Source organism: Equus quagga, chromosome 12 (assembly GCF_021613505.1).
Source record: "Equus quagga isolate Etosha38 chromosome 12, UCLA_HA_Equagga_1.0, whole genome shotgun sequence".
Taxonomy (NCBI): Eukaryota; Metazoa; Chordata; class Mammalia; order Perissodactyla; family Equidae; genus Equus; species Equus quagga.
This window is the reverse complement of record NC_060278.1, coordinates 84,550,841-84,618,471: the sequence shown is the minus strand read 5'-3', so window position 1 is coordinate 84,618,471 and position 67,631 is coordinate 84,550,841. Positions and strand designations below refer to the sequence as shown.

Below are 67,631 nucleotides of genomic sequence, written 5' to 3'. Positions count from 1 at the left end.
GGGGGGGATCCAGTGATATTTCCAGATTCCTTCTAAAGAGGCAATGATTTTGATTTTTCTGTTACTTGCCGTAACTGGTAAATACCCCTGGTCCCAGACACCTGCTGTGAATGCCCCCCCCCCACCCCTCCCTCCATCTCTGTTACTTATCACAAGGTGGAATTAAGTATTTATTTGGGGAATTATTTATTCATGAGCATTTTGATTTCTGGAGGGTATAAACCAAGGAGAAATAACAAGTCCAGCCCTGCTGAGTTATAGAACAAGCAATGTGGGTGAAATGTGAAACCAGGCAGGGCCCGACCTGGCACAGAGCGGATGTTCGAACCTGGCACAGAGCGGATGCTCGATCGACTGTAAGCATTGAGGAAACAGCCTCTGTGACCTGAGAATAAAGATGTGTATTTCATTCCTCAGTTATTAAGTACCTACTGTGTGTCAGGCTCTGGCCAAGTCCTAGGGAGAGATCAGTAACATTCATGTCTCCTTCCCTTCCTGGCTTCCCTAGGGACTTTTGTCTGGCCTTTTCCAGGATCATTATCTAATTCAATAATTGAGATGACAATAATGACGGCAATGATCTAACGGAGTGGTTAAGATTTCAGGCTCTGGGAGGGGGCCAAACTGGACTCAAATCATGGCTCCACTGCTCTGGGGACTATGGGGCTTTGGGCACACAGTCCATCTTCCCTGGGTTTTAGGGTCCACCCGGTAGGGTTGTGGTGGGGGTGCACCGTGACAATGATGCAACACGTGCTCCGCTCTGCTTGGTCTGGAGTAGAACAGTGGTGGTTACTGAGAGTTTATCATTGGTCCCACTCTCCGTTTGTCTACAGTCCACAGTTCCTGAGCCTGTCACCTAGCACCATTCCCAAAGGTATCCTCCCAGCCACACCGTGACTCCAGTTCTGCAGGTGAGGAAGCTGAGGGCGCAGACTGACGAGGATGGACAGGGGTTGAGGACATGGGCGTTCTCACTGTCTGACTCCCAGGACCAGGGGCAAATGTGGCTGGGGGCTGGGAAGGAGGAGCTCTTCTCCACCCTCCCCCTCGCTTCCCTGGGAAAATCCAACAGGTGGTGGGGCCCCAGCCCTGGGGGCCATTATGCGGGGCCTGGGAGGGTCGGAGGGCCCAGTGTGTGTCTGGGAGAAGATGGATGCCTTCATTACCATGTGAATCCTGGGAAACTGCTGCCCAGGCTGGGTGGTGGGTGGGCGTGGGCCGTGGGGCCAGGGGCTTGGTGTTCTCAGGCCTGGACCACACAGCAGCTGGGAAGGGGGTCCCCGTGGATTCCTGAGGGACCCATTAACAAAAACAGATAATGGGATTTCCCCTCTTGTTTAATTTCTTATTTTAGGACATCTCCATCCGGTGGGGCTTAAAAGAGACACAGATTGAAAACAAAAAGATTTTTTTAAAGGAAGAAAAAACCCTTTTTTTCCTTCTCAGTTGCAACTTTCCCACCGATTGCACTGCACATTCGGGCCTGAACAGTTAACGTCAGAGCCTTTCATAGCACGGGCACAAATCAGCGTCTCTGTGCGGGCATTTTCCAGCGCTGCTCCCTGAATGGCTCTTTCATTCATGTAAAATACGTGTTAGGTAAATCCTGGGTGATTAGCAAATAGTTGCCAGGCACATTGGGAGAAGCAGGTTTTAGGCTTAAGATACAAAGGTGTCATCAACTTGGCTGGAGCAGAAAGGACTGGACAGTGTTTTGAAAGGAGGCAGGTGGTAGAGAGATAATAATAGTAATTGGAATAACAGCAACAATAACAAATGACTGTGTACCCCCATTTTACAGATGGGAAAACTGGGGCTTCGGAGTGACCCAGGCAGAGGGGAGCGTAGACCATAGAACGAGACTGGAACACACAGGCTCACGTGCACGTGGGCAGAAAGAAGGTCGAACAGCACGAGTTCCCCAGCTCGTACAAGCAGAGCCTTTGCGAGCACCATCTTACCAACCCGAACACTTCCGCAGTGCACGCGACCTCCCTCCCTCTCACCTTCTCTCTCTCACCCCCACCAGTGCAGGCGCTTGCTCACAAACTTCTCACAACCTCACATACTTACACACACCAAGTTTGTTCCAGATGCAGAAGCAAACACAACCAGGTAGAAACCCACCTACAGCACCATCCCACAGAGGATTCCAGCATCCCCACGCTCACCCACACGCTTGGACCATCCCGACACTCACGAGAATACACGCTGTCTTTCACACACAAGCGGTAGCTGCTGAGAGAACCTGTCAAGCGGAGAGGACCTGGGGCCAGCAGAAGGCGACTCGGCCCCTCCCCCAGCCCCACACCTCGGCAGCTGGCTCTCCAGCCTTGGCCCCCTGGGTTTTCTCCACTCCCCCACCATCTGTGACACGTGTGTCTTCTCTGCCTCCACCTCCCCTCCCCTACTCCAGGGCCCCCGCTGGACCCTGGGGTAGCCTGAGATGGGGTGGGCACCTGCCTGCGGGGGAGAGGCACGTGGAGGCCTTAAATGCAGTGCCAAGGGGCTCAGCCTTATCTGGGGTCCCCCCTCCCCCCTGGGCTGGTCCCAGGCAGGCACAGGGCCGGGCCACTCCACAGCTTTGAGGAGGGCCGGGCGCAGAGGGGAGGACGGCCCCTTGCAGACCCCAGCGAGCCTCATCCGGCACCATGGGGGGGGGGTCTGCCTTCACATGCAGATGGGCTGTTTGTCTCACCGGGTCTGTCTTAAAATGACAAAGAGGTTGGATGCTGTCTGGGTACCTGATGAGATGATGACAACTGACCAAAATGGGGAGGGGGAGGTTGTTAACTGTGGAAAGAAAAGAGATGTCAAAATAGTATGCACTGCAGATATGATTTGTGTTAAAAAATACATAATAAACAGAAAAAAAGTCTGAAATCTAAGTTAAGGTGTTAATGGCAGTGACCTCTGGATGGCAGGGTTATGCTGTTTTAGTTTCTCATTTTTTTACGTATACTGTAATTTTCTACAAGGTATGTGTATGCAGCTTCTGGATAATAAAAGGTTTTATAAATGAGTATTTAATGACAGGAAAAATGACAAGGGGGTGGTGGCCTCCTGGGAGCCCAGAGCTCGGGAAGGCTCCTTATTGCCGTGTGGGCAGGTCCTTCTCTGTGCCTTTACTTCCTCATCTGTTGATGGAGACTCACCACGTGGAGGGGGACATGAGCGGTAAGGATGTAATGCATGGAAACGCTTGGAGCGGGGCGGCGCACAGTAAATGCTCAGTGATGGTGGCTGCTGCCACTCTTCCGAGAAGGCTGTTTACACTGCCCGGTAGAGACTGGACTCCTCCACCAGGAGGGGTGGGTGTGCATGAGTCCCCTAGGCTGGCTCATGTGCAGATTCACACACATATAGGTCTGCCCAGGCACATATGTGTGCCTTGTGCACACCCAAAGTGTGTACATTGCATGAGGCGCATTGCACTCGTGTGGGGGCATCAGGCACATACACAAGTGTGTGCAAACAGGATCACAGGATCTTGGCTCTGAGAACACTGGAGCAGGGGACATTCTGTTTCAACCTCAGTCCTCTATCCCTGGCACTCTCAGCCCTCTGGTCCCTTCAGCTCAGGGATGCTGGGAATTTAGGCTTCTTCCTGGTACCTGACCGGACCCAGGGACCTGGAGGGGGTCTTAGGACATTTGAAGGGTGGGAGTGGTGCAGACTGAATAACCTCTAAGAAAGAGGAAATTGCTAAGTAGAGCCGAGACTCCTGGGTTTGTGGTCCTGCCATGCTGCAGAGGGACATCTGGATGACCCTGGGTCTATCCTCTGTCCTGCTTTGAGTCCTCGGTCTCTCCCGTGCATGCACCCAGTGGGTCCTTGCCTGTTTATCACTCAGAGCATCATCATCATCATCACTGGCTTGGAGTCCCCTCCATGACTTCCTGGCCTTCTCCATTTGTAAAGCTGAGGAAGAACTATGTCACCCCCTGCTGAGAATCCTTCCTTGGCTCCCCACTGCCTTCAGGATAAAGCCTCCGCTCCCTGGCCTGGGCTGGTGGGATCTGCTCCCCTTTCCTCCTCTCTCCTTTCTTTTATTCACTCTGCTGGCCTTTTCTCTCTGCTCAGACTGGGATCCCCTCCTGGAAGTGGTGACGAAGGGTCAATGAGGGCAGGGAGCTTCCTCTTCTCTTCTTTGTATTTAATTTGAAGTCCAACAAATTTGCATTCAAATCTCATCTTTGCCATTTTCTAGTTCTTTGTGACCTAGAAAGGACTGTCTCTGAGTTTTAGATGCCTCCTTTGCCAGATGGAGATAATAGTTAATCTTTCTTTTTGGATTTATTTTTATTTTCAACTCTATCTGTTTTTGAAAAATACGTTCACTTGGCTCAAAAATTTAAAAACACAAGATATACAAAAGATTACACATACAGGAAAAATTTCCTTCAAGCCACCCCGCTTTGTATATTCCTTGCCCACACGTTTATTCAAATATCTTTTTACACATCTTGTAGATGCTTCCATAAATATCATCTGAGGAGCTGCCATATGTTCTCCATGGATTGTTTCATTCAATCCTTACAGCCACCCATGAGGTCGACGAGGAAACTGAGGCTCAGAGACGAGAAGCCACACCGTTGGTAAGCAGTAGACCCAAGATAACGTGAGCGTGTCCATTTACCAAGCGCCTGCTATGTCCCAGGCCCCAAGATTGGCCCAGACACGGGACACTCAACCGGTCATTCAACAAATACTGAGAGCCGTCATCTTTCCGGCGCTGGGGCAGGAGCTGGGGCTACCACGGGGTGCGTGGGAATAAAGGCCCCGCCCTCCCAGAGTTTATATCCCAGTGGAGACTGCCCATCGCTGTTGCCTCACTTTCCAGGTAAGAAAACGAAGGAACAGAGGCAAAGAAACTACCCTGCGATCACAGTGATAAGAAAAGAGCTGGGAGGGGCTGGCCCCGTGGCCGAGTGGTTAAGTTCCTGCGCTCCGCTGCAGGCGGCCCAGTGTTTCATTAGTTCGAATCCTGGGCGCGGACATGGCACAGCTCACCAAACCACGCTGAGGCAGCGTCCCACATGCCACAACTAGAAGGACCCACAACTAAGAATATACAACTATGTACCGGGGGGCTTTGGGGAGAAAAAGGAAAAAAATAAAATCTTTAAAAAAAAAAAAAGCCAAGAAACGAGCTGGGATAAGCAGCTCCGTTTTATGCTGTGAAAACTGGGGCACAGAGAGGTGATTTGCCGAAGGAAACCGAGCTAGCAGGCGGCAGACCCGGGATTCCAGGTCCCCGGTCGCCCGGCCCTTCCCCGGGGGCGTGTCCACGTGGCTCCGCCCCGCCCCGCCCCGCGCGGCCGCGTTCCTGGCAGCCCCGGCGGCCGTTTCCTGCCTGCGTCGCTGGGCGGGCGGCAGGCCCATCTGGCGGCCCCACGGGGCGGCGCGGGGAGGCGGCCCAGACTCGCTGGAGCCAGGCGCCGGCCTGGGCCCCCCTGCCCGCCCGGAGAGCCCAGGTGTGGCCGCGCCGGGGGTGGGGGTGGGGCCTTCCTTCCCGCTCGGCCCTTCCTGACGCACCCGGGCAGGATGCAGCCTCCTCCCGCCCCCTCCGCAGCCTCCGCCTCCCGCGACCCGGCCTGCAATCGCGGCGGGAAGCCTACCCGCGGGAGAGCGGGGCGGGCAGGGCGCAGCAGCCCCATCTCTGGTATCCACTCCTGAGGAGACCCCCGGGCTAGTCTTGCCCTTTTTGGGGTGAACTCTGTTTCCCCACTTGTGGCAGGACAGCAGGACTCTGACCTCCTTGGGTCTCACCCAGACAGGGCTGCGGGAGCCATATACACCTCTCCTGCCTTAGGTCTTGACATTATCGTTGACTTTACCTTATCCGTTTATTCAGCCATTTCAAGTCTGTCTCCCCGATCACAGCTTTAGCTCCGGGGCGGGCGCTTGGCTTGTGCTCCTCGCTGTGCTAAGCCCACCTCATACGTGGGGCTGAGGTCTGAAAGGGCATCTCAAGGCTTTACCCGCTTGGAAGGGAGTCTTACCCATTTCACAGCTAAGGAAACAGGACAGAGTGGGCAGGCCTGCCCCAGTCGCCTTGTGCAGCCAGTTCTCCCTCAGACGCTGAACTTCTCCAACGCCGCCCCCAAGAAAGGGAACCACAATCTAGTGTCCTGATGTATGTCAAACAGCACCTCTGATGAACATCAAGGTCCTGGAAGCCAGGCACCCTGTTTCAACACCCCCCTCCCGCCGGGGCACTTAATGTCTCTCTGCTTCAGTTTCCTTGATCTGTAAAAATGATGGTACCTACCTCACAGGGTTGTTGTAACGATTACATAAATATTTCTAACATACATAGCAGGATGCTAGACACGTTAGATACAAATGAGACGGAGTGTGTCTTCACCCTGAGAGGGACTCCCAGCAGGGCTGGCTTTCCCCCTGGAGCCCCCTCCCCTCCGCTGTAGTCAAGGGAGACTGAGGCCACAAAGAGGGACACCTGACAAATTAGGGGCAGAACTCGGGAGCGCTGCAGCAGCTTCCCAAGAACGCACCCCCACCCTGGGGTGAGGCTGGCAGTAGGCCCACCCAGGGCCCTGGCCAGCCACCCACCCCCGCCTCTCCACGGCGTGCAGGCCCAATCCGTGCCCGGCCTGCTGCCATTTTTCCATGGGACTCTGGCGGTGGCGGTTCACATCTGGAGTCTAGACTCGGAGGCTCTGCGGGCCGGGCCTACCGCCCGGGCTGGGCCGTGCTGCCTGCTGTTTGCTCAGCTGAAGCTGGTTAATTGGAATTAGAGTGGCCTCTGCGGTGCCGGCTGGCCGGGCGGGCCCTGGATGGCCGCTGCCGAGGTCTGTGGAACATCTGGCCAGGCCAGGACGGTCATTAGGTGGCAGGCGCCCGGCGCCACTGCCACCTCAGCCTCAGCCGGGGGCCGGCGGTGACTCAATGAGGCCTTTGTGGGCTCTGGGCCGCAGAGCCAACCGCGCTGTGTGCTTGGGCTGCCTGCCCCATCTGCTGCCCTCAGAGAGGCCTTGTTCCAGGACCACACGGCCTCCCCTCTGGAGGCGGCTGGAGTCGGCAGGGATCCGAGAAGCCCCTGAAAGGGACCTCCCCTGGCCGAGAGAAGCCTGAGATTCCCTATGCTTCTTTCCTTTCTGTAGACTCGTAGGCCCAGAGAAGTTGGGTGGCTGGCTTAAAGGTGCCCAGCACACCAGCCACCGTGACTCAGGCCCAGGGGTCTGGAAAGAAGTTGCATAGTCCTTAGCAACTCTTGAATTCCACTCAGATTGCTTGAGATGGACTCCATGTCTACGCGCAAGCTGCCTCGATTCTCTCATTTGCACAACAGAGCGAATACTGGCAGCTACAGCCCAAGACTGAGAATTCAGCGAAATCCTGTATTGAGGTGCTCGGTACATGTAACACTCAGTACCGGGTGCGAGCATTGCAACAGTACTTCTGATTCTCTGCTCATACTTATCCTTCAGCTACCTCCAAATTGTCTGGAAGCGACTGTTATTTCCAGCTGTTGAACCTGCGGCTTGGGCAAGGGAGAGCCCTGGGCTGGGAGCTGAAGGCCCGACATCTCAGGCCAGTGGCCACCCCCTCCCGCCTGTTTCTCCATCCAGTGACCCTGTACCAGGCAGGTGGATGAGTGCTGTACCTACTGCTCGCCTGGTCCACAGGGGGCTCTCCTGCAGGCCAGGGCCGCTGTCTTCCGCAAACCTTGCAGAAACTCTGGCTCTGGGACCTCGAGCTCTCAGGCCTAGATGGCCCCTCAGAAGCACTGGGCCTAATCCCTTCCCATTCCAGCGTCTCTGGGAGCCCGGACCCTTGTGCTGTGACTGGCCTTGCTGTGGGGAGAGGGGTGGCTCCTAGAAGAAGGATCCTTCTGGCCTTGCGGTAGTCATTTTGGAAGAACCTCGAGAATGGGCAGAATGGGAGCCATGGGGCCTTGATCTCAAGAGCGACCTAGAGTCCAGCATTCTCCAGCTGGAGCCATATGGACATCGGGACCAGGGAAGCTGGCTCCAGCCAGCCTGGGACCCATGAGGCCCTGCCCATTTCTGTGGCTTTCAGATACTGGTCCCCTTGCTGAGTCAGGTCAGCCACTTGACACCCACCCACCCCACCTTTCAACAACCAGCACCGGTCCAACACCCTCACTGCATCCAAGTGTTGGGAGAAAGGTAGTGAGGAAAACTAGATGGCTGGGGGGAGAGGAGGGCTCATGGGCCCCCTCTGCTGGCCAGGGGGTGCCTTGGGGTACTGAGCTGGCACCCTGGCCACTGGGTGGGCATCGAGGAGGATGGAGGGGCCCAGAGGTCAGGGCCTCCCTCGAGCCGAGTTGTGATGGTCCACCAGGAAGTCCCCAGGAATGGGCTTACAGTAAAGTTTCTGGGGGGGAGATCGTAAACCCAATGCAAGATGCTGGGTGCAGAACCCTTCCAGGAGCGCAGTGGCCTGCCTGAGCAAGGGGATGAGTTTTAATGTGAGGCAAAGTCAGTCCACAATACAAAAATCTAAAAATCAGACCCACATTTCCCACCTGGCACCTGGGGATGGGCGAAGTTGGGGGCTTCCTTTGCCTGCAGGGGATGGGGAGGGCAGAGGGAGGCCAGAGAAGGGGGAGAGGGAGGCAGGCCCCAGAGGCCCTGCTGGAGGGATCCTGCCACATGCGCCCCTCTGCTGGAGCTGCTGGGCCTCCTGGGGCCTCTGCCTGTGCAGGCCTGTGCTGGTCCATCCCTGCCTGTCTGGTCTGGCCCTCAGAGGGTCAGGCACCAGCCGCATCATTTCTCCTTCTTCTCCAGCCCCTTTGATGCTGAGGCCTCTGTTCCCTCTTTGGATTCTGTCACTGCCGCTGGATCCTTAGGGCTTGACTCCTCATAACTGACCAAGAAACAAAACAATAAAAACACCACATTTAGAGGAGGGTGAGAGGAGAATCTTTGTGCCCCGCCTCCCCACCATCCCAAGAAACCCCTGGGCTCACGAGGAACATCAGCCCCGCACCCACAGCCCAGCATCTCCCAGCACTTGGCCCTGGCCCACTGTGTGCCCTCCTCAGACAGGCTGCTCTGCTTTCTCTGTGCCCATGGGGCCAGGGGCGGCAAGGACAGCGGCAAATGGACGAGGCTGGGCTTGGGCTTGTGCGGAGCAATTTTAAGCTTCTTGGACCTTCTGCTGGAGAGAATGGGGGAAAAAAGGGCAGCCAGGATGAGGCTATGGGAGAGGGGCGGCCTCCCAGGGCACATGGCAGGAGTCAAACAGCTTGGCCCCAGGGGCGTGGGCAGGCAGGGGGTTGCTCTACTGGCAAGTGGCAAAGTGCCACCTTGAGGGCATATACCCTGGCTTAGCTTACTACAGGCTCTACTCCTGAGCAGCTGAGATCACGCCAAGGACAATACCCACATTTCCTCACCAGGTCAACCTGTGAGGCAGGAAGGTGCCCACTTACAGATGAACAAAGTGAGGCTCCAAACGAAGAAAGTGATTTGCCCAAGCTTATATATATACAGCGAGCAGTAACAGTACTACAGCTGTTTTGACAAGGGCTGTCGACAGCCACTCTCTCGCGTGAGCCCCGCGTTACTGGCGAGGACATGGAGGTGAGGGGTTGCCCTGCTGCTTGTCCCTGGGCTGGGCGCACGGACTGCCTGGAGGTTGTGGAGGAGCTGCCTCGTGCCGCCAGCCCCTGGCAATGCGCCCTGGCCCGTACACTGGGGCTGGGGAGTCTGCCCTACCTTGGGCCCCGGGGCAGTGGGGGAAGCGGGCAGGTGGGCACCCGCTGGGCATTACATGGCGCTGGGATTCTGCGGGCGCCGGCGGCGAGGGCCGGCTAGCTTCTGCTGCATGGAGTCGGCCAGGCTGGCTGGGGAGCCCGAGACTGTGGGGAAGTGGGTGAGCCTCGGGGTATGAGGCAGGATTTCCGCCGAGGACTCGTAGCTGTGTGAGAGACAGACAGAGAGACAGAAAAAAGAGATGGAGAGGAAAAGACCGAGGGAGGACAGAGACTTCCCTTCCAAGGAGCAGGGAGCAGAACTGTGACTTATTTTTCTCTATCTCTGCACTTTCCGACTCTGTGGAAAGGAGCCGGTATTACTTGGAGAATGAAAAAGAAAAGCTGAACCTACATAGGGGACACTATGCAGCTGTGAGAAAGAACAAGGACGTTCTAGATGGATATGTGCTGCTGCAGAAACACCTCTAAGACACACTGTTGTGTGAAAAATCAAGACGCAGAATGCTCTGAGAATGCCACCATCTGTGCAAGATCCCGCACACACGCATTTGCTCTGAGGTGCAAAGATGTCTTTGAATGTGTGTGACCGAGCTGGCGTCTGTAGGGTGGCTGGGGTGTGAAGGGGTTCTGCCTCTCGTAGCTGTGGAACTTTGAAATGAATAAAAAAGGGGAGTGCCAACAAAGGGAAAAGTAAAGAAAGGGCAAGGTTGAGGATTAGGGAGAAAGATGGACAGAAAGAGAAGAGAGATCACCTGCTTTTTCGCCTCCACCTCAGACCCTGCTGAGGGGTGGGGCAGAAAGGAGGGCACAGTGCCCATATGGCAGAACGTTTAGGGAAACCATGCAGCAAGTGGGTGGGGGCCACCCTCTGCCCTGGCTGGAGGTGTTCAGAGCTGACCCATGAGGACCTAACAGGCCTGGACCTGGGGAGGTCACCCCAAGGGGTAGGGGGCTGGGGGTGAGAGTGGATGAGAGTCAGAGGAGGGTGAGGGGCGGTGCTGAGGGCAGGCATCAGGTCCCATCCCTGCCCCTAAAGCTCCCCCGGGTCTGCCCCAAGTTTGCCCCCTCAGCCTTGCCTCAGTTGGGCTTTGCCAGGCCAGGAGATTCGGGCAGGCAGGCTGGGAGCCTGGGGCTTCTAGGCAGGGCAGGGAGGGCAGAGGCAGATCCAGGGGAGGGGTGAGTCACAGGCTCCCCTGCAGGCAGCCAGGTGCACAGAAAGCCCTGGCAGGCGCTTGAGGAGCAACTTGGAGGCCAGGCAGGTGGAGCTGGGTGGAAGGCCCCTGAGTGGGCAGCTTCAATTGCAGCTGGCAGTTATTTCTGGGTCCTGGGAGGCAGGGTCAGCGGGGCTGGGGAGCAACACCTGTTGGAGTCACGCAGGCCTTAGGGTATGGATGGGGCAGTGCGCAGGGTGTGGTGGGTGTGCACACGGCTATGGGGAAGGGGTATGTGTGTGACCGAGACCGAGAAAGACCAGTTAGCTGTGGATTACACTAGGGTCCCCCTAATGTTTACATGTGAAAACTGAGGCCAGGGGAGAGGAAGGACATGCCTGAAGTCACATGGTGGCAGAGTCAGGCTGGGAACCCCAGGCTCCTGACAGGAGGGCAGCTCAGGTGGAAATCTACACCAGCCAGTCCCTTTTTAAGACCCAGCTGGCATCTGGGTGTGGGGGCTGCCTAGAGAGCCCCAAGACCTTGCCCTCTCCTGCTCCTGGCCCACAGAAAGGGGACAGAAAGTGTTCCCCCTGGTGCTCACAGGCCAGGCACCGACATGTTGGCGGAAAGGGTGAGGGGTGGGGCTATTCCTCTGGAGACATGTACAAACAGCCCCGGCCGGCTCCACCAGCTGCCTGCAGATGCACCTGTGCTATGCAGGCATCTGCCCCCTGCCCCCTCTTACCTGAACATCTCTGTCACTTCTCCTTTGGCCAGTGCCACCAGGATGGGAAAGCCGATGCAGGCAGGGACCAGGTACAGGAGGGCAGGCTGAGAGAGGACATAGGCTGGTGAGGCAATGCTGGGCAGGGCACCTGCTCAGGGCCACGCTCATCACTCCAACCCTCTCTTGGGTGTGGCTGAGTTACTGTGACTGCCTAGGTTCACAGAGCGTCAGTGGCTGGGCCTGAACCTGGGGCTCCTGACTCCCACACCAGGGCTGCTCCTCCACGGTGGGGAATGCACGAAACCCAAAGAAACTCTAGTATGCAGGGCTTTAGGGGTCCCCAGGAGTCTGGCTGGCAGAGTACGAATCAGCTGGGACATCAGGGTCAAACCTGCAACCTCCTGGGTTGGTCCTATTCCCAGAAACCATGCTTCCCTAGTTCTGGGGCTGGAAGTTTGCATTTTTAACAAATTTCAGGAGATGCTGTTATAATGACAGTGATGACGAGGACATTAACTGCTAGGTATGGAGCACTTGCTGTGGCCTGTGCTGAGGTCATGCAACTGGTCACTGGCTCTGCCGGGATTCATGTCCAGGTGGGCTGGGCCAAGCCCACGGTGAGACTCCTGGTGAAGCTAGGTTTGAAGGACAGGACAATTATACTAACAGGCCTTGTTCATGGAGCACCTGCTGTGTGCCCTGAGCTCAGGCCTCCCAGGGAATGTTTCAGTCCATCTCTGCATCCCTCATGACCGTCTACCTTGTGTACAGGAGGAAGGCCGACGCTTCGGGAGGAGAGGGGACAGCTCAGGCCTCTGACGTCTAGTACACTGTGGACTGAATCTTGTGCATACTAGACTCTAAAGCCATTCTTTTCCTTGCAGCAACTGAAAGTTGAACGTCACTCTACTGTTCACCCCTCCATGGCCCCCTATGCTCCCAGTGGCCTGAAGTCCCCATGAGATGTGACCCTTGCTTTCTTCTCCAACCTCACCTGACCTGTGCTACTCTGGCCACACTGGCCTCATTTTGGTAGTCCTTGTCCCCACCAGCCATAGGACCCCTGCCTGCAGAGTTTCTGGGATGCTCTTCCCCCTTTTGCCTAGTTTCCTCCTCCTTCAGACTTCAGCTCAGCTGTTACTTCCGTGGGGAAACCTTCATTTGCATGGAGTCAGGTCCTCCTGTTGCACACACTTGGGGCCCTGCAATCCTTCACAGCATTCTCTGGCAATTTGGAACGAAACATCCCCGTGCCATTACAGACGAGTCTCTCTCCTGCTGGGCTGTGAGCTCCATGAGGGCAGGCTCCACAGCTGTCCTGTTCACTGCTATATTCCTGCCACTAAGAGGGCCTGGTAAACACTACGCGAATGGCTCCTTCATGGTGCTCACAAAGTCGACAGGGTGACCTGGAGATGACTAGGGTGAGGGTGAGGAGACGTCACTCCAAGGCAAAGCCAGTGCCTGCCTAGACAACAGGGCTCCGCAGCCCCCCTGAGCCTGACCTTCCGACCATTTGTTGGCATGGGCCATGGTGGGCTGTGAACCCCCTCACTCCATATATACTATTCTTGAATCTACTAACACCATAAGTACTGGGCTTTGAGTTTTACAGATGATGCCACTGAGGTTCAGACACGGGCAAATGCCTTGCTCAAGGTCAGACAGGGTGTGTAAGAGGCTGAGCTGGGATTCAAACATGGGCAGCTGAGCTTCTTCCACTGCATCAGGCCTTTGCCATGAGCTGGCTTTGCGCCAAGAGTGACAGAAATCACAACGATAAAGGTCCACACCCAAATTTGTAAGAGGTAGCCAAAGCAGTATTCAGAGGAAAATTTATAATCCTAAGAGCATTTATTAGAAGACTTGACATAAATAATCTAAGTTTTCAAATCAAGAAGCTAGAAAAAGAAGAAACAGCCAATAAGTAGAAAGAAAATGAAAGCAAAAGCAAAAATTAATGAAATATAAAATTAAACAAATATGAACATTAAAATTTAATCTTTGAAAAGCAGACTTCCTCATTCTCATTTTCTAGATGAAGAGATTGAGGATCAGAAGAGGGACAAGCATCTGCCCTAACTCACACTGTTGGTCGGGGTGTGGACCCAGGTTCCTTTCTCTAAGTCCAGTGCATCTTCTTTACCAAGGCCAGGCTGGGCAAAAAGGAGGGCTTCCTGCGGGGAGAGTGGGTAGAAGTTTGGCCCCCCCATGGCCTGCCTCACTGGAGGGCCAGTGGCCACTGAGGGGTTCCAGGGGCCTATGGGAAGGGGTCCTTTGAGAGGCAGTGAGTTCACTTTTTTTTTTTTGAGGAAGATTAGCCATGAGCTAACATCTGCTGCTAATCCTCCTCTTTTTGCTGAGGAAGACTGGCCCTGAGCTAACATCCGTGCCCATCTTCCTCTACTTTCTATGTGGGACGTCAGCCACAGCATGGCTTGCCACGTGGTGCCATGTCCACACCTGGGATCCAAACTGCCGAACCCTGGGCCGCTGAAGAGGAATGCATGCACTTAACCACTGTGCCAGTGGGACGGCTCCCATGAGTTCACTATTATCAGAGGGATACAAGCCTCTGATTTTCTGTCCTCTCAAGGCACCAGGGAACCTCTCCAAAGAAAGTCAGTGCTAAGGAGAGGCTGGGATGTACTACTTGGGGCAGTGAGCTGGGGGTCAGGACTCTTGGCTCTCCATCCCGCCTTGGCTTTGCTGTGTGACCACAGATAAACTGCTTTCCTCTCTGGTCTTTCCCCTCTCTCTGTACAATGAGTACAATGAGGATCATCAATAAGGGCCTTTCTAGGAGGCTGCTAGCCCCTGCTTGGAGTGGGTTTTTGGTAGAGGCCAAATGCTTGAAGACCACACAGGCAGAGGTGACCCCTACCTAGGGAATTGCTGGCACTGGGACTGCGTGTGTCTTGCAGAGGGAGCGGGACCTCACTGAACAGGTTCCCTTGGTGTCTCGGATCCCTTCCCAAGAAAGCTTTTCAGGGAGATGCCCACCTGGGTGACTGGGGAGAACAGCTGGGCTACTGCTGGGGAGTAGCACAGGCCTGGGGCCAGGAGTCCAGGGCTCCCGCCAGGGCCCAGCCTGACTTGCTGTGTGACAAAGGGGAGCCTCTTTTTCTCTCTGGTTAGAGTTTCTGCACAGAGAGGACCACCTCTCCTGCCTCTACCCAGGCCTGTGTGAGAGCTGCCAACGGGATGCCTGGACAGAGTCCAGCCCAGGCAGAAGGCAAGCCTGCCATCTGGTGGCGGCCGAGGGAACGGCTCTGGGCTTGGAATCTAACAGGAGACTGAGCGGGGAGACCTCCAAGAGGCCTCTAAGCTGATCCCCTCAATCAGGTCCAATCACTCCTGTGACCTCCTTGCCAAGTGCATGCCACTCTCAGCTTGCACAGCTCCCGAGGCCGTCTGGAGCAGAAGTGAATGAGAGGTGGCTCCCCGTGGCTTCTTGGTTTCTCTCTCTATGGGCTAGGCGACCTTGGACCTTCTGTAATACTGGCATTGATTCCACAGATATTGTAGATATGGAGATACTGTAAGGACTAAACGAGTTAATGAACAAAAGGGTTCAGCACAAAAGGGTACAGGGTGCCTGTAACAGAGTAACTGCTCAACAAACAGCTCTTGTGATTAATTCAAAGGTGGTTCCTCTGCGGCTGGTGTCCCGGGGAGGACGAAGAGAGGAAGATGGAGCGGGGACAGCAATAATGACAGCTAATACTACCTGGGCCAGACATGGTTCTGAGTGCTTTACTTATATTAACTCATTTCATCCTCAAACAACCCCACGGTGGCTACTATTATTTATCCTCATTTCCTGTTTTTATGAATCAATGAGGAATACAGAGTGTAACTTCAGCAACCTGCCCAGAGGCCCGCGGCTAGCAGATGGTGGAGTCTGGATCCCCACCAGGTTTCCCTGAGCCTCCACACCACACCGCCTTTCCCATGGCTGGCGGTTGAGAGCCTGGGCTTGGTTTTCACGTGATGCAGGTTTGAATTCTGGCTCCATCACACCTGCCATATGGCACCTCAAATCCAGTTCCCTCATGTGCTCACAAAGACCCTCAGGAAGTCCTGAGCAGAGCCTGGCACATGGGAAGTGCTCCTATCTCCAGTAGAAAGTAACCCTGTCTGCTTGCTCTCCCCTCCCAGTCTTCCCTTCTCTAGGCCACACTGACATCTCCTAGCCCCCACCCCTCTCTGGTTCATTTTGTGGCAGCTCAGGACCCATCTTGGTGGGAAGAGGAGGCAGAGCCTGGCCTGCTTGGGGAGTGGGAGAAGGGGGGAGGGCCCTGTCACTTACCTGGTGGGGCAGGTACTGGGCTGAAACACCCAACACCCACTCCAATTCTGTACTTCTGTCTGCCACCACTACCGAGGCTGAGAAGCCACATCCTCTTTTTCCTAGCCACATCACAGCTGCAGCCATGTGACACTGATCTGACCCATAAAATGTGGGCAAAAATCTGCCGAGAGGGTCCTAGGAAAGGCACTGCCTTGCTGATGAAGGCAACAGGCACAGCTGGTGACCTTTATCCTCCTTCTTGCCACTAACGGGCATGTGCTGCCTGAAGCAGAGGCAGTCACCTTGCCACAACCTCTGATGAAAGGCCAAGAGAATCACAGACGTGCTGCTTTGTCACCACTGGGCAGCACCCACCCCTGGATTGTTTGTATATGTGACACATGAGCCCGGTAAGTCCCCGTTACTTGCAGTGAAGGCACTCCTGATACACCGAGCACAGTCCTGCTCACCTGGGCGTGCTTGAAGATGTGCATGATGAAGATGGTGAGACCCAGGCCGAAGATGTAGGCTGCAAAGCTGGTGTAGAAGTAGGTGTGGGTGTTCTTCTTCAAGCTTCAGGGAAGGTGTGGGGAGAAAGAGGAGGAGGATTAGATGTAGGTACCGAAGCAGCAGCCGCCCTTCGGAGGGTGGGAGCTGGGAAGAGCCTGGAGGCTGCGTAGAGGGGAGCTCTCAGCTCTGGGCTAGGAGTCTGGAGGTGCGCCTGGACTCTGCTACCGCACTAGCTATGTGTCTTTGGACAAGCCACTTTCTGTCTCTCAGCCTGTTTACTCATCTGAAAAATGGGAAAACCACGAGCCATCTCCCCGGTGGCTGGTGAATAGCAAACGCTGTAACCTAGAACAGGAGCCGGAAGACTTCAGCCAGGATAAAGTCACCTGGAAAGCTTGGTAAAGAACCACCAGAATTCCAGGTCCATTTCCCAGGGAGCCTGATCTAACGGGTCTGCAAGGTCTGGGAATCTGCACTCTGAAGAACGGCTCAGGTGAACTGCTAAGGTGGCTCGTGCTTTGAGAAACACTCACACACAAACCGTAACACTGCGTTACTACTTTTAGGTGCGGACAACCTAACAGTCCAGCAACCTGTGGTGAACGCTGATGAGAAGCTGACTACACGCAGACAATGCCAGTGGCTTCCTGGAGGCGTCTCAGCCCAGAGCAGCTGCAGAACAGCTGAACCACTGGCAAGCCGGCATTGCCATTACAGGACTTCCCTTTACAACGCCAGATCATGACCTCTGTGTCCCAAGCACCTGGGACAGTGCCTAGCAACATCTGTGGAATGAACAAGTACTTCTGACCCTCTTCTCTCCTGGCCCTGGCTGCTTCTGAGCCTGGAGCTGAGTACACTGAGAGCTATCTTGTGGTGAAGCCTGGGGTGCAACTGACTCCCTTCGGGAATGTTGCTCAGATTCTGGAACCAGCTCTGAAGGGCTTGCTTATCCTAAAAGTCCAGGCCAGGAATGAGATTCTGCTCCTCAGGGCGCTGGCAGCTCAATCTGTGTCTCCAGCAAATGGCCCGGGGACTCTCGTGGGTTTCTCTCCCTCTGACCTCTGGACAGCCAGGAGTAGAGCAGCTGGCACAGATGTGCCTCTGCTTACAACCTGGCCAGGTCCCTTCCACAGGCGTCTGTAAGCCCGCGTGCTCATGAGGTCCAGTGTGGCACTACCCAAATAACCCGCATGTATGTGATTGTGGAAAAGTTTCACATGCAAACTGGATTCCAGTGATGCTGGCACTGAGTTTCTCAGTACCACTGTCAACACTAGTACTGTTTTTGCAATTACTGGGTACAAGGAGATTAAGAAAAGTTCAAAACCACCTCAAAATGAAGCACACACACAGCAAGCCCTCCTCTGGGATGACTGAGCACCACCTGCTAGCGGCAGGCCCACCTGCCCAGGTGCCCCAGCTCAGGGCCACCTTTTCTCAGTGGTGACCCAGGTTAGCTCCCTTCCCCCTCCCTTGTGCTCACTTTCTACAATGGACTGGAAGTCTGAGTAGGGAGAGGGTGGGAACAGCTGGAGCAGCTGGGACAGGGTGACCTGCCCCGGGGCTGATAAGCAATGATAAAGATGACAACTGTGCCTGAGGCTGGGTTGCTCCCAGAGCTGCTGAGGTCAGCCTGTGCTCAGCTCTCTGCAGACTTTCTCAGTGATCCTGGGGTCGGAGCTCTTGTTTATCACTAACGGAAGGATGAGAAGCCTTAGCTCAGAAAGGTCAGGTCACTTGCCAGGGTCACATGATGAGAAAGCACTATGGGTACCACCAGGACCTTCTGGGTTTAACTCTCTTGGCCTGTGATTCTTAATTTTTTCTTTTTGCCACAGGCTCTTTGAACATTTAGAACCCTGAATGCAGATAAAATCAGAATGGCTACGGCTGCTGTGGGAGTAGAGGGTCTGGGCTCCTGAAAGCCACTGAAGCAGCCCAGAGGACCCCTCGCCCGGGAGGCCCCTCCCTTGTGGGGCCTGCGGAACGGTTAGGCTCCTCTGCAGCTTACCTGATGTCAAACCGCAGCAGCAGGGCAATGAAGATCCCTGCGGAGAGAAAGTCGGCGTTAGATGATGGCAGGGACACCAGTGCCTCAGGAGGGCTTGCAGATGGAGTCCCCTGCCTGGGCCAGGGAGGAGCAGGGTTGTGAACTAACATGCAACTAGGTCCCCAACCTGGTGTTCCCAGTCATGGAGCAATCAGCGGGGCCAAAGGTGTAGTCACCACTGCCGACTGCCAGCAGAATTTCCGATTCTCTACCTTCAGGCCACCTAGAACAACGAGAAGGTCCCAGGATTTTGTTTTGGCCTGGGACCATGTTGACTGGGCACCTCATAGCACCATACTGTGTACACTGGGTCCATCCACCCAAATGTTCATCAGATGCCTGCTAAGTACGAGGCACTGGAGGCATGCAGGGGAAGCAGAACCTGTGTTCTCAGAGAGCTCGGGCCAGTGGCGCAGGGGGCAGACATGCTGATCGAACGTTAACAAAAATCACTCTAACACTGTAACGGTGGAGGGTGCTTCCTGTGTCATGGGGAAGGTGCAGCAGGGGATGAGACGCAGGCTGGGGCGTGGGAGGAAGGCAGGCTTCTTCGAGGAAGTGGACACTCGCCAGGGAGAAGGAACAGCATGTGCAAAGGTCCTGAGCAAAGAGGGCTCAGTGGGTGTGACAGGTGTCAAGGAGCCAGTAAGGTTACAGCCCAGAGCAGGAGATGCAGGGGATGGTCCAGCTGTGCAGGGCCCCCCAGGGCACAAGAAGGAGTTGGGTCTTCACCCTGAGAGTAAGGGGACCCACTGGAAGAGCTCTAAGCAGGTGAGCCACCTAAACAGATTTTGGAAAAGACCCACAGGGCAGCTGCCTGGTTGGAGGGAAAGAGTAGGAGGCCCTGAAGGAGCTCAGGAGAATAGTTAACTTAGTCCACCCACAGCACTCCTATTTACACTTCAAAACCCCCCACAGATGCCCCAGAAGCCTAAAAATCCCAGAGACACAGCCTCTAGTCTCTGTGTGTTGCATACATCAAATCCGTCTGTGTCTGGGCTCAGAAAGGGTAAGGGCTGAACCTCCCTTAGTTGACAGTAGGCTCTCACATTCTGTGCTGACCGGAGCACCAAGTGGCACACAGGATTAATCTTAGTGGAGACGGTGTGAGTAGGGAGTTGGGCAGAGAGAGCAGACAAATGCTGCCTTTGTGGAAACAAAGCTGGGGCCTCAGTGCCCCCTGGCGGCTGAATTCTACAACTGCTCAACTAATCCAGGGGTCAGGGCTCCGCGAACAGCTTTCACTCCTAATACTCCATCTGGTCCTCAAAACAATGCCCCAAACCCATTCTCCTCTGAACAGCGTCACCGAGGCTCTGTGAGGCTGTGATCACTGTACACTCACTGTGACTGCTGAAAGACGTAGACACATATAGCTATATACAGATATGAGAGACGCCCTGTGGAGCCCCAAGCCGAGAACTAGGGCCATCAAGGACGTGGGGAAATCAGTGTGCGGGCCTGTGACAGACCATGCCCTGCAGAGTGAGCCAAATGCTTCCCTGGACTCTACTTCCTCCATCTGATGGAGCCACCTCCCCCGGGGGAAGGTCTCCTTGCATCACAGTACTGCAAGTCATGGAGCCATCTGGGCTCAAGATCACGCCCCCAGGTCCCCGAGGCCTCAGGCAAGTCTCTTTGACCCTCAGTTTCCTCATCTGTGAAATGGAAATAGCCTCTATGTCACTGCGCTGCTAGGAGCAGCACAGACAAGTATTTGAAGACCTAGTGTAGTGCCTGGCACACAGCAGGTGCGCGAGAAACAAGGGCTGCTGCAATTCTCATCTTCTTGTCGTCACTGCTGTGAGAGCAGTTCTGACAGGGAGACCTCTTCTGCAGTCAGACACACCTGGTCTGAGTCCTGGCCCCGTGCTTACTCCTGCGTGAATTTACTAAGGCCCCCTCCCGGGGCAGAGAGAGCCTCTGCTTCACCCCACACGAAAGGGCCACAACGGAAGTGCCCGCACCTTCCTCGCTTATCACAACTGCTTCCTATGCTGGAAAACAAGCTGCTTTTAATCTGTTCCAAATGTTCTTCTCTAAGCAAGCACTGGGGTGCTCCTAACCCTCTGACTCTTGGCTGGGGAACAAGTATGCCCTTTGGATGTTCACTGCCCTGGTCACAGGCCCAGGTCTGCAGACACACAGCATCTAAGCCGCAGCCACCTGGTGGTCCTCAGACTGGCAGCTCAGCTTTGCCCTTAGTCTCCTGACTGGTAGTATTAGACTGCTGGTGCCCCATGGCAAGGCCAGGCCACAGACACCCACACTCAGGCCCGCAGACAGGGCACCTGTGCCCATAGCTACAGGTACTGACTAGCACCCACACGTAGATAATGGGCTCAAAGGCCAGCTTGTGCAGGCGAGCAGGTGTGTGCCACAGATCCCTCTAGGGGTGTGGATGCAGGAGCCCGCACCCATGGTGCCCCCGGGTCCACACACACCCTGCAGGTTCTCCCTGCACGGGGGAGGGGAGACCATGGGGATCAGGCAGTTCTAGCACATCTGTAATTCTTATACACATTGGGAAGGGGTGTAGACAAGTGTAGGTGTGTGAGAGGGGTCAGCTTCCTTTAAGACTGTCACAGAATGTGCTTTTTCAGGGTGTGTTTCAGTCTGTCATACACATTTACTTTTGTAATTCTTGAGTGACATCTGTACACGCAGACCAGTAGCTCCGTGAGGACAGGCTTGCTCACTGCTATCCCTCTATAAGGTGTGTTGAGGTGGACTCCTCCACCAGACCCTGGGCTGACCCAGGGCTGGGGGTGTGGAATCACCTGGCCTAACCCTTTCCCCCTCTCTTTCCTGATAGGTAAGGCTGTCTGTTTCACGGTACTCCTCCCTGCTCCAGGGAAAAGACCCTCCGCTCCTTACACTGTGGCTCCCACCCAGCCTGGTCACCTGGAATGACGACATCTCCGAGTCCTAGCATGGCGAAGTTGTCTGCTTCGAGGCCCTTCTCCAGCAGGTCCTGGGGAAACACCACTGCGGGGGGAGGCAGGGAAACAAGGAGTTGGTGAAAGCCCCTCTGACTTTGACTCCGGGCCCCCCACTGCTGCTGTGTGAAACTGTGTGGGGAGATGGGGCGGGGAGGCGGGGGGAGGCGACAGACTGAAGGGCAATGTCTGCATCTGGAATGACAGCTGGTTAGAGCGGGGAGAATCTGGGAGCATCTAGGACAAAGGTTGAATACCTTTACTGAGCCATAACTCACATCCCATACAGTTTCACTGACCTTTGAAAGCCATGGAACCCTTTGGATAGATGGGATCAACCCTAGAGCCCAGGATACAAAAGAGATAAAAGGGGGCCAGCCCCGTGGCCGAGTGGTTAAATTCACCCGCTCCGCTTTGGCGGCCCAGGGTGTCGCTGGTTCGGATCCTGGGTGTGGACATGGCACCGCTCATCAAGCCATGCTGAGGTGGCGTCCCACATGCCACAACTAGAAGGACCCACGACTAAGAATATACAAGTATGTACTGGGGGGGGGGGGCTTTGGTGAGAAGAAGGAAAAAAAAAAGGAAAAAGAAAAAAAGGAAGATTGGCAACAGTTATCTCAGGTGCTAATCTTTAAAAAAAAAGAGATAAAAGGGCCCACGCAGTGCTGGCCTCTACCAGGCTTTCCATCCTACTACAACCCGGGTCAGAACGGATGGTGGCCCTTGCCCTGAGGCAGGCGGAGCCTGGGCAATAGGCTCTTTCTGGATGTGCTGAGGGAGAAAAAGCCACACACCTACAAATTCCTTGCTTCAAGCCCTCTCAGAAATCCTGCTGCAGCTTGTCTGGATAAACAAAGACTGAGCGAAATGTCCCCCTCAGCGTGCGGTTACAGCGAGAGGCAGCTGTAACTGGATTTCACCCGTAGGGCCTTGCGAGCAGAAGAGCAGTCAGATGTGGGCCTGAGGGTCAGACTGCGTGGGTCTGAACCCAGGCTCTGCAGTGTGGCTTTGCACAGGTTACTTAACTGCTCTGTGCCCTGGTTTTCTCTCTTGTGAAAGGGGTAGAACAACAGAACCGACCCCAGGATTGCGGAGAGGATCAGAGATGAGCACACCTTGTTAACTGCTACCCCACGCCTTCTTTACTAACCCAGTCTTGACTCCGTGTGGGGCAGCCTCCCCCGTGACGGATCACGTGTGGTGTAAGGCTAAGACAATCGGGACAATCCCCGTTCCTGAATTCCTCACTTCTCTTGCCACTAGGGGTGGTCATGTGACGCAGCTCTGGCCAGTGATATGTAAAGAGAGGTACACCGGGGGTGCTAGGCAAGCCTGTGCTTCCCTATAGCGCACAGATGCCCTTCCCTGCGCACCCCTTCCTGCCTTGAATGCACAGTCACAGGATTTACAGATCTCCTCATTCGAGCCTCCCAATCCCCGTGCCATTCAATTCCGAGCAGCAGATGTGGAAACCAGGGCTCAGGGAGGTGAAGTCTCTTCCCTGAGGACCCACAGCCAGCAAGTGTCCTATCTGGGATTCAAATCCAGGCAGTCAGACTTCAGCATATGTGCACTTAACCACTCTGCTAGGCTGCCTCTGAGCACCATGCTTAGCAGAAGGCAACGAGCCTTCTCCCCAAGCTAGAAAGCCAGACTCCAGGCACCAGAAACCAAATATGACTGTCATTTCCCTGTTCAGAGCCTTCCAATGGCTCATCCACTGCCCAGCGGGCAGTTTCCAGGCTCCTCGGCATGAATCCTTGGCGTCCCCAAATCTGGCCTCTTTCCTGCTGCTCCCCTAGACTCAGCCGCACTCCCTCCCCGAGTCTCTGCTCCCAGGGCCTCCATGCATTCTCCTGCCTCCAGCCCTTTGCTAAAGCTGTACTCGCTCTTTCAAACGCCCTTACCACCCCTGGGCTTGGTAAACACGCGTTCATCCTTCATGGCCCAGGAGAGCTCTCCTGACACCTTGGCTGAGTTCATCCATCTCAGCACGTGGGGGACAGCTGCTGTTCTGGCTTGCCCAGCATCTGTTCTCTTGCTCTGGAGAACTGCCCTCACCTTACACCCTTGGAACTGAGGGGAATTGGCAAAGTCAAACACGCTGCCCCCAGGCACTGGAGAGGGCAGCGACTCAGGCCTGTCCATCATGATCCTCCATCTCCCCAGTGCGAGTGCCTGGCTCTTGGGCCAGGCCAGGCCACACAGCTTTAAAGCTGGGAGAGGCTTGTTTTGCCCTGGGTCACTGAGGTGGGACCATAGCATTTAGGAGTAGTGTGTGGCCATGAGCCTCTCTCCAGCTCACGGGGAAGACTGGCCTGCTGCAGTGGAGAATCAGACTGTGAGAAAGACAGCTATTCCCGACTCTGCGAGGCCAACCTCACCCAGATGTCCACTGCCGTGAGCCACCACTTCCCAGGGTGCTCGCCTTCCCAACAAGACCTCCCCCCGCCCCCTGCCTTGCCACCATGACTGACTCTGTCCTCCTCTTTGGTCTTGTGACCACAGGCGGTGATTCTTGATTGGTCTAAGGCTTAAACTCTAAGTTAGTCATGGTTTTCAGGCCCCCCTTGTTGAGGACTGGTTTGGATTTGGGCCTGTGACCCAATTCTGGCCAATGAAATATGAGGGAGGCTGCAGGGGGCATCTGGGGAAAAATATCCCTCTGATGCAAGCAAGACAGAGTTCCCCCTTTCCACCTCTGGACGTAGCTGTGCGAGGAGTCAATGCTACGAACTGTGGCAGTCATCCTCGGACCACAAAGGGATGAGCTTAAGGCATGGGCGGACATGCTGAGATCTGTGGGGCGAGGACTGAAGTAACCTTGGCACTTGGTGACTCCATTGAGGGTCATTAACCCAACCTGAGACACCCTACCACTGGGCTTGCTGAGGTGTGAGAAACAAAGTTCTCTGTGTTCAAGGATGCTTGTAGCTGGATTATCTTTTTCTTTTTTTTTTTTTTGAGGAAGATTAGCCCTGAGCTAACTACTCCCAGTCCTCTTTTTTGCTGAGGAAGCCTGGACCTGAGCTAACATTGTGCCCATCTTCCTCTACTTTATACCTGGGACGCCTACCACAGCATGGCGTGCCAAGTGGTGCCATGTCCGCACCCAGGATCCAAACCGGTGAACCCCGGGCTGCTGAGAAGCGGAACGTGTGAACTTAACCGCTGCGCCACTGGGCCGGCCCCTGGATTGTCTAATCTTTATAAACCATGGATACACTAAAGATAGGAACCAGGGTAGTGAGAGAGGCGTGGGACAGACAGCACCTGGTAACTAGGTGCTGAAAGGATCCCGTGCGGGGGCTCCAGGTCTTGGCTCCTCTCCTGGAGAGCCCTGCATGCCCTGCCAGAAGCCGCCTTAGACACCCCTGCTCTGTGCTTGCTCCCCTCCCGGCTCAGCCCACAGCACACTGCCCTGTGACCAAGCCGCCGGAGGCCTGGGCAGAAGCCGGCTGCGCGTGAACACAGCCAGATCAATCAGTGAGAAGAGGTGCATGTGGAGCAGTGATGAAAACAGGAACCAGGAGGGGAAGGGCCCCTGGGGTGGGGGCAGAGGGGCTCCCTCACTTACGTTTTATTGGTGCCTCAAAGGACTTGGCCACTGTCACCATCACGTTGGTGCCAAATACCTAGAAGGAGAAGAGAGGAGTCTGGAGAGAGGCGAGGGCCGGTGGGAAAGAATGGCTGTCCCTGGCCTCTTTGACGTGCTGCTACCTGAGATCTGCAGGGCGTGGGGCAGGGAGCTGGGCGGGGCTCCAGGGCAGGTGTAAAGTGGAGATCAGGTGGCCACAGATACTGCTCATATGGACACTTCGTGGGGGGGCTCCTGGTTCTGGGCAACAGAGGGGCAATTCAAAGGAGTGGGAAAAGGCCGAGGCTGGTACCCTATGTTTGTTCAGGGCCCAGCCCCTCCCAACAGATAAAGTCCTTCAGCATCACTCACTTAGGGGGAGAAGAGGCTACCTGAGGTCTAGAAAAGGGTGCCTGAGTCAGGCTGACCTTGATCCCTCAGTGATGCCTGTCTGAATGAGGTGGCAGGTCCTTTAGCCCAGGGCTGGTGTGCAGCCAGACATGCTGTCAAAAGCAGCGTCGGTCCTCACAGATCAGTGCCCCGGCTGGGCCCATGCATTAGCATTAACCATCCCTGCCCGAACTACTCTTTGTCTCAGTTTGCTGGCTGGGGAGACACGGGGTAAGTAAGACCCCTGCTAGGGCCACCGTGAGGAAGACTTGAGGGTGGCTGGAAGGCACCGGGCACAGGGTGGGCTCCAAGCAAGTTTCATGGATGTGGGCACCTGGGCTGGGACATGACCTGCTCTGGGGTCCTTGCTTCCAGGCCCCAGCAGTCGCCCAGCCAGCTGACTGCCGCTTGGGCTGGAGAGACAGGAGTAGGAAGGCGAGGCTGGCCAGCAGCCAGACATCCTTTGTGTCCCTGCCCAACTCACCCAGAAGACGTCATAGATAAAGAGCCCGCCCAGCAGGATGCAGCCAGTGCTGACGTTGTTCAGGTGCAGGAGCTCCACCCCATTAAGGGAGAAGGCCAGGCCGAAGAGGTTGTTGGCAATCCAGTGCTGGGAAAGGCGGGAGTGCGATCAGCCAGCTGTGCCTCCCTGCCCCTGGCCAGTCCCCTCCAGTGCCTGCCTCCACCCTGGCCCAGGCCCTGGCTACTCACCTTCCTCAGCAGGTACCAGACGCCAACGATGCTGCTCAGGCCCAGGCACACCAGGTCCTTGGTGTCAAACTCATAATTGATGATCTCTAGGCAGAGAGGCCGGGTAAGTCCACTCCCCAGGGCGGGGCTGCCCCTCCCACCTGTCAGCCCCTGGACGGAGGACGGCATGGCTGTGGGCACTGTCGCAGGCCCACAGGCCGAAGGTGCTCACTGGATCTATCCCCAGCCCCTCCAAGGTCCTATCGCAGGGACCGGAGGCCCAGAGAGAACACAGGCCTGGCGCGGGCTCAGTGGGAGGGGTCCATGGCGCCGGAAGCACAGGCTCTAAATTTGTAGCTGGGTGACCTTGGGGGAGGTAGCTCCCTCTCTGAGCTTGTTTTCTCATCTGTAAAAGCGGAATCCCAGCACATCCCTCACAGGCCTGCTGTGCAGAGCAAGTGAGAGGGCCCTTACAAAGCACTCAGCACAGTGCCTGGCACACAGCTGCTGCTCAATCAGTGCCAGTCGCCACCGAGCCCACGTCTTTAGCAAGGCACTAGTTCATTCAGGAATCTTTCTGTTCTGCCCCCAAAGGAATCAAGAAGGTTGCTGTCAGCCCTACAAAGCTGGCAGAGGAGGAAGAAGGTAAGAGACAGAGGCCTGGAGAAAAAGCAGGAGGGAGTCCCTGAGGCTGCTCTTGTGGGGGGCTCTGATGCTAGACCCATTCTCCATCACTTCCAAATCTCCTAATCAGGAAGCCCAGAGAGGTGGTGGAGCTGGCCCAGGGTCACAGAGCACAGCTATTTGTTTTAGATTCCAGAGTGTAGCAGATTGCTGGTTGGCCCCGATTTCTTTTTTTTTTTTTTTTGAGGAAGATTAGCCCTGAGCTAACTACTGTCAGTCCTCCTCTTTTTTTTTTGCTGAGGAAGCCTGGCCCTGAGCTCACATCCGTGCCCATCTTCCTCTACTTTATATGTGGGACGCCTACCACAGCATGGCATGCCAAGCGGTGCCATGTCTGCACCCAGGATCCGAACTGGTGAACCCCGTGCCACCGAGAAGCGGAACGTGCAACCTTAAATGCTGCGCTACCGGGCCAGCCCCTGGCCCCGATTTCTGTTCTCTCCTTAGTGGCAACAGCACTCTGATGATTTTTAAATGGACACGAGGCCAACTAGCTCATGGCCACATTTCCCAGCTTCCTCTGCAGCTAAATGGGCCTGTGACACAGGGCTCCTACTCCCTCTGCCGGGACTGTGGAGAGATGGAGCACCCAAGGGTCCCCCAGAGTGTACAGAGCATGAGGCAGACGGTGCGTGGGACCCCGAAGACTCTGGGGTGCAAGTTTAGTCTTTTTTTTTTTTTTAACTGTCAACAATCATTTACTGGGCACAGACGCACTAGAGATGTAAAAAGAGATGTGTATAAAATTGCCACTCTCTAGGGACAGGCAGAATGTGCTAGGCACCTTCACAATGAGTGTGACATTCCCAAGCTCAGACTTTTACACAAGAGAGAAATCCCTTCCATTTGGTCAAGCCATTGATAATCCTGATACAGCATTTGACCCATACCCTAACTAACCCCCACAGCCTGGGCTTTCCCCGAGGCCCTCTGGTTTTCACTTTTTACAAAAGCCATGGAACCCGTTTCAAATCTTAGGTGGGGAAGTAATCATATTAAAAATACACACGATGAAAACAGCTACGACGGCCAGCTTTCACTGAGAGCTCACTATGAGCGAGGCAGCGTCCAGATGCTTTCCACTCATCACTGACTTGCAGTCCTAACAATGTGCCCAAAGGGAGGGATGAGATTCTAGTGTCCATTTTACAGATGAAAAAGCAAAACAGAAATGAAAACACCCAAGGCTCAGAGAGGTAAAGGCGTTCACCCAGAGTCCCATGTCTGGGTGGCGGCAGAGCTGGGGTGTGAACCCAGGCACTGTGATTCCAGAGCGCACTCTTCCATCATGTGCTTTACCGGAGAGCCCCAATATCAGAGGGACAAAGGGGAGCGGCGGGGGAAGACACCCAAGGCACACCCAAGGCAGGGGAAGGCGGGCAGCACTGACCTTCTTTGTTCTCCCCAGAGCCCTGTGTGAAGAGCAGCTGGTACTGTCGATTTGGGAAGTTGACTGGAAAAAACCTATTCATGAAGGGGCTAGAAGGAAACACAAAGCAGGTTGGTGAACCGAGCCCCCACGGGCAACCACAGCCCCAGGACCACCCCACGCTGGACAGGAGGCAAACTGAGCCCCCACGGGCAACCACGGCCCAAGCACCATCCCATGCTGGACAGGAGGCAAACTGAGCCCCCACGGGCAACCATGGCCCCAGCACCACCCCACGCTGGACACGAAGCAAATCGAGCCCCCATGGGCAACCCTGGCCCAAGCACCATCCCACGCTGGACAGGAGGCAAACTGAGCCCCGACGGGCAACCACGGCCCCAGCACCACCCCACGCTGGACATGAGGCAAACCGATCCCCTATGGGCAACCATGGCCCCAGCACCACCCCACGCTGGACACGAGGCAAACCGAACCCCTACAGGCAACCACAGCCCCGGCACCACCCCACATTGGACGCAAGGCACTATTTACAGCTGTTTTCTCCCCACATCCTCACAGCTGCCCTGACAGGTAGGTGTTCTTGGACCCATTTTACAGATGTGGAAACAGAGACCCTCGGAGGTAAGTGACTGCCCAGGCTCACACAGGGAGCCAGTATCTGAGCTGAGACTCGAACCCTGGTCACTGGACTCCTAGTGCTTCCGTACCACCTCTCGGTTATCATCCAAGAAACACAAAGCAGAGCAGACTTTCACAAAACAGTTTTCAGGAGAGCAATGGACTCCAAAGTCTGGCTCATGCCCCGTCTGTCTGAGTCTTTGTCAAGCACGCATATTCCTGGACTCTCTCCCGACTTATTAAGTCAGACGACCTGAGGGTCACCCCACTCCACGTCACGGCTGAGAATTTTACAACCTCGTTGGACTCGATCAGCTAGATGAATCAGAGCCGCCAGGGCAGGAGCACCCTCTCCTCCCGTTCACTCCTTCCACAAGGCCCTGTTGCTCAGGATGGCCTCATCTCTGGAAGCATCTCTCTGATCACCCAGCATACTCTACTTCCTGGCCAGGCAAGGAACAGACTTTCTTTCCTGGATCATCTTCAGAGCAAGATTATCAAATCAGGGCCTCTTGGCCCAACCTAGTCCTGGGGGGCGGCAGTATTGTGGAGTGGCTACAAGCCTGGGTGGCCCAGCCCTGAAACCTGCTCTGCGACATACCAGCCGTGTGGCCCTGGGTGGGCCACTCCAGTGGCTCAGTCTCCTCAGCTGTATGTGGGGATGACAACATCACCTGTCTCAGAGGGTTGCTGTGAAGGTAGGGGAGCAGCTTAGCCTAGCACTGGACCCACAACACAGACATAAGAACTGTGGGCTTCTATCGTCACCAATGGATGTCCAGCACCCAAGCTCAAAAGCATTTGGACACACCAGCTCAGACTGACAATGACTAACGAGGTTGGCAGAGTCAGGATGATGCTCCCAGCTGTAGGTAAATGGAGGCAGGCCCAGAGGTACCGGGGCACAGGGTAAAGGGAGCTCTCTAAGACCTTGGGGCTTAGGGGAAGAAGGTGTGGATTCAAGAACCATCTCTGGGCCTCAGCTTCCCCATCTGTCAAGTGCCAAGCCCTCAGGCTACAGGGCTGTGGCATGAATGATGAGAGGGCTTTGTGAGAGTGACGTGGCAGCCACAGGATGGAACTGGGAGCGGCCTTCCAGAGCACGGCTCTGAGGAGGTGGGAGGCAGAAGCCAGGGTGGATGAGGCGGGGAGCTACTTGCACCTCAGCTTACTGAGTCCCTTTTGGGGGAGTCTGAAGCCAGAGTGCATGTGCAGAGGCGGGGAGAAGGCCTGTGGAGCTAAGGCCATCACACCATCCTGGCTTCGTCCTTAGAAGCTTGATGCTATTAGCTTCTCAGCCACCACAGTGCAGTGGTTAAGAGCATGGACTCTGGAGCCAGACTTCTTGGGTTCAAATCTGGGCTCTGCCACTTATTAGCTGTGTGACCTTGGGAAAGTTACTTGGCTGTTCTGTGCAACTATTTCCTCATTTGGAACACTGTAACATCTTTCTCATAAGGCTATTAAGAGGATTAAATGAATGCTTGGCACCCTGTAAGCTTAACTGCAGCTTCAACTTCAAGTAGGAAGTCTCTAGACTGATGTGTGTTATCCTGAGAAAAGAGCGGCTGCTGGATGACACACGGTGAGAGTCAAGCAGCCTGGCTGGGGTGAGCCCGAACTCAAGGGCAGGGCTCCATCTCACACCTTCACCCCACCCACGACAGGCCCGTGCCCGGCGGCAGCTGGCAAACACCTCGGAGCGCCTCTGAATGCAGCCTTTCGTAGCAGGCAGGGACTCTTTCCAGCCCTGGATGGCTCACGTCAAAACTAAAGGTCACTGCTTCCTGCTGGGAAACCACATCCTGGAGCCCTTCTCCCGGGGGGTGGAAGCAAGGGTCAGTGAAACTGGTGACATGGCCTCCTCCTCCCGGAGTGGCAGATTTTGGCCTTATGGGTCTTTTGTCCTCTAAAGGTCAGCTGGGGGGTTGTGAGCTCAGAGGTGATAAAATTACGCCAAGGCTCCCTTGGCAGGAAGGATTCTGGCACGGGCTTGGGTCTTGGCGATTGTACAAGGTGAGGCAGGCTGCGGTCTCTGCCCTTCCCCAACGCCCCAAGCTGTGGTTTCTTCCCAGAGAAGCCCGAGGCGGGCCGGGGAGGGTGGTTGGCGTGCAAGGAATCCCAGGAGAACCTCCGCCCGCCTGGGGCCCGGCTCCTGCAGCCCTTCGGCAGGCCTCTCTTCTCCTCCGCAGTCCTCGCCCCCAGGGACAGGGCAGCCAGCCCACCCTCTTTAAGCTCTCTCTTCCCCTTCACTTCTGCCAAAACTGGCCGTGGAGTCAGACCTGGGCTCAAAACCTCACTCTGCCCCTACCAGCTGTGAACCCTGGTGGTCACACAACCCCTGAGCCTCAATTTCCATCTGAAACCTTCAGGATCCTCTTTGGATCCCGAGGAAGATCTGAGTTTGTAGATACAAACGGCTCATCAAAATTCCACCAACACTGTAGTCTTTCTCTGAGAAAGCAGTTAAGAAAACTCTTAACTACTTTTGATTGAAGACAAAAACTACATTTAACTCTTGGACAAACTTTCTAAATGGCATGATTAAATTACACTCCCCCTTTGCTAAAATTATTTTCATCCAATTCAGTTCTTTTCCACGTAAATTTTACAATAAAGATTTCTTTTATCTCATAGTTTTCGGTCCACATCAAATTTTTCAGAAGACAGCTCTGACCTCGTAGGGTGAGCACCCCTTCTGCCCATGGGCATCCATTATTTTTATAAGGTCTAATTTCCCCAGGTCAAATTTCGTGCTCTAAACTTTATCAAGAAAGTGATTCTTCTGGTAATTTTTAGTCATTAATTAATTTTACCACGTGCAGTTTTGGTTGTCGTTGGTTCTGTTTTCTGTTGATAATTTCTGTCAGTAAAAATAATGAATTGTTAAAAGACAGACAACTGTTTCTCGGCTAATCCGCGAGAAATTTGGGACAATGTTCCTCAGTTATTGTTCTAAAAGGCAAAAAAAAGTCTTTGGTGTCAAAATGATGCAGGTTCAAAACACCCTGCTTGGGCAGCTGGATGGAGATCTCGCTTCTCTTGCAGGGTTGTTGAAATTATCAATTCCTCGGTACATGGCCTAACAGTGGCCTGACATGTTCAAAATATACGGGATTCTCCTGCTCTGAGGTGGGGGCTGGGCTGTGGGGAGGAGTAGGGGGTCTCAAGCCCCTCATACATGCTGGGGTGGGATGGGCTAGAGTTGGGGGGTTCCTAATCACCATGGGAAAGGAGAGGCCAGTGTCTGGAAGTGACTGCCCAACTCACCCCACCCTGGTTCCATCAGGAAAGGACAGGTCTGTCCTTTGATGAAGGGCGACTGGGTCTGCCAAGTTCACGTCACTCAAGTTCTCTGGGTCTTCATTTTTTAGGATGGGGGGCTGGATTAGAATTCTCCCAAGGTGACCAGAACAAGATTTTGTGAGTGAAGGGTGGCCGTAGTTGAAGACAACACTGAACTCAGTCGAAAGACCAGAGTTCAAGTCCCAGCTGTGTGACCTCGGGCCAGCCACTCAACTCACGGCACTGTGCTCTAGACGGGTTACAGACGTGGCTCACTTGATCCTGTCCACACCCCCGCAAGGAGGCGCTCACAGTATCTCCTCTTTATTGCTGGACACTGAGGCTCAGAGAGCTTGAGTAACTACATAAAGTACAGAGCAGCAGAGCCAGGCCTTGGGTCCAGGGCTGCCTGCCTCTCGAGCCCACACTCTTGACTACCATGTCCCACCAGCGTGACGAGAGCAGGTGGCTTTCCGGCCTATCTGTGAGCAGACCCTGCTCTTTCTCTCTAGCTTTCTCTCTGACTGCTCTGGGAGGATCTCGACCGTGTCCTCAGCATGCACAGACCTCCCAGCTCCTGGCCTGGCCTCTCCCTCCTTCGTGCCTCTTCCAGGTTTCCTCCTCTTCAAAGCTCTGTTCAAGTTGTATTCCTTCCTTCCGGGAACTTTCCCTGGTCTGCTGGCTGCCTCATGGTCCGTCAGGGGTTCTCAGCCTGAGGCTGACCCGCCTCAAGGGGCCAGATGGAAGTAGGCTGGGATGCTTCTGTCACTGTAAGGTAAGGGACGGGCTGGGGGCACAACTCCCATTTGGTAAGCAGGGCTAAGGATCTCAAACGTTTACAATGCATGGAGAACTGGCCTGTCCAAAGCACCAACAGCAGCCCCGCCTGAGCATCACAAGCCTAGACTCTTTGTCCCCACTAAACTGACAGAACATGTGGCAATCTGAGCGGGGGGGGCGGTGGGAAGAGGATGGGCTCTGGGGCCACAGAGACCTGGGTTTGAATCTTGGCTTTGCTGCTTATCGGCAGTGTGATCCTAGCAAATTTCTTAACCTCTCTGAGCTTCAGTTTCCGAATGTAAAACTAGATTAAAAGCAAAAGTTAACCTTATAAGGTTATCTGGCAGGTTAATGCAATAACAGCAACAACGAAAACAGCAACAGTTAACAGTCACTGAACACACTCAGTGCCATGCACCGTGCTGAAAGCTTTCCCTAGGACCCACAAGGAAGGTACTGTCATTTTCCTCCACATTCAGGTGATGAAATTGAGGCCAGAGAGATTAAGTAACTGGCCCAAAGTCACAGGGCTATTAAGTGGCCAAGTGTGGATTCAAAGTCAGGTAGTCAAATTCCAGAGCCTGCACCCTCACCTCTCACTCTACCGCCCGTCTCTCATGAAGCAAGCCCGCGTGTGAGAAGCCTTGCCTAGTGCTCGGCGCGGCAGGCTACGGCACCTAGCAGGGCACACTGGCATGACTTATCTCAGTACTGAGACGGGTAATAATGACACTGCTGTTCGCAGATAACTTTCCAGTCGGATACTCCTATCACTTCTTGTAAGGAAACTGTGGCCCAGAGAGGGTATGGTTCTCGTTCTAGGTCACCCACAGCGTGACACCGGGGAAAGATTCCCTTGGGTTTTACAGCCAGGATTCAAACCTGGCTCTGAATGACGCCAAAGGTCATGTTCTCATCCAAGACCCTGTCCTGGCTCCCGAGAGAGCTGCTTCAAACGTTGCAGAGATGCCTTCTGACCTGATGGTGTGGGACAGGGCCAGGATTCCCAGCACGAAGAAATACATGGACAGCAAGAGGTTGATGTACTCCTGGGAGAATATCTGAGGCAGAAATACAAAGAGAAACAGGAAGTCAGGCTTGCTGGTGGCTCCAAGGAAACTGGAGTCCCCACTTCTCTTCTGAGGGTTGGTCTCATCCCCCTTGAGCTGGGGAATGGTGTCAGGAAGAATCTCAGACAGTACTAGGGACCTTCTAGTTTCTGTGGCTGTGGAAAAAAGGGAAGGAACCTCAGACGCAGCTCCTAAAGGAGTCTGTAGGTTTGGCTTGGTGGCTCCAACACCTGGAGATGGGCGATATTATGTTTGTGCCCAGAGTCCTGCACGGGAATCATAAGGGAGGGGAGTCTGAAGTTCAGAGCCCAAGAGAGCCATCTGAACCTCAGAACGCACTCTGACAAGCTTCCTTCTTGCTTAGAAATCTAGGGAGGCCCCTACAGCGGCCACCAAGGCCCTGAGGACGCTGGTCACAAGTCATCTGCGCCCTGCTCCATTCTCCACATCACGCTCCTCTGGACAACTCCTCCCACGGTGACGGCTGAAGGTTAGGACAGCAGCTCCTCACAGCTGCTTCTTGGTCTTATTATCGTTGGGTGAAACTGAGGAATGTTCTTTCACAGTGCTCCAAAGCCAACTGTCACAGGTTGTCAATTCTGGACTTTGGAAAGGCTATGCCACATTGCTCCATGTTCACTGCATCATCTTCTGAATTTGTTACTGAGGGTCTCCAACTGGGAGGGAACAACGTGCTGTCATGTGGGGCACAGGGACACAGGCCACTGTCAAGCAGGGCTGCTCAGGAACCTGTCTGCAAGCCTGTCTGATCACGCGGCTTCCCTCCATCTCACAAGCCCAAGGCCCCATCCTCAGGCTGGCCTCTCAGGCCCCCATGGTGACCCCTGCAGACCTCCTTAGCCACAGCTCACGCCACGCTTGCTCTCGTTCACAGGCTGTGACCACAGTGGCCTTTCCGTGGGGCCTCGTCTGTGCCCCACCCCTGCCCACAGGCAGACGTGCGCATGCTCTCTGCTGCCCGGCATCTCTCCCCTCTCCACCTGGGCCACCTTCCTCGTCCTTCAGCTCTCAGCGCAGAGCAGCTTTCCTTGACATGCCACCCCCTCACGAACACTGCCCAGGTTTACTGCCTGCCTACTATGTGCAGTGCATTGTGCCAAACTCTGGGGATACAGCTGGGAACAAGGCAGAAGAGTGCCCGCCCTCATGGAGATCATGTGCCAGTGAGGGAGAAAGGATCTCAAAAAAACCAAATATGCAATGCATTGTCAGGTGGTGCTGGGGAGAAAAGCAAAGGAGGGCAAGGAGACAGAGAGAGGGGGAGAGGCTCCTGATGGGCAGGAGGACACTCACTCACTCAGGAGCAGAACTCTTCACGCAGGAAGGGAGCAGCTGTGAGGACACTGGGGGAAGACCATCTGAGGCAGGGGGAAGGGTGAGTGTAAAGGTCCTGAGGCAGGTGCATGCTGATGTGTGCCGGGAAGAGGGATACGAGGCTGGAGCTGAGGGAGAACAGGGAGAGTCAGTAGATGAGGCGGGGAGTGTAAGACAGAGACAGACTCTGTGGTGCCAAGAAACAGGCAATAGGTTCATCTGGGTGAGACAGCTGGGTACTGGAAAGCTGAGGGCCAGGCTGTGAGGCAATCTGATGGCCTGAGAGGATCCTTCTGCTGCTGTGTGGAAGACAGACGCCACAGGGCAAAAGTGGAAGCAGACAGCCCTGTGAGGAGGGCACTGCAAAATCCAGAGGAGGGAGGATGGTGCCAAGTGACGAGCAGTGGTCAGGCTCCGGCTCTGTTCTGGAAGTGGAGATGCAGGACGTGCTGAGGGGCTGGCTACGAGGGCTGAAAGGAGCAGGCGCCGACCTCTGCACTGCTTATCAGGCCGTGCTGTGGCAGGCGTCCCAGGAGGGTTCCTGGGGTCTCTGGCTGAGCAGCGAGATGGATGGAAATGCTGATCTCAGGGGCTTGGGCAGGCGCAGGGGGTCAGTCTAGGCTGCTTCTTCTGTGCTTTCCTGGTGCTACAGACCTTGCCTTCACAGCACTTCCTAGGACTGTAAGTTCATATTTATCTATGTGATTATTTGATGGGTGTCTGTCTCTACCACTTAACAAGATGCTCCCTGAGGGTAGGGATGGATCGGCTGTTTTTCTCACTCCGGTGTCCCCAGCACACAGCACAGGACCTGGTGCATAGCAGACACTCAATAAATGTTTGTAGAATGATTGAGCAGATGAGCAAGTCAGTGGCCTATAATGTGAATGCATAAGAAAAATACCTGGGAACACAGGCTTGTGGACTGTGCTTTACTTCTGAAGATGTGGTACACCTCTCACAGTGTTCTTTTAATGTGGGCCTTTGGGAAAAATTTCTCCCTGGCTGCATCTTTGAGCTTCTGGTGGCTTGACTAAGCGGACTATGAATTGTGCAGCAAGTCTCTCTTTCTTTGTGCTTTAACTGCTAGAAAGTCAGAGCCACTTCTGGCAAATGTACAAGTCTTCAGAGTTTAGAACATGGGGTCTGGGTCTGGTCCTTACCCAAAGCTTCATTATTTTAGCCTATTTTAATTTTCTCCTTCATTCTTATTTCTTCCTTTATTTTTCTTATGCTGTTGGATTTAATTTGTAGAAGCTGCCTCAAAGCAATCAGTTTTTAATGAGGTGGGATAAAGTAAATTTTGTGATTTTGAGCAATGCTACAAACTCCAGTGCCCTGCCCAGGAGGAGAGGAGGAAAGGAGCTGAGTGAGAGCCACAGTTAAGCAAACCGACCAATCAGCTGTGGGTCTGGAGTTCGGAGGAACCTGGTGGCCGTGTGGCCCAGGCAGCGCCTTTCAGAACTCTCAATGTGGACAATCTAGAGACATGGTGAAGTGGTGTGCTGTGTCCTCTGGCACAAGGCAGGCTGGGGCTTACCTGCCTGGAGAGGAGGACAGGCCGAGCAACAGGCATCCAGTGCCTTAAATAAAAATGTTCACACCCTCTGTTGCCAGAAATTCCTTTCTGGGGAATCTTGGCTAAGGAGAGAATGCTAAATACTAAAATATAAGAAGGTCTTGAGCCAAGGGCCTGGGTGTGTATTCCTAGCACTTTTAGCACAGAGGAGACTTGAGAAACATCTGTCAAAAGCCAAGTCAGAGGCGATGGGCTAGACGTTAAGAGCCACAGAGAGATCTCAGCAGTACAGGGGAGAGGAAGACCAAACACAGGGCCACGTACTGCACAGTTCTATTTACGGAAACTAGACTCACTCAATACACACAGATACACTAACACTGTATATTTTATAAGGAGACGCATCTAAGGACATAAACGCATTAGAGCAGGTGCTTCTGGCAGAGAGGGAAATGGAGGTGGGCAATGGAGGTGGGCATTAGGGGTGAAGGGGGAGAAAGTAACAAGGGGAGGCATGGACTGATGATGGTGTGCTATGAACCAAAGTGTCTAATACATTCCACTCTTCACCAGGGGTCCAGGGAAAAAAGAAAAAATAAAGTGAATTCTTAATGTTATTTGATGCACTCTTATTTATAACAGTAAAAATCAGGATGATTTTTTCTGTTCAAAGTGAGGGAGATGCTGTAAGTCAACCATGGGTATCTGCTTGTGGGGATATCCTGAAACCATTAAAAAGAGTGGTTCTGATTCAACAATGGGGAAGTGATGGCACAGGAAACAGGCATTAAAAATTATGTTTTTGACTCATTCGCAGACTGGTAAAAATAAAGAATTTTGAGGCTACCCAATGCAGGTGAGAGAACAGGGGCCTGGACACTCTGTTAGAGGGAATGTAAATCGACACAATCTTTTTGGAGAGATTTGGCACCATCTGTCCAAATTACAAGTAGAGATGCTATTTGACCTGGTAATCCTACGGCAGATATACCTGAAAACATGTGCACACGCCAAGATACGTGCCCAAAGATCGTCATGGCGGCAGTGCTGTAATACCCCACCACTATGTACCCCTCAGGGGCACATCTCTAAAGCAGAACCATGAGCACCTGTCAAAAAAGAAAAGCTGGATTTGACTGCTGATACAAAAATATCTCCATGGTAAGAACTATCTGTGTGATACATATATTTGCTTTTAAATTTTAACATAAACAAAGATCTATGTATAATAGAAAGACTCATAGAAACTATACTGGAGAGGATTATGGCTCATTTGCACCTTCCCTAGGTTGAAAACTTGTTTTAACTATGTGCTTATATATATTTTTTTTTTTTTTGAAGAAGAAGATTAGCCCTGAGCTAACTGCTACCAATCCTCCTCTTTTTGCTGAGGAAGACTGGCCCTGAGCTAACATCCGTGCCCATCTTCCTCTACTTTACATGTGGGACGCCTACCACAGCACGGTGTGACAAGCGGTGCCATGTCCGCACCCCGGATCTGAACCAGCGAACCCCGGTCTGCTGAAGTAGAATGTGTGCACTTAACCACTGTGCCACAGGGCTGGCCCTGTACTTATATTTTTAAAATGTAAATTAAAAGTCATCTTTGAGGAATTTTCAATGACCAGAAAAAAGTGCTTGTGATGTACTGTTAAAGAAAATAAATAAAAAGATGCAACACTATAGGGGTCGGGCTGGTGGTGTAGTGGTTAAGTTCGTGCGCTCTGCTTTGGCGGCCCAGGGTTCGCGGGTTCGGATCCTGGGTGCAACCTGCTCACTGCTCATTAACCTATGCTGTGGTGGCATCCCACTTATAAAATAGAGGAAGATTGGTAATAGATGTTGGCTCAGGGCTAATCTTCCTCACCAAAAAAAAAAAAAGCAACACTATAGTTACAATATGATTATGTTAAAAATATGCTTATTAAAAGGAGATATGCCAAAATGCTAACAGTGATTATCTGTGTTTTTCCCTTTAAGTTTTTCTTTCCCTTTCAAGTTTTTTGCATATATTACTTTTATCATCAGAAAATCACACATTATATTTAAAAAAAAAGTTTAAGGAGAGTTTACAGTAACATGAAAAAATGCTTATGATGTATTAATGTGAAGTGAAAAAGCAGCTACAAAACTAAATACACCACGTGGTCACAGCTACGGAGAAACCATGCACGGGAAGAAACAGTGGAAGGACACACCTCAAAAGGGAATCTGTGACTGTCTCTGGTAGTGGGGTTTTGGATGACTGCTGTTTTTCCCTTTTTACTTTTCTGTGTTTTCCAGGTTTTCAACACTGAGTCTGTGTAACTTTTATTGGGAAAATAAACCTCAATAAATTAAAAAAAAAAAGCAATTAGTATGGCAGAGGTATGTCTGAGACACAAGCTATACCCCATCCCCACGTAAATGGTACAATGAAACCAAACTGGTGCCACGAAAACAAAACAAAAAGCTACATGGAGACAAGAGATAAAGAGTGGTGGGGAGGAATCCCAAACACCAGCAGTGGTGGTCTCTGGGTAGTGGGTCTAGGGATGAATTAGGATTATTTTTTTCCTGCTCTTTAACTTCTATAAATGAACATGCATGTCTCCTGTGATGGGAAAAATAAAACAAAAGAAAACAAAGTTATTTAAGTGAAGTGACACAACAGGTGGAAAGGACTTACTTTGAAAAAGAGGTAGAGCCCCAAGAGTGCGCAGCTGGCGACGATGGGGAAGCGCGCGGCGTCCCGGCTGGTGATGGTCTCAGGCATGTCGGACGCGTTCTGGAGAGAGAAGAAAGGTGCCTACTGAGCAGGGGGCATGGTCCTGCCTCCGGGAACTGGATACAGCGAGAGTTTGATGCACCAAGAGCTCCTTCATCTCCTTCCCCTTCTGCATCCTTGTTCGCTTAGCTGCCTCAGGGGTTCCCGAGTTTGCCTGACTCAGGGCTGCTCCCTCTGGACCGGGACAGTCCAGGGAGGACACAGCGCACGTGGCATATCTGGGGAGGAGAGCTGTAGCAGAGGCAGTTACCGCATGTGACAACTGGAAGAAAAACCCTGGAAACTGGTGACCACAGAGTGGTCCTGGACTTCATGAGAATTATTTCCAATTTTCTTATGGATCAGCTAAGATGTAAATAGGATTAATCTTTGCTCTAGAAGGTAATGAATACCGAGTGGAAACAAACCAAGAACAAACAAAACTGACAATGGCTGACACTACACATGGGCAGACACCAACTGCAAGGAGAAGCGAATCTTGACAAAGCTTAAATTTAAGAAATGTGAGTGGGAAAACTGAATCTGGTAAGAGCAAAAGCTACAATGACATTTACAACGGCAGATGCGATAGCTGGCAGAATGTGATCTGGTTAATCACAGAGGATAAATATTTACATGAAAAACAACTGAACGCAATCAAAATAATTTCAATATTATAAAAGTGGAAAAAACTGGAAGTGGAGTTACAATGCAACACAGGAATTATATTAGTTTCATAGAATTCATGCCAAAAGACTTTCAAATGAAAATCCATCAATAGTAGTGTAACTCTGGCTTAAGTTTTTATTAATTTTGCTTGTTTCTTTACTTTGTTTTTTTCCTGGGAAAGTTTCGCCCTGGGCTAACATCTGTTGCCAATCTTCCTCTCTCTTTTTCACGCTCCCCACAGCCCCAATACATAACTGTATATTCTAGTTGTAAGTCCTTCTGGTTCTTCTACGTGAGCTGCTGCCACAGCACGGCTACTGACAGACTAGTGGTGTGGTTCCATGCCTGGAAACAGAACCCGGGCTGCTGACACCGAGTGTGCCGAACTTAACTGCTAGGCCATGAGGGCTGGCTCAATTATGGTTTAAATTTATATTTAAAAAAACAGAGCCCAAAGCTCTCAGGATCATGATGCTCTCCACGCCCTCTCTCTGCTAGGCAAAATCCTCAGTCCTTGAGGATGCGGCAAATGTCACTGCCATGGAGTGTTTCCAGATTTCCCCAACTGCAATTCCCACTGCATTTTGTATGTCTAATTCAATTTATATCACAGCTACCAAAAGTTCTAGCAATGCCGGGTTGGATTTCTGCTCATGCCAAAGGGAAGCGCTCTCCACAAGACCCACAGTCTCATCACAGTGCCTGAGACTCCAGCATCACCACGTCCATCCTGTGAATAAGGCACGAGCATCCCCGGGACAAGGGATCACGTTCAGCTGCAGAGTCTCTCTAACATTCTGGCTCGCAGCTGCCTCTTAAAAACCAATAGGACAAAACAAGCTAAGGGGGAAGCTGCCAGGAGGGCAGATTTTGGCTCAGGGAGGCCTCGTGCCCCAGGGTGGAAGACTGCAGAAGGAGACGGAGATGGGGGCACAGGGCAGTGAGCCCATAAAATGATCACCAGGAGATGGAGACGTGGGGATTGGGATGCGTATACACCATCTGTTTGAGTACAGACTGGTCCAGCCTTTCGGGGAGGGCAACTTGGCAGGATGCACCAAATCATAATTTGCACATGCCCAAGGATATGAAGAGTCACAGACCAGGAACTACCAGTGGCTCTTAACCATGGGAAGACCTGTTCAGCCTCACTCTTAATGGGAGAAGCTCAAATTAAAGTACACTGAGATTCCACTTTTCATCTACTAGCATGGCAAAAATCCGTGTGTTTGATAACCCTCTGAGCTGGCACGGCCGTGGGGAAACAGGCACTGACCCGCAGTGATGGCAGGAGGTAAATCCGTCTTCCTGCAGAGAGCTCTCCGGCAATACATGTCAAAGCACAAATGCACAGACCCTTTGACCAGCAATTCCACCCGAGAACGTTTCCTACAGACATAATTCACACGTACGCAAAGGGATGCATATAAAGTGAATCCAAGGTACTCAATGCTCTGTTAAGGGCTCGCTGGGTGACGGAGGCAGATCATTTGCTTTTTGAGCCTCGGTTTACTCATCTGTCAAACAGGATGATAATCTCTAGCTTTACTTACGTCTCCAAGGGCCAAGAGGCTTAAATCAAATGAGACATGGGATTCGAAGGAGGCTGGTAAAGTACCGTGACCGCACCAGGAGCTGTGCGTATCAGGGAGAGGCCAGTAACCAAGCCCCAACACACCAGGGCGGAGGTGGTGCAGGCACTGTGTCCCTCGAGTGCCAGAGGCAGCTCTAGAGGTGGGGGCGGGGCGGGCCAGCAACACGGACACTGGGAGGCAGGGTTCTCTTCCTTCCCTCTTCTCTCCCTGCCCCTGGTTTCTGCCTCGGGCGGCAGCGCGTTATGGAGCTTGGGCAAGTTCCTTGTGCCCTACTGCACAAATTCAAGATACTTCTCGTGTGGCAGTAGCGTGGGCACAAAAATAAATTACAAATAACATATGCTATAATATATATATTATATAATAACATGCATAATACAGTATATATAACATATATACGTAAATTATAAATTAAATCTGTTGACCTTGAAGAGTTCAGGCAGGTAGGCCAAGACCTTGACATGTAAACAGAATATTACAAGCCAGTGTGACACGTGACACAGTAGACACATGTACACTGGGGCAACACACAGTATGAGCGCCCGACGGTTGCGAGAGGGCTCTGCCATCGGAAAGCCCAGCCTGGCTCCTGGCTCTGCTTCTGCCATACGCTGGCACCTCGGGAAAGTTATTTTCTCTCTCACAGCCTCGATTTCCTTGCTGTCAAATGAGTTGTCAGGATTCTGTGGTTTTTCCATGGGGAGCACTCAGTGTTGTGCCATGAACACTTCACTGAAGTTGTAATAAACTATTTGTGTTATTATTATGTACGAGGGAATCATGAGGAAGCAGACAGGACAGCACTTCTGGAGGGAAGAAGGGGAGGGTCAGAGGTGGTCAGAGCAGATGCCACTCGAGCAAGGCGTTGCAGGTCAACCACAGGGTGTGGTATGTGGCAGGAGCCAGATAAACATGGACTGAGCTGAAGAGTTTGCTGTGTGTACAGGGAAGGGAAGCGCTTACCAGGCAGAGGGACCTGCAGGTGCAGAGCACACAGGAGTGAAAGTATACGTGGGGCTCTGGCGTCACCTACAAACCCACGTTATGGCTCATTTCCACATATTCCTTTCAATTCAGTCCAGTATCCTGGGCGGGAAGAGGCTTAATATTATATGATGGCAAAGCAAGGTTGGACAGATGCTCCACCACACAGAGGAATCTGGCCTCCTCTGTGGGTGACTGTTATAAATATCTCATGCTGCAATGCTGAGTCAGAATGGGAGACCGGAAATCTGACAATAACAGTGGTAAGGATAACATTTACTGAGAGCTTTCTAGGTGCCAAGCACTGTTCTATGTGCTTTACGTGATTTCATCCTCACAAAACCCCCATGAAGCAAGTACTTTTAATAACTCCATTTGACAGATGAGGAAACTCAGGCTCAGAGAGCTGAAGTAACTTGTTTATGGTCACACAGCCGGTGAATGGCAGAGCCAGGATTCCAACTCAGGCAGTCTGGTTTCAGAGCCCAAACTCCTGGCCACTACTCCCTAGACGACCTCTACCTTTCCTATCTGGAAATTTCTGTCGGAAAGTTGTGACAAGATGCTCAGTGAGCCTGCGACCTTTCTGAGGAACAGAATCCTGAAGGCAATAAAACAGTTAATCTTCATAGTTACAAAAATACTAAAAATTGTTAGGCTTGTCTATTGATTCAATCTGGATGATTTAACGAGATGCTTGTATGCAAATGCAATAGCTCCTGGAACACAAAACATAATTAGAGAGTGGGGGGAAAAGCTGACACAAATAGCAGAAATAAATTTAACTTCCAGCGACATTCTGCATATTCGGTTATCAGGGCGGAAGCAAAAGCAGCGAGGGCAGACAGATGCCCGGCTGCCAGCCATTGGCTCGGCTCGAGCTCTGGGAGCACTGCTTCCAGGCCATGCCCTCGAAAGGATCTGGAATTAGTGGACCATTCCGTTACTCTGTCACTCCAACTGGGGACCCCAGGCTCTCCTCTCCTTACTGCCACTTTTACTAAGTCGCCTCCCCACGATTCTAGCTCCTGAGCATTTCCTGAACTAACCCCCACTCCAATCCTTTGGCCCCACTGCAGTCTCACAACCACCCACCTCACCAGCATCCTTCCCACTCTGCCTCCCACCTACTGCCTACCCCGCCAGGAGCTGGTTTTGAAGCCTAGACCCGCCTGCATCATACACCTGCTCAAAACCCTCTGGGGAATGCACTGTTCGGCAGCCGTTACACAGGAGCCGAGGTCACTGCTGTGAGCGCAAGCTGATACCGCCTCTGCGGTGGATAATTTGGTCAAATCTACCTAAATCAAACATGCACACAGCCTTTGACATGGCAAATCAGTTTTGAGGAATTTATCTGACAAATACACAGACAAGTGTGAAATAACAAATGTATAAGGAGATTAATTTCAGCAGGTGTAATAGCCTGAGACTGATGCCAGTCTAAAAGACCAGTGGAGGACTCGAAGTCAGGGGTTCTCACATTTGAGTGTGTATCAGAGTGGCCATGAGGCCTTGTGAAAACAGACTGCTGGGCCCACTTCGAGTTTCTGATCCAGAATGTATATTTCTTTTCTTTTCATTTTTTTTAAAAGATTGGCACCTGAGCTAACAACTGTTGCCAATCTTCTTTTTTTTTTCCTTCTTCTCCCCAAAGCCCCCAGTACATAGTTATACATTCTAGTTGTGAGTGCCACTGGTTGTGCCATGTGGGACGCTGCCTCAGCATGGCCTGACGAGTGGTGCCATGTCCGCACCCAGGATCCGAACCGGAGAAACCCTGGGCCGCCGAAGTGGAGTGTGCGAACCCAACCACTCGGCCACTGGGCCAGCCAGAATGTGCATTTCTAACAAGTTCCCAGGGGATGCTGCTACCGCTGCTCATCCAGGGATTACACTCTGAGAACCACCGCTCTAAACACTGTGGGGTACAGATGGGACACCATACAGCTGTTAAAGAAGACCACGACCACTCCTATGTACTAATCTATTTGGTGAAAAAAGCGAGGTGCAAAAGAGAGTGTGTATATATACACACACACACACTAATACACACATACACATATATATAATGAATTATAACCGTCATAGCAAAAATGGGGGAAAGCATATGCTTATTTATAACGGCACCGAATCTCTCCAAGAAACATATAACAGGGGCTGCCTCTGGGGAGAGAAACTGGGCAGCTGTGGGGTGGCAGGGAGAGTTTCCGTGTGCAACCCTCTGTACTTTTGGGATTCTAGACCATAGGCATGCATCATCACCCCTCCCCTCCACAAACCAAAGAGGCCGGTCTACATGTACTGACATAGGAAAAGGACCAAGACATAGTCTTAAACAACACCAAAAAGTCAAGTTGCAGAGCAATATGTGCTGCAAAAATCTCATTCTTTTAAAAGTAAACTTACACATGTATATACACACAGGCACACACATAATGTCTGTATACACACAGAAAAATTCTGGAAGATTACACACCAAACAGCTAACTGGGTTACTTCCAGGAAGTGGTACCGACAAGGCTTTTCCTTCATATTTCTGCCTTGCTTGAATCTTTTACAAGTGCAAGTGTGTAGTCATTTGTAACTATGAAGATGAACTGCTGTGCTGCCTTCAGGATGCCATACCTCAGAAAAGCTGCAGGCTCCCGAGCATCCTCTTGTCACTGCATCCAAGCCCCCATGCAGGGCTCACGTCACACTACTCACTGCCTCCCTGAACACACCTAGTGGTCCCATGCCTCCCTCTCTTCCTGCCCTGCCTGTAGCATTCCCCCCGACCCACGCACAGACAGTGGCTGCCTCCTCTAGGAGGTGGATTAGAATTCAGTTTAGTTGGCTGGTCACACATCTGTTTCTCCTTGGTGACTGAGCTCTGTGAGGGCAGGGCTTGGGCTTTTTTGTTCCAGCATCCCTGGTACCCAGCCCAGTGCTGGCAGAGAACAGGAGCCCAGTCCAGTTGGCTGAGGTGCTCCTCTGAGTTACAGGCCAAGGCCCTCTGAAGCAGCCTGCAGGGCAGCTATTGCTCGGGCTGGGATCTGTTCCCTTCTGGGAACACAGGTCTCAGACGAGGAGGAGCACTGCGCAAGACTGCTCCTCCCCACACACTCCTGGATGCTCCGCCTTCTCCTCCCCACAATTTCACAATTCGCCCTGCCTATTATGGACTACTCGGCCCCAGAGAGAGAATTCTGTTCTCACACGCCCTCTCTCAGCTGCCTTTGGGGTCTAACACTGGCAGGGAATCAAAACTCCTGGGCCCCCACACTAACCTCTCTCTCCTTGCCCAGTGACCAGGGAAACATAACTCAGGGTAGAAAAAGAGAGTTGTCTGGCCTGTCCTTTCCCTAGGCCAAAATGCCACTTGTGAGTGTCTTTAGGGGCACCTCTACCAAGCCAAGAGCCCAGGACTAGGACACCTGGTTCTGCCCCTCATTGGCAGAGGGATTTCTTTGACCCTTAGTTTCGTTCCCCGTACAGTGGGGATAATAAAACTGGCTCTGCTGGCCACACTCAGTTGCCATGAGAATCAAAGAGGGTGAAGGCTTTGTAACCTTTAGAACATCCCGGTTGTTGACAGTGGGAAGCCACTAAGGATCAGGCCATTCGCAATTTCATGTACAGTCTTGCAGCCCCCCTGGCCTGCAGGAGACGCCGGGGGGAGGGACTGAGGGGCTGCAGCAGATCTAAAGCTCTCTTCTACTCATACCCTCTGCTCCAGCCACACCAGGCCTTCTGCCGTCTCCTGAACTGCCTCATACCTCTGCTTGCCTGCCTTCCTCTATCTAGAAGGCCTTCTGGCTGAAATGCTACCTCTGTCAAGGCTCAAGCCCACCGCAAGCACCAAGCTGCCCTGCCCCGCCCAGGAGAGCTCAATCTTTCTAAACCTGCAGCACCACTTGTGTTAGAATCACACATCCAGTTATCCCTCCTTCATCCAGATACCTAAACTCCTTGGCGACAGGACTCTGACGCACTCATCTTTGCTGCATCCCCTGACTCTGGACAATGGCTGAGGTTCAGGAAATTATGCTGTCTGGAATGTGTTCTCTGAAGACATTAGTGATCCGTGTACAGAAGGTGCCAGGAGAATTATTCAGTTTTGGGGTCCCTCTGATCAAGCTGCCTAGCACATGCCACGCTGCCCTTCACCTCCTTTGCCCTGGTCTATTTCAGAACTTCTCCCTGCACCAAGTGTCTGCCCGAAAGCAGGGTAGGGAGGCTGAAGACCACTTGAACTCTGCTTAGAAGGGGCAGAATAGAAAGGCAAATGGGGCCACCGATGCCCTGCCTGCCTACTCTCGTTTGTGTCTGACCACAGAGGGAGCCAGCAGCGAGTTCTGATCTTGGGGAAGGAAGGCGGCAGGCCTCAGCCACAGATCAAGTTGGGTAATGTTTTGGGCACCTGGGTTTGAATAGTTTCAAAAGTGGCAGCTGCTCTGTGGGCCTGTCCTCTTTGGGTAAGACAGCTTCCGCTTAGGTTCGACTTCAGGTTTGGGTGGGGGAGGAGCAGCAGGGAGCTGCAGATCAGGAGGTTGTGGAGGAGGACAAAAGGTGCCAGGAAGTGAGAAGCCATGGGTACAATGGGCTAGAGAGGCTTAACAAAAGGAAGAAGCATGGAGGGAGGAAGTCAGGAGGTGGAAGGTGCTGGGGTCCTCTTGGGCATCCAATGGGAGAGATGCTGAGGAGGGCCAGGGATGAGGTCTGGCCCAGTCTTGAAAGAGAGGCCAATAGCAGCTCAGTTACTCAGCGGGTAAGCCCAATTTGGTGGAGGGACTGTCTCAGGGGCATAAGGAGAAAAGCTACTTTGAGGTAGGGTCAAGGTCTGGGGTGGGAACAGAGTTAAGGGTTAGGAAGAGTCTGGGCTTAGGCTAGGACAGGGCCAAGGCTGGGTGGTAGTCAGAGAGGAAACCAGCAAAATACGGGGCCTATGCCTGGTTAAAAAGAGAGGCACCAAGGTGCCAGGTTCTGAGGGGCTGGCTGACTGGAACTGGTTCCAAAAAGTGACGCAAAAAACTGAGGCCTGAGCTGGGGCTCTATTTCTGAGTTAATTTTTTTCAGGTGGGGCAAGGGCCTCATCTGGGGGTTTAAGAGAGCACACGGTGGGTCACAGATTCCAGTTGGACAATCGTCAGAGTCTAGGGATGGGCCCACATGCTAGAATTTGCCCTGGGGTAGGGTGAGGCAGGGTTCCTCTCTGAGGAATGACATGAGACTGTACCATTCAGGAGTTGTCAGGCCCAATGCCCCATCAGGTCTGATCAGGGGTGACCCAGAGCCCAGGACTGGGGGGACTGTTCCAGATGGGATGAGCAGGGAGAGCAGAAAGTGGGGCTAGTGTGGCTGGGTCCAGTAGGCTCAGAACAATTGGTTCCGGAACAGCAGTGTGAGCGGCGGTTGAGAGTTCCCAGCATGATGCACACAGAGAGGGATGTGTCAGGGTCTGAGTGGGGGCAGAAACCAGTCCCTATTTGAGGGAGGTGTCCGTACCCGGTATGCGGGTCGGTGCTCAGATCCCGGGGTACCTAAGGCCAGGGATGTGGGCCCAGGGTGGGGAAGTGGTCACTGTCCGGGGAGAGGAGGTGTTTGTCCCGTCTAGGGCGGGCGGGGGAGGGTCCGTGTCAGCCGGGTCCCGGGTGGGAGGTGGAAAGCGCCCGGTTTTGCCGCTGACCCTACCTTGCCGCGGGCGCAGCGCACGGAGCGCAGGGCGCCGAAGAAGATGGGCAGCAGCGCCATGAGCAGCAGGCTGCCGTAGGCCAGCGCGATGCCCTCGGGCGTGGAAGGCGGCCGCGTCTTGCCGTTGGCCGGGCCGCCGGCCTCGGCGCTGCCGTTATGCGGGTCGCTGAGGGCCGAGTCCATGGCGAGGCTGCGCTCGGGGTCCGACTCCCGCTCCGGCCACTGCAGCAGTCACAGGGAAGGGAAGACAGGCGCTGCAGCGAAAGCCACGTTCCCCTAAAGAAACAGGAAGTGACGTGCCTCCTTCGCCGGCCGCGTCGCGCACGCGTGCGCGTTCCCGCTCCCCGCCCGCGCGCCCTCTAGCGGTAGCGGAGGGCTGGGCGGTCGGTTGCTAAGCAACTTGCTACCGGTCGGGAAAGAAACACTGGACCGCCCCGAGGAAGACCTGAGGACCCCATTCCCCAGTCCCAATTGATCTCCTCAATCCCAGGCTGTCCCACTCCCCATATATCCTCATCCTAATAACTAAGAATTTGTTAATTCATGCATGCATTCATCCAATATTCAACTGTTCCTTCACTCATTAAATATTTATTGAGTTTCCCATTATATGCCAGGCACTGTGCTAGGCTCTGGGGACAATGAGGCGAACAATACCTTCAAAAGTCTGTCCCTGCCCTCACGAAGCTTACATTTTATTATGGTTGGAGGTGGGGTGTTTGGAAGACAAATAAAATGAACAAATAAAATATAAACTCTATAAGATGTTAGTGTGTAATGTGTTACATACCACGTTAATGGAACTAAATAATTTAGAGAGACCTCCCTCGCTAGGAACCTAGTGCACATCTGCATATGACTCGGGCCAGCGTGGTTCCCACCAGTTTCAGAGGATGAAGGTCAGGTGGCTGACTCTGTAGACATCCAGTCCTGTGGGGCTCCCAGCATATGTGTCCAGGGGTGAGGATGTGGGTAGCAGTGACCTGGATTTGAGTGAAGGCCCACGTTATCTGGGGCTCCTGGCTATGCTACTGCTGCCCTAGTTAAGAGCTAGAGAAAGTATGTGGTAGATAAACTGGAGGAAATTGCACCCTGCAGGCACCCAGCACTCGAGAAACTTTGGGCCAAGTAGTGGAGAAAAAAGCATGCTCTCCAGGAACTCAGCAAATGAGCCACCTGGGCCAGGAAGGGAAGAGCCATTCTCCTCCAGTCCCTCTTGCAGATTCTACTGAAAAGGCTTAACATATGTCAGTTGCGAAGGAGAAATATTTACAAGGTCCAGCTCCATTAGCACAGCAAAAAGAGTGGACTTAGAGCTGAGAGGCAATAAGCTGATAAACGATGCAGATGGTGTAATATCACATGTCCTGGTCCAAGCTTGGCAGGTGGTGAGGTGGGGTTGGAGCATGGGGTTCATGTTGAGGAGAGACAAAGGCAAGGAGTCGGACTATAAAAGTTTGAATAACAGAGTTGTTTGCCTAGCACATGCCAGGCATGGTCCTAGTAACTTTGTGTGTTTTCTTTGATCCAAATAACACTAGTAAGGGATAATTAGTCCCATTTTACAGATGAAGAAACTGAGCCTCACAGAGGTAAACTAGCCAGCTCAGGTCACATAGTTGGCGGTGGGAGAGGACAGACTTGACCTTAGTTCTGTAGGACTTCAAAGCCTCTGGTCTTTCCAACGTTCCAGCTACACAGAAGGCTAAAGAGTTTGGACCAGAGTAACTTAGTCCTGGGCAGATGGTGTACAGTTTCAGGCTCTGCTTTTCAGTAAGCTGGACAGGCCCTGAGTGGATGGGTGAAGGCAGAGTGCCTGATGAACTCATCCATCAATAATTCAGGCCACAGGATTTGTCCAGCAACTGGGCCTTGTGGCTCTGAGCCTCCGTATTTGAGAGCATGTGATTGGAAATTGGAGACACTTCCCGCTTCCCACTAGGCTGAGCACTTAATTTAGTTTGCCCTGGGGCAGGTCTGGCCATCTCCCTTTACACCGCAGAGTGGGAGATTGTGAATATGACCCATGGAACTGAGGGGTTGACCCAAGTTCAGAAAGCTCCTGTCAGGCTTCTGGAGGGTTGGATTTCTGGCTTGGAGCCTACCTGTCTTGATATCCTCTGAGACAGGGAGACAGTCTGAGAGTAGGTGCCCTGAGGCTTTACCTGCTGAAGCCTCCTGTATGGGGTTACTTTCCCAGAGGAGATCTGAGCTGAGGTCAAGAATGGAGCCTGTTTAGAGCCAGGGGTAGTTAAATGACCAATATTTGTTCCAAAGAAAGATGCACCCCTAATCCCCCTCTTTATCTATTACTGTCACTGTGAATGGATTTCAGATTTTCCAATTTTTTTCTCATATATGCTCACACACACACACACTTGCACATACTGCTACATGCTTAAATAGTTCTGAAAATAACAAGCAAGGATCATCAATGGATGCTAAAACTATTGGGAGAAAGATTGTTGAGGGACAAGATATTCACACAGTCTTAAAGTGTTACCCCACAGATTACTTATTAATTATAAAAGGAAAAATGTTCCTTTACAGTGGAGTGACCTGGACACTCCCTTAACCAAATGATCAAACTTACCATTGCCAAGTGGGATGGGACAAAATGACAATCTGTCATGCAACGTGGGGGACACATCACCTGTGTAGTCTTCTTGCTATACATGTTTAACCCGCGTCTGCTCATGAGGAAATGTCAGGAAAAGTCAGAAAAATACAGATTGTGGCATATTCTACAAGACAACTAGCCTGGACTCTTCCAAAATGTTGGTGCCATCGAAGAAAAAAAAATCCACGGGGATGGTTGTAGATGAAAGGAGACCGAAGAGAGGTGAAATCCAAATGTAATGTGTCATCCTCAGTTGGCTCCTGGATCACATTTTTTAAAAGGCTATAAAGAAAACGTTCAGACAAGTGGGGAAATTTGAACACGGATTGTTTGGGTGTGATAACTGTATTGTGGCTCTGTAGGACCTTGCCAGTCAAGGTGTGGTCTCCAGACTAGCACCATGAGCATCACCTGGGAACCGGGAAGAAATGCAGAATCCCAGGCTCCGCCCCAGAACTCGTGGGTCTCTAGGTGATCCACATGCACCTTGAGTTCGAGAACTGCTGGTGTGGGAGAGCCTGCTTATTCGTAGGAGGGAGACGCTTCCCCTAGAGGGCCAGGTGATCCTGCGTTCCTGATCCTTGTGAGAGATGGGCAAGAAAGTAGTAAAACTCTGTATGAATGTTTACTGTTCTTATTATCTGCTGAGCTCACAGAGCCTTCAAATATAAGTGCTCAATAAATATTTGTATATGAATAAATGAAATTATTGTTCCTTCCTCCCAACCTTCTTTGGCTTACTCCACATCCTGGTTAACCCTACTCATCCCTCAGTGCTGGAGTCAAATGTCACCTGCTCAGGGAACTCCTGTATTTATAGCACGGCAGAGCCGGCACTAAGGGCCACAGGGGTTTTACTAAGATAAAAGAAACACTTTCTGTGCCCTCATCCCACCTTGCATTAGGGTTGGACTCCTGATTTGGGAAAATATTTTTGGAGGCCAAAACCGCTCCTGTGGATTGTGTTTTCAGCTCCATAATCTGAGAGAAATTCCTGCACAGGTCTATTAGGAGACAGTTCCAACGATTTTCCTGCAGTGTTTTTTTTTTTTTTTGGTAGCTGGAAGTTAGAGCAAACCTAGGTGCATGTCATTGGGGAACAGATTGAAACAATGTGCTGTATGTATACTATGGGATACCAGGCAGCAACAAGAAGAAACAATCCAAGGGCATGCTCAGCTACGGGAAAGCTGCATTCTGGTTTGGGCAGGACAGTCATGGGTTTATATCCCTGGTCCTGGCCTAATTATTAATAGAACCTCTTGCACTCTCAAAAGTGTGCCAGTTTGGATGATAACGTATGGTCACTATCACAGGTCAAGTTTTCTAGAAGCAGAGCCTGAAATAGGATTCTTGTTCAAGTGATGTTGGGAAAGAGTGTCCTTAGGAGGAAGAGAATGAAGGAAGGCAGGAGATAAAAGGCTAAGTGAGGGGGCTGGCCCGGTGGTGCAGCGTTTAAGTCCACATGTTCCACCTCGGTGGCTCAGGGTCTGCTGGTTCGGATCCCAGATGTGGACCTATGCACTGGCTGTCAAGCCATGCTGTGGTAGGCATCCCACATATAAAGTAGAAGAAGATGGGCACGGATGTTAGCTCAGGGCCAGTCTTCCTCAGCAAAAAGAGAAGGACTGGCAGCAGATGTTAGCTCAGGGCTAATCTTCCTTTTAAAGAAAAAGGCTAAATGAGGATGGGCCCTCAGCCAGAGACTTGCTTCACTGTGACCACAATGGGACCTCTGGGGCACAAACTGCACCACAGAGTTGTTCCTGCCTTGAGGCTAAGGCCTCTTGTCCCCCTGTATCTGTCATTCATTGACCATAGTCTAGGAGTCAGCGGGTGAGGGGTAGTTTCCCTGGCTGGCTGGCTCCTGTTTGACCAAGAGCAATTCTCCAGAGAAGGTGGCAGCTGTGAGTAGCTTTCAGCCAATACTAACAACAGCTGGGGGTCAAGCCACACTGTCTGGTAAAGGGGATCTGGGTGGGGCACCAATTGCATCCCTTGCAACCGCCCTAACCCTCATCAACACGTGCAGACTTTTAAAACGTAGAGCTGAGCATTAAGAAAATTGTGTGATATGATTTATGTAAATTAGAAGTACGTATCACATAGCAAACATTGCAAGGGTATTTACATATTAAAGAATACATATCAAGCACATTAGAATTGTTCCCTGTAGAGGGATGGGAATGAGAGTGGGAACTGGGGGTGAGAACAAAAAAATATGTACATAGGTAAAATAAAACAGGGGCTTTGTGGATTACAGTGTGATGGTCTGCCATGAAGGAATGGGTATGATGAACTCATCCCTCTGCTCCTGAGATTCCAAAAAGAAAAGAAAAGGTCTTTGAAGACTTTAAGGAAGTGTTGTCATTTCAGAGTTCCCTTTGTTCTTTGCTGGGTTGGGCGCAGAGGCTGGATTTGCAAAGGGAATAGCAAGTGCCCTTCTGAGAGTGGGTCAGGGTTCCTTGGTTTGCAAGGCCTGGAAGCCCAGCTGGAAGCATTTTAGGCGAAGGTGGGAAAGTATAGGCTCTCGAACCTCAAGGAAGAGGTGAACAGGACACGCAGGGACAGCACTGGGCCTCGGTTACCCCCGGAAACCAGGGCATCTGTGTTGCTAGGATCCTCTCTCTGCATCTCCTCTCTGCTTTTCTCTGCACACTATCTTTACTCTCTTTCACAGCAAACCTGTGTGCTACAAATGGCAGCCCCCAAGAGCTGAGTTAACACATTAGCATTTGCCTCAGGAACGTGGGTTCCTGAACCTCCTTGGCTCAGCATGGTCAGGGCATCCAGCTCTACTGTCAAAAGGCCTCTGGGGTGGGTGAGGCTTCCATTACATGGTCTCAGTCTGGGGTCAGTGAGGATTTCTGTTATCATGGGCCAAGCCATAGGACGTTGGAATGATGGAATGTTAGAGTCACATAATGTTAGCATCACAATGTAGGTACAGTTGGTTGGTCCTCCTCTCTGTATCCACAAGTTCTGCATCTGCAGATTCCACCAACCACGGACGGAAAGACCTACTTTGGTTGCACCTGTACTGAACATGTTCAGGCTTTTTTCTTGTCATTGCCTAAACAATTCAGTATAAGAACTATTTACATTGTATTAGGTCTTCTAGGTAATCTAGAGATGATTCAAAGTATACAGGAGGATATGTGTAGGTAATGTGAATACTATGCCATTTTACATAAGGGACTTGAGCATCCGCAGATTTTGGTATCCGCGTGGGGTGGGGGCTGGAACCAATCCCCTGCAGATACCAAGGGAGGACTGGACTCAGGGTGAAAATGTTATTGTTCTGGCCCTGTTATTGTTCCCAGGGAGGGAGTTGTAGATACGCATAGTACAGGAAGATACCTTGACAATCCCCTTGAGGGGCATGTGACACCCTAAGAACCCTGGCTGGCAGGAGCCAAAGAAACAGAAACAGCAAATCTGCTTCGCAGTGGAAATGAACAGGAGGGAGAGAATGAGACAAACAGAAATGAAGGGGAGGATGGAGGAAGGAGAGGAGCGAGTGAGATAGGGTGAGGCTGGGACACCACGTGGAGAGGAAAGAGTCCCAGGGGTGGGGCGGTCAAGCCCTTGTTTGTGAGACTCTGACGTGAGCATCTCTGTTCTGCAGCTTCACTCAGTTTTCCACGTGTGCAGAGTGCCCTGGGTGGGTGGAGCTGTGTGTCTATCAGGGATTGCCCTGTTTGGTTCAACAGTGAATTGTCTGAGGAGCTATAAACGGAGGAGAAAGGATTTTAGAATCAGAGGGTACCATGAGCACTCTGGCTGCTGAGGGGGAAATGGATCGGTCAGGACAAGAGTAAAAGTGAATACACAGACCAAAGAAGAGATGGTGGTGGCATTGGCTAGGGTGGGGATGGTGGAGATGGAGAGAAGCAGATGTGATTAAGACATATTTAGGAAATTTCTGATTTAGGATTTTATTCAGAAGATAGAATCGACAGGAATCCCTGATGGGGTGTGAGGAAGGAGAAGGGACTGAGTCCTGGGCTTCTGACTTGAGCTACTGGATAACAGAGATGCCATTGACTGAGACGGGGAGGATTAATGAGGGTGAGGCATCCTTTCCACCCTTCTCTTTCAATCTGAAATTCTGTTTCTTCGGGAGGCAGCTGCTCGCCTTGCTCTAGTGCCCTCTCTGGCCAGCAGAGGGCAGCCTAGGCTAGTTAACAGATTGGGCCTGGGTGGTGCGGGGAGGTCCAAGATGGTCCCAGGGATACTGGCAACGGGAAGGCCACTGCCTGGTTTATGCAAAAGCAGCAGATCTACTCTGAGGCTTAAATGCAGTCTTTGACTTTGAGGCCAATCCAGACACAAAAATCTGGGGCTGCCCAGGTTCAAGGCTGCTGGCCAATCCAGGCCATATCATCCATCCTGGGCTATTTCAACAGCTTCCTAATTCATCTCTGGGAGACCCCTCCACTTCATATCTCTTTGCTCGAAACCCTTCAACGGCTCTCCTACCAGCAAAATAAGCCCCTGCCAAGATATCCAGCTCATCCATCACTGCTCTCCTCTTTTGCATCAAGCTCTTTTCTGCCTCAGGCCCTTTGCATAGGCTGTCCCTCCCTACCTGGTCTTCTTTCTCCCTGATTTTTTTGTTAAGCTAGCTCCTTCTCATGAGTCTCAGCTTAAATGTCACTCTCCCTGACTGCCTTTCCTATTATTTATTTCAGCTACTTAAAAAAAATCCTCATAGCACATAGCACTTCAATGGGCAATGTGTTATGCACCCAGGATAACCTGATATACTAATTTGTATTTTTTCTATTTTCTCCTCTCCCTTCCGTATCTCTTGCCTAGGGAGGGTTTGGTCACAGGGTTCAAAGCAGAAGCTGCCTCCAAGACTTCTTCCTTTCTGGCTTCCATTTTCTACAGGTTTAGGCATCACAGAGCAGATGCTGTGGTTCCCTAGACTCAGGCCTGCTCACAGATGCATTTTGTATGACCTTCACCAAGATTTAACAACTGTTGTCACTCAGTTGCCAAAGTTAAAAAATAGAGCAATTTCAAAACACCACTTTGGATATTTGACTTCTCTTGCATATTTAGAGGAGCTGGCAATCTCAGCCATGCATTTTCATGTGACGGGCACTGTGAACGTCAGGCAGTTCAAAGCACATTCTCACGTTGAGTTGTACGGACAAGTATTATTCTTTGTGGTGGTTTAGGAAACATGCACAGAGTGATTAGGTGACTTGCCTAATAGCAGTTTGGTGAGCTGAGCTCTGCTGCCCCCTCCAGGTGGGGCACGTGATCTCCAGTCACCAAGTCTGACACCTTTTTTTTGTTACCTGCTTGGCCCCTGGAGACTCTGAGTCTGCAAACCCTTGGTGCAGAGAGTGTGCTCGTTGCTTCTGAGGGCAAGGACAGAGGGAGACGAAAAGGAACTCTTAGAGGCTGGGAAGGGAAGGGAGGTCGATGGAGTCCAGGATCAGGGGATCCTCCTGCCCCTTCTCGGCAGTGCCTCAAGAGGGCCAGACTCTGTGCGGATGGACAGACAGTGAGCCTGGGGAGCTGGCCCCAGGCCCGGTGATCCCAGCCTCCAGCAAGACTCCCAGGCCCCGCGCTCGGCTTGGAAGCAGGGGCTCCTGGACTTCAGGGGCCATCGAGGGCTCGGGCACTGCAACCAGGTCTCCTGGGGTCCAGCGCCAGGGAGAGCCCCCTGGCTTCCCTCCTTGTTCCCCCGTGGGGAGTAGCCTTCAATCAGGACGGAGACGGAATTTCCCTTCAGTCCAGAAGGATGTGGGAATAGGAGTAGAATTTAATTTGTTTTCTGAGAAAATAAAGAAATGAATATTTCTTGCACATCTGACTTTGGGAATTAAGATTTACATCTGATGCACCAACTTGTCATTGTTTTTTCTTATTTCAGCTTTTATGAAATTTTCTTTTTTGGTTTGTCTCCTCATTAGACTGTGAGCCCCTTGAGGGCAGAACAGTGTATAGCGTTGACTAGTGTTTCACGCTGTCCACCTGTCTAGAGAGTGCCAGGCACACAGCAGGTGCTCAATAATCATCACGATAATGATGGTGCATATTCCTGGAGTACTTACTTCCCATGCGCTGTGCTTAATATTTACATGTATTACCTAACCCATTTGATCCTCACATCAGCCTATCGGGCAGGCGTCTCTAATGTCCTCATCTCACACGTGAGGAATCTGAGGTGCAGAGAGACTAAATAAGTTGCCCAAAGTCACACAGCTTGGGTTGTATCTAATAAATAGTCATTGAATGAGTGGATGAATGAACACTTCTGTGACGCGCACCATGCTTCTCTTGCCTCCAGGCTGTCCCTCATCCCACACAGCTGTGTCCCACAGTATTGGAATTACAGGGGTCAGAGCCAGGCAGGAGACTGTCCTAGAGCCTTCAGGGAGTCCCCGAGGCCCAGAGGGCAATGTCCTCACCCCTGGAACTGGTGACGGATCCTTTTCCATCACCTCCGGCCTCTCCTTCTAGCCTACTCTCTCAGCATCCTCGGCAGTATACGCTGTATGCTAGCAACTTATAGGTTCCTAGGTCCTTTCAGCCTTCCTGCTTTTGCTCAAGCTCTTCCCTGTGCTGGGACTATCCTTCCAATCCTGAGATTCCATTATTCTAAAAGGAGAAACCGGGAAGGTAGGCCAGTGCCTTAAGCCATGCCATCTCTTGTTTAGTAATACGAAAACCCTAGATTGCATCTGGTCTCCAACAGCCTTACCCTGGTGGTGGTGCTGAAGGAGGTGACTGTAGAATGGTATTCTCATCCCCATCTCTCTGGTGGGGATACTGAGTCCCAGAGAGGAGAGGGGGCTTGATAAAAGCAGAACGGGGATCAGACTCCGAGCTGGGCTAGAATCTAGGCCACCAGCTTCCCTGCCCAGAGCCCTTTCCACAATGGGGCAGCAACTCTGGCATTACACAGAGAACAGGGCCTGACCAGGCAAAAAGAGCTCCTCAGTCCTGGGCTAATAGTGCCCCAAATTCCGCCATTGGAGATCACTTCCTTTGGGGGGCCAAGGGGGTTGAAGGCTTTTTCGCCTTCAGGGAGCCCCGACTAACGATGAACACTCCTGCAATCAGTCCTACACTGAACACATGTCAGCCTGTTCCCAGGAGGATGAGCTGGCTGACAGGCAGCCAAGGGTGAGATGCCGTGGGAAGGAGATCCTGACTGAGGGCTGGAGGAATGTGGGAAGCACCAGAGCAGGCAGAAAAATGGGGGCGGGGTGGGGGTGTCAGCCCCGGAAAGGGCGGGACAGCTGTCAGAGCCTTGGCCCGGGGACTCAGGCAGCTTGGTTTCACCGCCAGCTTGCTGTGTGATGTTGGGCAAGTCTCTTTCCTACTCGGAGCTCTGATCTGGGTCAGTGCTATGGAACAGACTTGCTTCTGAGTTTACCTTAAGGCTCTTGGTGTCAGGAAGTTGGGGCCCTGAGTGGTAGTCATGACAGCTATCTCAATGGAGATAGTGACCAAGGAGACTGTTGCCATGACTACGATCACAGGGTACAAGAGTCAAGTGATTGGCTATCAGTTCTGCCTTGAGACAGGTTCCTCCCCATCACCTCCTTCCATACTCGCTAAAGTTCAGTGTTTGTGGGGCCAGATAAATTGGCACCCAAGGGAGGTGTCGGGAGTCAGGGACCTGTGTTTTAATGCCTTCTCTTACACCGACAGGCCATGTGACTCTGGGCAAGTCTCTGCTTCTCTCGGGACCTCAGTTTCCTCATCTGGAAAATGAAGAGGCTGCACAAGGCACTTTCACCTCTAGATTCCTATCACTTTTCCTTTAACCCAGAGACAAAGGTTTACCAAGGGTTGTTTCTACGAATGATTTGAAAAGTATTAACAACTGTTAGGACTTTCATTCTCTGACCAGCCACAGAGGCCTGAGTGGCCCTGCCACGGTAGGTGTTACCCCGTCAGTGGCTGTAAGTGGGGAGATGTGGGTGGTCCCAGAGGAAGGTCTGGTGTGGCCATTATGCTTGAGGGCACTTGGAGGCACTCAGGACAGGGGTTATTAACAACTAGTAGGAATGTATCTAAATAGTTTGACAACTGGTATGGCCATACCTTTGCATACTGGCTGAAGGCCAGCCTCAGGTGTACCTATAATGGTGGAGTTATAGCACTGTGAGTAGCGGAGATTTTCTGAGCAGAGGGGCCACGCTGATGTCACAGAGCTCAGGCCACTGATAAAGCCGATGGCTCTTAAGCCCACCCCTGGTCAAGATCTACAAGAGTAGGATCAATCCTTTTTCCTGGCCACCGCACCTCCCTGAGTCAACTGTGCTCAGTCACCAGAGAGTCAGATTTGCCAGCGTCTCAATTCCGGGATGGCTGATGCCCAGATAAATGGGCTGGGCACAGCAGGAGCTGGCAGAGCTGGGGAGCCCAAGGAGGAAACAGGGAGCTTGAGGGACGTGTGCTCCTCCTCTCCCAGGAGACCAGGCTCTGGGCAGATGCCAAACCCTCGGCCTCGGGTCTGCTCCTCTCCCCCAGCCCCCAAGCCCAGCATCCCCACCCTCCTCGCCTGTCCCAGCAGGACTTTGCAAACAGCTTCTCCGGATGGACGCGGCTGCCGCCTCCTCCCTGCACACTTTCCATTCCCAGCCCTGAGCCTCAGCCAGGGTTCCTCAGGAAAATTGGCTGAAAGAGACATTTTCCATGCTCTTGACTCCTCTGCTGGGTAGCTGTCCCTGCCTCCACTCTCTTCAGTCTCTTCTCCAGCTGGTCACCCGGACCCAGGAGGAGGGGAAACATTTGGTGAACTGGTTGCTGCTCACTCACCATTTAATTTTATATGTAATTTTTATCTCCCTGTGCCTCAGTTTCTTAATCTGTGAAATGAGCTAGCTACCCTGGGAAGCAAGTTTGGGAGTCAGACATTTTTGACTGAATCCTTAGTTCTGCTGGTTGCTCACTGTGTGACTTTGGACAAGATACTTAACATCTCAGAGCCTCAGTTTTCCTCATCTGTAAGAGGATGTCGTCTCCTGTTGTCGCGAGGATTAATGAAATAACGTGAGAAGAGGGCTGAACTCAGTGCTCTGCACATGGCAAGCCCCCAATGAATACCTTTTTTTATTTTAAAGAGGCACCTGAGCAACTGTTGCCAATCTTCTTTTTTTCCTTCTTCTCCCCAAAGCCCCCCAGTACAAAGTTGTATATTCTAGTTGTGAGTGCCTCTGGTTGTGCTATGTGGGATGCCGCCTCAGCATGGCCTGATGAGTGGTGCCATATCTACGCGCGGGATCCAAAATGGCAAAACCCTGGGCTGTGCGTGAACTTAACCACTTGGCCACGGGGCGGCCCCCTATTTTTTTTTTTTTTAGGACGATTAGCCCTGAGCCAACTACTGCCAATCCTCCTCTTTTTGCTGAGTAAGACTGGCCCTAAGCTAACATCCATGCCCATCTTCCTCTATTTTATACATGGGACGCCTACCACAGCATGGCTTGCCAAGCAGTGCCATGTCCGCACCGGGGATCCAAACTGGTGAACCCCGGTCCACCAAAGTGGAACGTGGGCACTTAACCACTGTGCCACCGGGCCGGCCCCCCCATTTTTTATTAGTTGTTTTTTATTATGCCTGTTAGGTGCCAGATGCTGTGTAGGTGCTTTACATACCTGATTTCTAATCCATATAACACCTGTGCTAAGTGCTTGTCATCCCCTTTGTAAAGCTGAGGGTCCAAAGGTTCAGAGAGACTAAGTAACTTGCCCAAGGTCACACAGATGTCAGATGGCTGAGCCAGAGGGATTAGAACTCAGGTCTGGCTGCTCTCAGATTTCCTTCTAACCAAGGTTCTGGTAACTGGAGAAAGAACCCCCCTCTACTCCAGGCAGATAATGGAGAGGGGAATAGCCTAGGCTAAGAATTTAGGGGAGTCCTTAAAAGCTGTAATTTCAAAGCTTCACCGGGGTTTTCAGCACATAAGGGGCACAATCATTGAGGGAAATATTGCTTACCTTTTCTGCAATTAGGGAAGTGCAACGTAAGCAGAGAGACATCTTCTTTCCAGACCTGCCCTTATCTTGTCCCCAAGAGAACGTCAAATGAGAAAAGAGTAGTAATAACTAATGTGGGTCCTGGTGTGGGGAATTGGGCACAGTCAGTCGGAATATAAACAGAAACAGTCCTTTCGGAGGGCAATCTGGAAGCGTATGTCAAAATGTAAAGTGTACATGCTCTTTGATCTAGTAAATTTGAATTTTCTAATTTCTCCTATATGTGTGAGAATATTCACTGCCACTGTTTTTAGGGGCAAAACATTTATATGAACCTAAATATCCTTCAATGGGCAAAATATGTACATCCATATTGTGGAATATTTTGCAGCCATGAAAAAGAAGAAGGTAAAGAAAAAATGGACAGACTAAAAGGAGAAGTAGACACATCACAATTATAATTGGCGATTTCAAGCTCCTTTCTCAGCAACTGCTAAGACAAGTGGGCATAAAATTTCTAAGGATAAGGAACACTGGAACAGTGTTATCAATCACCTTCACCTAACTGATATTTTTAAAGATTGGCACCTGAGCTAACAACTGTTGCTAATCTTCTTCTGTTTTTTTTTATTCTTCTCCCCAAAGCCCCCCAGTACATAGTTGTATATATTCTAGTTGTGAGTGCCTCCAGTGGTGGCATGTGGGATGCCACCTCAGCATGGCCTGATGAGTGGTGCCATGTCTGCGCCCAGGATCTGAAGCAGTGGAATCCTGGGCCGCTGAAGCAGAGCGTGCGAACCTAACCACTCGGCCGCGGGGCTGGCCCCCTAACTGATATTTTTAGAACACTACACCCAACAACGTCAGGATGAGTATTATTTTCAAGTGCACCAGCAACATGGATCATGATAGACCACGTCTTGAAGTATAAGACAAGTCTCAAATTTGCAGTCGAATTAAATTAGAAGTCAATAACAAGAAAGATATGTAGAAACTCCCTAAATATTTGGAAATTAAACATTTCTGAATAACCTATGGGAAGAAGAAATCACAGGGGAAATTAGAAAATATTTTGAGGTGAATGTTAATGGAAACACAACATACTGAAATTTGTGGGCTGCATCCAGAGCAGAGCTAATTGGGGAATAAGTACTTATTGGGAAATTTATAGCTTTTTTTCTAATATAGCTTTAAATGATTATATTAGAAAAGATGAAAGTTCTCAAATAAATGATCTAGGTTTTTATCTTAAGAAGCCAGAAAAAGAAGAACAAAATAAATATCAAAATAGCAAGGTAAATGTCTATGTCCTGGGATGGATAGAAAGCCAGGATAAATTGAGTGAAAAAAGCAAATTATACTAACTATGTACATATCATGGCAGAGATTGCTTGTTGCCCCTCCATGTCCACTCTACCCTTCCTAAACATGGAGTCTCTAATTTTCAGCTGGCCCATGTACATTTCCTAGACTCCTTGGCAGTTAATGTGGTGGTGTGACCAAGCTCCAGCCAATGAGATGGAATCAGAGGTAATGCGCGCATCTTCTGAGAGGCTGTGCATTTTTGGGGGGCAGGGGGCTCCTTTCCACTTCCTGCTGGCTGGAATGTGGACGTGACAGCTGCAGCTTGAGCAACATATTGTACTGAAGATGGTGGAAGCACAGGTAGGAGGAGCCAGGGTCCCTGCACTGTGGAATGCCATGCCAGCCTTGGACTGCCTGCTTCTTTCTGGATTTCTTTTACATGAGAGAGAAGTATACTTCCATCTTGTTTCCATCACTGCTATTTTGGGTTTCATTCCTTGCAAGTGAACTCAGTCCCAATGCATGTAACTATGACCCCATTTATGCGAAACATAGCAAACAAACCTATATATGTATACTAGATGGATGATTTTGACTTTGGTACAGAAATTTCCAAGATAATTTGCTTCTGCATTAAAAACATATCATCTTACAGAACAATAAGTCCAGAGGTGGGGCAGCCTCGGGGTTGGTTAATTCAGTGACTTGACTTCATCATCAAGGACTTGGGTACTTCCCATCTTTCCACTTTGCCAACCCTGACTACATCTTGTCATAATTGCAAGATGGTGGCTCAGTTCCGGGCATCACAATCATACCCTTCAGTGACCACTACAAGAAAAGGGACTGTCTTTTCCTGCTGCAGCTCTTTGTTTTTCAGCTCTTTTTTTTAAAAGCAAAGAAACTTTTTCTAGAACCCTTCAGACAAACTTTCCTCACACCTCATTGGCCATAGCTGGGTCGTAGGTCTATCTTTAAACCAATCTCTGGTGTAGAGCAATCAGGATTTATTCTTGATCCCATAAAAAAGAGAACAAGAGAGCAACATGTGGCTCTGACAGCACAGAAGAAAAGAAGAACGTCCAAACGTCTGCTACAATGTATACGTAAGTGGGCTGAAAAATTCAGAAGGATACATCCCAAACTGCTAAGTGGTGGGTACCTCTGGGGAGAGGAGCTGGACCGGAGGAGAACGGAAGGAGCTCTGTGGCAAATACTAAAGTTGCCTATCCAATAATCCTCACCCATTTCTCCTTTGCTCACAGAAGCCATCTTGTTATGGCAGCAAAAGGATGAATCTTGACTGGCCCAAGCCAGGACTGGCAATCGCATTCCTTTTTGCTGGACAGTTGCTTTCTCAGCCTCCCTTGTGGCTAGATGTGGCCATGAGACTCAGTTTGGCCAGTGAGATACGAAGGGAAACTGCTGAGAGAATAATTTCCTCCTTCATAAAAAGAAGTCCCCTTTCTGACTTTTCCCTTTCCATTCTTGCTTGGGATACTGGCGTGAGGCTGTGATGCTCAGAGTCGGCACAGCCACATTGCAACCATGAGCGAAATGCCTAGAAAATTATGGAGATGCATATCTAGTGTCCTAGCATTTTATTTTTCCTTTTTTCCCCCAAAGGCCTCTGGCACATAGTTGTATATTTTTAGTTGTGGGTCCTTCTAGTTGTGGCATGTGGGATGCCGCCTCAGCATGGCTTGATGAGCGTTGCCATGTCCACGCCCAGGATCTGAACCTGCGTAAACCCTGGGCTGCCAAAGCGGAGTGTGTGAACTTAACCGCTCGGCCACAGGGCTGGCCCCCCTGTCGTAGCATTTTAAGGCTGATGAATCAACCTTAAAATTGCCTACTTCTGGACATCTTGTTAGAAAATACCCTTATAAGGATTTTTATCCTTATAAAAGGGTAAAAGCTGAGGGCAGCTTAACAGACAAAAGCATCTTTATTGTTTACAATATATTTTCTGTTGTTTTGACTTATTCTTATAATTAAAATGTGTTATTTTTGTAATTCAAAGTCCAATTTAAAAAATATACCCCTTGGCATTGGGCACCTTCGGTATCCCAATAGGCCTGAAGAGGCACTCTTGGAAAGGAGATAGGAAGGAACTGAACAAAAGGAACAAGCTGTTCTTTACAATTAAGTACTCAATTCATGGTCTGGGAGGTGACCTGCAGCCTGGGGGCCGGCTGAGAAGACATTTCTCTATCAGTGTTCGGGTTTAGACTAGAGGTTACAAACCATCAGCCTCAGGTCAGAATTCGGCTGGGGGACATGTTTTGCTTCTCCTGTCCAGGGATCCTAAAAATTGGAATTAGCAATAATTATTTAAGAATTGGGATACTTTACCTAAGTATCTGGCTTGCTGGCTTTCTTAGAAAAACCAAAATATCTGGCAACACTGAGTTCCCACCCTAACAGCAGTGATAGGTAGCTTAATTCTGCTGCTCCTTTTAGGCAGGCAGGTGCTTCCAGTTTGCCACAGACCTTGATGCTCCCTAATGACCTTTACCCAGTCGACCTCACTGATTTATATTACCTGTCTGACTCTGTGAGCATTCGAGTTAGTGACTCCTGGTTTAGGTTTTAGTGCATGTGTGTGTAAGATTCAACAATTGCTTCCTAGACAACTGGCCACGTGGAAAGGCATCGGTTCTCATTCACAGAGGTGGGCAGACCTGGAAGAGGAGTGGATTTGGAGGGGTCACACTCACTCTGGACTGTTCTGTAAGATTAGAAGAGCCAAGAGCACCGTGATTGCCCTGCTGGGGCCCCTTGGGGTCTTAATCCAGCCCCAATACCTCAAGACTTCTGAAGCTGTCTGCTGGTGGAGGGGGATACTGGAGCAAGACCTACATCTGTGGGTAGGGAGTAGGGTTTTCTGAAAAGTGGATGGAGATTAGACCAGTGGAGGTTGGAAGAAGCTGGTGCTCCTGGAGAGGAGCATGGACTTGAGAAAGGGAGGCAAGGTCAGACTCTGGGGACAGTGTCCCAGTGCCCTTGACATCCCACTAGGAGGGAACCCCTTTAATTTAGGGCCTTTTCTATTTACTATTAGAACAAGACTGAATGTGTGTGTGCACGGAGAGTGAAGACCCAGCCACTGCCTTCCTACATCCTCCACTCTCTCCTGCTACGGTAGACAAAATAAAAGCTCCCCCAAATGTCCATGTTTTCGTCCCTGAAACCTGTGAATGTGTTATGTTACATGGCAAAGGGGAATTAAGGTCAAAGATGGAATTAAGTGTCCTAACCCAATGACTTTAAAACAGGGAGGTTTTATCTGGGTGGTCTCAGTGTAATCACAAGGGGGGAAGAGGAAGGCACAGGAGGGAGAAGCAGAGAAATGGCAGCGTGAGATGGCCTTGCCTGATGCTGTTGGCTCTGAAGGTGGAGGAAGGGGTCATGAGCCAAGGAAAGTGGTTGGCTTCCATAAGCTAGGAAAGGCAAGGAAACAGATTCTCCTTTAGGGCCTCCAGAAAGGGCTGCAGCCCTGCTGACACCTTGACTTTTGCCGAGTGAGACTCATGATGGACTTCTTTCTATTCTACAGACTGTAAGATCACAAGTTTGGGCTGTTATAAGGCACTAACTTTGTGGCAATTCATTACAGCAGCAACAGGAAACACATACACCTGGCCACCTGGAGGGGCCACGTGCAGGTGAGATCTTGGGGTACGCCCACTATCAACCTCCAGACATGGGAGTGAGGACACCAGACAGACAGGTGAGATGACTCCAGTCACTCCGGTCTTTTGAGTTTGCCAGCTGAGGCCCCAGAGAGAAGCTGTATCCACTTTGCCTTGCCCAAATTCCTGACTCACAAAATCTATGAGCATAATAAAATGACTGTTTTTATGCCACTAAGCTTTGTGGTGGTTTGCTACGCAGCACCGTAACTGGAACGGGGACCCATCCTAGACTTGGACTTGAACCAGATGGAACTCGGGAAACTGCACACCCTGCTGACCCCCCGGGCTCCCAGCCCCTCGTTAGTCTTATTTTTAACTGAACCCTGAACTGAACAGAAGGGAACACTGCTGAAATTGAAACTGAATTTGTATATTTTTTCAAGCTGTTGAATGAGAATATTCAAATATTGAGACAGAGACTGTCACACAGAGAATTCTGCCCTAACCACTTCACTCTGTATATTTTGATTTGCCTAAGGTCACATGGTCACGGCAGAGCTGAGAGATCCTGAATCTTTATAGAGCAGCCGGCTGTGACCCTCTTTACCCTCCTCACCTTTCTTCAGAGCACAGACCCTTGTCAAAGTTTGCCGAATGAAGGACTGAGCTGTCCCTGCGAGACGTGTGTGTCCTACCGTCCAAGGACAGGGAGTTCCAGCCTGAACCTGATTCCTTGGGGGGTCGCTGGGTGGAAGCTCTGTGACCCTGGCTCAGAAATTGGAACTTTCCATCAAGTGATCCTCATCATTCCAGCAGCCTGGTTGGGGTGTGTTGGGATCCAGGTGGCCTTCATCTCATCTGAATCAGACCGTCACAGTTTGTGGCCCTCCCCAACAGCGGGAGGTGGCGGGGGCTCTGAGGAGACTTGGGGCCCCTGGGGAGACATTCATCTTTCCAGAGCTTTATCATTTTTTCCATAACAGTACCCTCCCTTCAAGGTGGAAAGTCCCAGCTGGTGGCTAAGGAGACTCTCAATGTGCTTTTGTTCTCTGCCCTGCCCCCAGCCTAGGCCGCAGGGTGCCGGGCAAAGACGCCTCCCTTTTTATACCAGCCTGCTCGAGACTTGCTGTAGTGACAGATGGTGCAATAGAGACGAGCCCTTAACACCATGGGACTAGATTTCCCTGGTTCGAATCTTTGCTCTGCTATTTGCTAACTGTGCAAGCTTGGCAGAGTACTGAACCTCTCTGTGCTATGGTTTCTCCATCTGAAAAGGGGCATGGTGATAATATGACCACTTTTGAGGATTTAATATAGGAAAAGTGCTTAGCATAGTACCTGACACATAGTAAGAGTGATGTAACTGTTTGCTGTTATTATTACATGACCTTGGGCAATTCATTTCCTGCCTCTGGGCCTCAGTTACCCCAATTGTACTATGAAGACAGCAGTTCTCAGCTGCCTCTCGACAGCTGATTTTGGTGTGAATCCTGAGTACCCTTTCTTGCTGTGTGACCTCAGACAAATTTCTTGGGTTCTCTTAGCCTCAACGTGCTCATCTGTCAAGTGGTACCTATTAAGCAGATGGTTGTACTGACGAGGAAATGAGAAAACGTGTATCCAGTACGCAGCACAGGGCCTAGCACACAGGAAGAGCTAAAACGAAGTTAGCTTTTTTTTTTTTTGGTTTGTTTTTATGGACAAGAAACAACTT

General features: G+C 51.7%; 1 protein-coding gene across 3 annotated transcripts; it reads right to left on the bottom strand.

Annotated features, from left to right (window-relative positions):
- Positions 1–8,400: 8,400 nt before the first annotated feature.
- HM13 (histocompatibility minor 13) lies at positions 8,401–48,690 on the bottom strand. 3 transcript variants are annotated; one of them, XR_006891088.1, is made up of 13 exons: positions 48,401–48,689; positions 39,399–39,497; positions 33,785–33,867; positions 28,124–28,212; positions 26,071–26,156; positions 25,844–25,969; positions 24,970–25,027; positions 21,355–21,438; positions 18,412–18,448; positions 16,358–16,460; positions 11,612–11,697; positions 9,714–9,915; positions 8,401–8,859 (listed from the first exon to the last, which is right to left on the bottom strand). XR_006891088.1 is itself a non-coding variant. In XM_046678854.1 (13 exons), the coding sequence occupies exons 1-13, from the start codon at positions 48,581–48,583 to the stop codon at positions 8,760–8,762; spliced, it is 1,281 nt and encodes a 426-aa protein (XP_046534810.1). In that variant the 5' UTR covers positions 48,584–48,690; the 3' UTR covers positions 8,401–8,759. The 3 variants fall into 3 exon arrangements, 2 of the variants coding, with proteins under 2 accessions (XP_046534810.1, XP_046534813.1); XM_046678854.1 differs by having other exon boundaries at positions 9,769–9,915; positions 48,401–48,690; XM_046678857.1 differs by lacking the exon at positions 9,714–9,915 and having other exon boundaries at positions 48,401–48,684.
- Positions 48,691–67,631: the final 18,941 nt, after the last annotated feature.

Coding starts and splice junctions, on each gene's coding strand:
- HM13 (XM_046678854.1), bottom strand. CDS start 48,583: ATGGACTCGGCCCTCAGCGACCCGCATAACGGCAGCGCCGAGGCCGGC. Junction 39,498..48,400: donor TGCGCTGCGCCCGCGGCAAG/GTAGGGTCAGCG, acceptor TTCTCTCTCCAG/AACGCGTCCGACATGCCTGA. Junction 9,916..11,611: donor GAAGTGACAGAGATGTTCAG/GTAAGAGGGGGC, acceptor TCTCTCACACAG/CTACGAGTCCTCGGCGGAAA.